The sequence below is a fragment of a genome, unplaced genomic scaffold (assembly GCF_019419815.1).
Source record: "Pyrus x bretschneideri cultivar Hongxiangsu unplaced genomic scaffold, Pyrus_bretschneideri_v1 Contig5, whole genome shotgun sequence".
Taxonomy (NCBI): Eukaryota; Viridiplantae; Streptophyta; class Magnoliopsida; order Rosales; family Rosaceae; genus Pyrus; species Pyrus x bretschneideri.
In genome coordinates this window covers 12,034,286-12,106,374 of record NW_025999787.1, presented here as the reverse complement: position 1 = coordinate 12,106,374, position 72,089 = coordinate 12,034,286, and the positions used below count along the sequence as shown (strand labels likewise).

At 36.4% G+C, this 72,089-nt stretch overlaps 4 protein-coding genes, 1 long non-coding RNA gene and 3 pseudogenes across 5 annotated transcripts; 6 read left to right on the top strand and 2 right to left on the bottom strand.

The window, feature by feature from the left end:
• Positions 1-4,566: 4,566 nt before the first annotated feature.
• LOC103964206 (splicing factor 1) lies at positions 4,567-9,484 on the top strand. The gene is made up of 9 exons (XM_009377110.3): positions 4,567-4,724; positions 5,149-5,458; positions 5,849-5,974; positions 6,094-6,133; positions 6,219-6,301; positions 7,195-7,272; positions 7,397-7,450; positions 7,683-7,817; positions 7,949-9,484. Exons 2-9 carry the CDS (start codon positions 5,150-5,152, stop codon positions 9,296-9,298), a joined length of 2,175 nt encoding a protein of 724 aa, XP_009375385.2. The 5' UTR covers positions 4,567-4,724; position 5,149; the 3' UTR covers positions 9,299-9,484.
• A 6,890-nt stretch (positions 9,485-16,374) lies between these two features.
• LOC125470309 lies at positions 16,375-20,571 on the top strand (annotated as a pseudogene).
• A 7,047-nt stretch (positions 20,572-27,618) lies between these two features.
• On the top strand, positions 27,619-31,824 carry LOC125470224 (annotated as a pseudogene).
• Positions 31,825-42,991: 11,167 nt separating this feature from the next.
• Positions 42,992-43,661, top strand: LOC125470225. The gene is made up of 2 exons (XR_007252489.1): positions 42,992-43,228; positions 43,371-43,661. It is a non-coding gene; the product is annotated as an uncharacterized LOC125470225 (long non-coding RNA).
• Positions 43,662-48,150: 4,489 nt separating this feature from the next.
• On the top strand, positions 48,151-53,347 carry LOC103964236 (branchpoint-bridging protein-like). The gene is given in 12 exon segments (XM_048568996.1): positions 48,151-48,627; positions 49,015-49,324; positions 49,711-49,836; positions 49,955-49,994; positions 50,080-50,162; positions 51,054-51,131; positions 51,257-51,310; positions 51,530-51,664; positions 51,797-52,687; positions 52,689-52,862; positions 52,864-53,106; positions 53,108-53,347. Coding segments are annotated over 11 exon segments (2,160 nt in total). The 5' UTR covers positions 48,151-48,627; position 49,015; the 3' UTR covers positions 53,135-53,347.
• Positions 53,348-53,654: 307 nt separating this feature from the next.
• On the bottom strand, positions 53,655-55,086 carry LOC103964187 (transmembrane protein 45A-like). Its single transcript, XM_009377088.3, has one exon. It carries the CDS (start codon positions 54,833-54,835, stop codon positions 53,885-53,887), a length of 951 nt encoding a protein of 316 aa, XP_009375363.2. The 5' UTR covers positions 54,836-55,086; the 3' UTR covers positions 53,655-53,884.
• Positions 55,087-63,622: 8,536 nt separating this feature from the next.
• LOC103964196 (transmembrane protein 45A) lies at positions 63,623-65,061 on the bottom strand. Its single transcript, XM_009377099.3, is given in 2 exon segments — positions 63,623-64,305; positions 64,308-65,061. Coding segments are annotated over 2 exon segments (948 nt in total). The 5' UTR covers positions 64,876-65,061; the 3' UTR covers positions 63,623-63,925.
• A 5,095-nt stretch (positions 65,062-70,156) lies between these two features.
• LOC103964175 lies at positions 70,157-71,151 on the top strand (annotated as a pseudogene).
• Positions 71,152-72,089: the final 938 nt, after the last annotated feature.

Here is a 72,089-nt window from a genome sequence, read left to right as displayed (position 1 = left end):
TAGGCTTTTATCTCATAATCACATCTTCTAACCGAAACATTTGTATGTCTTCGTTTCACATGTCCAAATCACATTAACCAATTCTCTCCATACAGGTTATTTGTATAAAATTGATACACTTTCTAAGATATTTTCTAATACAGGGTTAACTCGATCATTGTTTGTATAAAATACCTATATTGAAAAGTGTACAATGTTGCTGGCTCCTGACATAATAGAGTCTGGATGTGATTTTATGCAGATATCTAGCTAGTACATTACAACTATGTTTCCCCTGTCGAACGTTTTTTTTATGAGGTTTTCTCTTCGCTTGCAGCCTTATGTGTAGTAGTGGTGACAAAAAGGAACTACAAGGCCTGAGGCCACGTAGATGAGAGAGGCCGTACATTTGAACCAGAGAGGAAATGGGATTGTGACGGAAATGAAGAAGGCATTGACTCCAAAGAAGACACCGAAATAATGGAAGAGATGAACTATTATCCGTGGAGAGTTGGAGTACTGGATAAATTTGCTAACCATTATACAAGTAAAGGCAAGTATGATTGCGAGACCGAGATAGCAAAAGGTTAGAGGGAGCTGGCTGGAGTGAAGTTGGATAGGAATGAGAGCTTGTCGACAAGCAATACGCCACGATAATCTTCGCCCAGTCTAAGTTGTGCTTCCTAGTTATAGAGCTGGTGGCGGCGGCAGGCAGCAGCAGGGGGGGTGGTGGTTGATCAGCCGGTACTGTTGTTTCTAGGTCAACATCATTATCCAACGCGCTGATGAGTACCTTGTTGAGTAGTTGCTGCAAAAATGCCTGAAGGTACTGATAAGCACTAGCGATATAGTACTTCATACTTGTTGCTAAGAACCCTACACTACACAGCTTGGGATCGAGGGAGAGAGAGAGAGTTGGAATAAGTTGTCAAGCCCATCAGAGAGAATTGGTAGATTTTATACAACTGGGGCAGAGCTAGGCTTATGTAGTTACCAGCACTATGATACAGGGAGCATGATAAGAGTGGGGCCCCTTCTTAGTCATGGTGGGAAGTTCCACTAAACCATAAAACACCGTATAGCGTTTTTTAACACAACTCTTATCCTGCTCCATCTTAGCATGAGCATAAACATTCCACACGGAAGGACGGACAACATTTGCTATCTAAATTTAAAAATATATCTCCAACACCTTCGTCAAGTCTAAACGACTTATAAAATTAATCTTAGTTTTAAATATATCTCCAACACCTTCGTCAAGTCCAAACGATTTATAAAATTAATCTTAGTTTTTTAAGAGAACTCAAGTTTACCAACATCAGTTACTTTGTAACCTAGATTGATGGTAGCATCGGATAAGATATTGAATTCTCTAAAAGCATGCTCCAAGACATGTGGTCAATGCATGAACTGTAAGAGCAACCATATAAGCTCTATAACAAACTAGCCAAGAACATAAGATTTAACTAACTAAATCACAATCATCACTCCAAATATTCTGTATATGCAAATACTGAAGTAATATCTGCAACACATACCAGCAAAACTGTTTGCCGAAGTCTTTCCCGTGTGTTCTGTCATAATAGTCCTTCATAGTTTGTTGTATGATCTCCCTATCCCACACATGGTGAAGATTGGATTTGTTTATGTACCAACGCAAGGCTATCGTGTTTCCTCCCTCATCTGTCCTGAACCCGACATGCATCGGCTGATGAATATCTCCCACAAAGTGTGACAAGAAAACCAAGGTCTCAGCGATATTATATCGACGGTCAGATGTGTCTTCTGTGTAGTGTGAAAACTGAGAGGTGAAGTTTTGGACGGTACCAGCAACACACATGTTCTTTACGGCATTGATCAAAGGAAAGAATAGTGCTAGACACCATATCATAACCATGTTCAACAAATTAGGATTAAGAGCCATTAGAGAAATCTACACACAACCTTCTCCTCTCTGCAAAACTCAATGCTCTCCAAGTTATAGGTAATTGGAACAATAAGAGCGTATCTTTGTGAGAGCAGGGGCTTGTGGTTTTTATACTACAAAATCTGGATTACCCTATAATAATCCTACAAGGAATACAAGACCAAATCCTTGTACAAGTATGAGTTCTATTCTCAAGCCAACAGTAGAGTTTCAATACAAACCAAAGTTGAATTAACTCTTATAAACACATTAAGACCTCTTTATACCAATCTGAAATAACAATGATTATTACTAAACTGTGAGAATCACACTCATACTCCAACATGAACCACTCTTCTTTTCTTTTTTCTCTAACTTTTTAAATCCATCAATTCCCATTTTCAGTGACAATTTTCCAACCTAATCACCAAAAGGAAAGATCAACATAAATTCCATGTCTAAATCATCAGTGATCTTATCGGAAGCATTTGAAACATTATGAAATTAAGCTTAGATAGAGATAAGACTGCCTTTTTCCTTACAGCACGCAGTAGCAAAATTACCTTTGAAGGCAAAGTGGAAATGTAAAATTGGCTAGAAAATATGAATCTCCCGTTCATGTCAACATTGCCTTGTTTAATAAAAGTGAATTTTGAAAGTAACCTCCTTTTTTTTCATGCTGTTATCGTTATACTTTAACATGGATTAGGTAGGTTGGAGTTTTCACTCCTAGTCATGTTTATATTGTTAAGGATAAACAACTTTTAGTCTCTCCTGAGATCCCGGCTAAGTCCTGTAAAGTTCTTTTTATGGTTACCGTTATTTGGGATCCTTCTCTTTGTTCTTTCAATGTGAATACGGAAGCCTGCTAAAGGAAAACTAGGTAAATTGGGTCTTGCGACATATAGTGGGGTTTTCTGAGATCGCCGGTTATTTTTTTGGTGGTTTAATCCTAGAATTTGTGATAAACTTTCTATGCAGAGCTTCATACTGTCATCCTTACTGTGGAGTTGACTTGCGGGATTGATAAAATTTATAACTTGAAAGTGACTCTTCAGTGTAAAATCTTGCTTTGCTTTTGGCTCTTTCTATCTTTTCCTGTTTTTTCTTTTCATTGCCTTATAAGGGATAAACTTTATGTCCCTTAGATCAGGAAAATAAGTAAAATATATACGCTTGCGTACAGTTACGCTATACAATTAGCAACAAAAAGGAAAATATTTGAGAGATAACATTTTTATATTATGTTAATGTATAATGTGATGTGAAAAATGAAGTGTACATCTCATGATAATAAAAGAAAGAAAGAAAAAAGAGAAATTAGGTTCTCATCCTTCATTTTGTTACTTCATTGATTAAAATCCTATTCATTTTCAATTTTTTATTAAAGTCCTTGGGTATTAATAACATCATTAATTATTTCAATAATAAAATATTTTTTTTATTTCTAAATATATTCATTTAATGTTAAAAATGTTACAATTAATATATTTATATTTATGACTAAATTTTATATCATATATTTTTAGTTTTAGTTTGTACCCATTTTTAATTTGTAATTCTTTTTTAATTTGTACCAATTTTCTTTTCAGTTTTAATTTGTACCCATATATTAATTTCTTTTTGTGCCCATATTTTTTAAAGTTTATTTGTGTTTGTACCCATATATTTTTTTATTTGTACTTTTTATTTTGCTAAATGTACCCATGCTAATTATATGTACCCATTCATGTAAAACTGTTTAATCTTAAAATATACTCATTCTTAAATATACCAATTTGTTATATGTAAAATGTACAATTTTTTATATAAAATCTATTCAATTTTTTTCTAATCCATTTTTAAACTTATATGGGTACATTCTTTTTTCTTTGATTTTAAAATGTATCCATGTCAAGGTTAATCTGTGACATCCCACATCGCCCAGGGGAGTGATCCTTATATGTATATTCTCATCCCTACCTAGCACGAGGCCTTTTGGTGGGAACTCCGAAGTTAAGCAAGTAGCGCACGAGAGCATTCACAGGATGGGTGACCCATCGGGAAGTTCTCGTATGAGTTCTCAGAAACAAAACCATGAGCGTGTAGTCAGGGCCCAAAGCTGACAATATCGTGCTATGGTGATGGAGCGGGCCCGGGCCGGGATGTGACATAATCGAAGAAATTTACTAATGTTATTAAGCCTAATATCTTTTTCTTTTTCTTTTATTTTTATTTTTGTGATTTTGAAGAATGTACCCATGTTTTGATACAATTAATTTTTTGGTTAATTTTGATGAATGTACCCATGTTTATATATATACACACACAATAGTATATTTATATTTTAATATTTTTAATCCCACTAGTTATGGTTTTTTTTTATTTAAAATCTCATTTATATAAACAACTAAAATTTCTAATTTTTAATTTAAAAATATAGTAACATATATAGAAATAAATTATCACATTAATTTCAGGGACCTTGATCAAAAATTAAAAATTAACAAGGTTTCAATAAAAAAATATTCATAACTAAAAATCGTATTCAAAGTCTCCTAAAAAAAAATTAGTGAGCAATTCAGAATTTTCAACATATTTAAAAGTTGGATTGGACTGAGGCCCGGACCATGTCGAGCCCACCCAAACAACCCGACGGGCCCTCGTCTCGATTCACTCTCGTGTTGGTCAAGAGTATAACTGTAAACTGCAAAAACTCCATGGAAGAGTTTCTGCGCGCTTTTCATTCCTCACGAGACTTTACACTTTTCAAAAGAGCATAGCAATTGGGTTGCAACTTGCGAGTCTACACTCCCAAAACGCAGCGTTCTGGTCATCTCTCTCCTTCACCCTCACACTGGTATTCTCTCTCTCTCTTTCTGTATTTCCTATAGTTTTAGGCAGATAGGTTGTATTTTCCGAGAAAATTTTGTTTGGCTGCCGAGAAACCTGAGGAAAATAATAGAAAAGAAGAGAAATTGGAATTGGTGGGGTGAATTAAATAGTCAGTTTTGTATTTTTAATTTCTTTAGAGTTCAACGAGTTCTTTGAATTAAGGTCAGCAATTTGCAGTTCCATTGAAATCAAAGGCTTTGGGAAATTAAACCCTAATTGAAATTGTATCTTGTCTACCTAATTTCGTGGTTGTCTTGTCTGTTTAGTGAAATACTGAAATTTATAAGTGTTTGGTCAGTTGAAGTGAAAATCTTCAGATTAAAGTTATCAGCTTTGGTTGGTCTCTTACGTTTTCTGGGCATTTATGTGCCCATTGAATTCGAGAACAGGATGACTGCAAAGGTTGGCGCTGCATCCGCAGTCGAACCTCGCATTCCTGAGATGTCTGGTACAACGATGACACCTGCATCATCAGCTGGTACACAAAAGGTCTCCATGTTTGCTGCCAAGGCTGGATTTGTTATACCAAAAAACAAGCTGTCGGGTTCACTTGTGCCTGTCTTTCGCGGAAGTAAAAACCTAGGAGCCGGTGATGCAGTTAGTGGAGAAAGTAAGAAACAGATTCAGAGGAAAACTAAATGGGGCCCTGATCTCACCCAGGATGCTTCTGTCAAAAAGGGAAGAGCTTTAGCTTATCAGGTATTGGTTGGATTGTTTGCAAGTCCTTTTCTGGTCATATTTTGTTTGATACTATGTTATTTGGTAGTTCTAAGATCAAAATTTGTTCTTGGTTTATGTATCTTTTTCCCACTTTACCTGTTTTTATGTTTGCGCGATGTCAAACCTCACTAATTGTGTGTTCCCATCCCCATATAGTTAAAATTTCAAATTTATGGTTTGGAGGCATTGGTCGCCCCACTTGGGGGAGGAATAAATATTTCCAGCTAGTGGAAGTTCATTGTTTCCCTTTTACATTGGGTATTAAAATGCTGGTTGTGTCTTCTGTGTGAATGGTTCACATGGAAACCTCCCATTCCAGGTGCCACTAAGTGATATTACTGCCTGTTTGGTGGTACAAATTTTGAGCAGACTCGGGTGGATCAAATTACACAACAGCTGAACTCTGGAATGTTAGAGGATGAGAATGATGAGGACTTACTATCAGCACCTCAAGATCCGCACCACAAATCCTCTAAGCATCAAATTGACGCAAACGTAAAATTCCATTTCATGTTTTTTATTTTATTTTTTTTCATTTATTCTCGATTACTTTCATTTCTATGTTGAATGATGTTTCTATTCTTAAGCACTGATAATAATATTTGTCAATGTAGGACGTCAACCAGTTGGAACTTGAAAAGCGGGAAGCCATAGGTGCGTTTGACAGCTTTCTTAGATTATACCTTCCTGTATGTTATATTATAGATTGCATGGTTATTGTTTTCTTGATGATATTCAGGTGAGATATTAAAGTTAAATCCAAGCTACAAGACCCCACCTGAGTATAAACCTTTGTTGAAAGAGGCTACAGTCCCTATTCCTGTAAGTTTATCTTCTCGTCCTGCAATCCTCTGGAACTCTTTTCTAATTAACTGTTTTTTAAGATGTGTCCAAACGACTGAGATAATATAAGTTATTTTATCATGGCGTGAAAATGTTTTGTCAAACTTAGTTGTATTGATTTAAAATAAAACTTACCCAAGAACATGTATGTGGAATTTCAACCTAGACTCATAGGTGGCAGTCTTATCGTACACTTCTACAATGATAAGTATGGACCTGAAATCTGAACAGGTTGGCCGTAATTTGGGGTTGAGGGGTGGTGAAGAATGGGCCATAGAGTACTACATGTATTTGAAATAACTGGTTAAGGCTTTGCAAATTATGGGTACAATCTGTATTAATCTGGTGGAATAGTTTAGATTCACTTGTTTAAGCATTTTTAGCACTGCGTTTTTAGGTTGGTTGTTTGCGATACTGGTGTTGGTTTGAATCCTGATAATATTGAACATAAGTTCACATAAATAAGAATTATTTGGTTGTTTTAAGAACTTTCACCAAGTGGCTAGGTTGTAGAGAGCTCGTGTTCCAAAAGCAGTCCATCTAGAAAGACGGCTATTGTTGCCCATATTTTACCTCCCTGAACTTGCATTGCGGGAATCCACGTGCATTGAACTGCCTTTTTAGGACTTCTAGTATGAGTTGACATGTCATTATTTCACACAGAGATGAACGGACTGTGGATACAATTAATTTATTACTGAGTATAGAATGCAATGGGTTGCATGTTTGTTTACCATTACTTTTATAAGGTTTCCTGGCCAGGGGTGGAGGGTGGGACCTAAAGACGGGAGCATATATTATCCAATTTCATGGTTTGCTGAGTCGGCCAGTGTTTGAATTCTGATGCTTAGATGTTTTTAAATGCTTTTCAGGTGAAAGAATATCCTAAATACAATTTTGTTGGCCTAATATATGGTCCTGGAAGTGATAACCAGAAACAATTAGAAAAGGTAAGAGTTTTGTGTGTGCTTATGACGATTATGCCAAACACTTGTGATTACCAAGTGCATGCTCTGATGATCTTCGCGTCATGTGTGTTTTCTCTATATTTTTTAATCGGTCAATGCAAATAAGGAAACCGGAGCCAAGATTCAAGTCTATGGTACCAAAGCAGGGACAGGACAGAAGGTAATATTTCAATAAATAATATAGAACAGTAAGGAATCAATATCAAGATAAATTTGAGAGTCCTGACTCCTCATCATCAATTTTACTGATTTTCATCTTTTCTTAAGCATATTATATTATGCTAAAAAAAATAAAAAATAAAAAAATCTATTGTGGAAAGGTTGCTTCGAGATGTGCATAATGCTCATGTAGTATTGACCTTCCCCTCTTTTATTCTTTAACTTATTTGCAGGCTGAAATAAAACCATCTGATGGGAGTGAAATCCACGGTGAATATGAAAACTTATATGTTCATATATCAGCTGACACATTTGAGAAAGTAGATGCAGCGGTTGCTGTAATTGAACTGTTAGTCACCTCTGTATCAGTGAGTTTCTTTTTTATTTTTAAACAGAAAGCCTTACATCCAACAGTTTCTTAAAATTTCTCTTTCTTGCTATTTATTATGATTTCTACAGTTGTTTTCTTAGCATTGTTCTTTTAATTACTTCCATATAGGGAAATCTGGCAGCGGTTAGCAGTACAGGTGCTTCAGTTTCTGCTGATAATGCTCATATTCCTAGTCAAGTCCAGGACACTACAACCTCTATTATGGTTCCGACTACTGTGGTAAATCAGGGAATGGTACAACCACTGCCAGGACTTGCACAAAGTCCACTGGAAGTGCAGTTTCAGTACCCTGGTCCATTTTGCCTAAGGGGCCCATCTTCTGCTCCCATGAATATGCCTGGCTTCACTCCACTGAATTCTTCGAGACCAGTTCTCAATAATCCTTCCCATCTTTCAACTTCACCTTTCAACCCTGCATACCTGCCTTCATCATTGGGTCTTCCGCCATCTCTTGTTTCCCCTAGACAAAATCCACCAACAACACATTTTTTGCCGCATGCATATATGGCTCCCCAGCCTGCATCAGTTCAAACTAATGTTTCAGCTCCACTCACATTCATAGGAAACCGACCACTGCCTGCTGGGAGCTCTACTGGATGGTCAAGCAGTCCACCAGCTCCACAACCAGGTTTTGCGTCCATGCCACCACCTTCAAATATATCAATGGCGAATATGGTGTCTTCTCTAAACCATCCTATTGCAGCACCAAGTTTTATTTCTTTTCCACGGCCTCAAGCGGGACTTCCTTCTACATCGCTATCCACATCTCTGCAAGCAAGAATTCCAAGTTCTGTTTCTGGAAGTGTTCCAAATTTCGCTCCCCTAAAACCACCAATGATGACGGCTCAAAGCCCTGGCGATTTCACTTTTCAGCCTCATCGACCACAGAATCCATCCTTCCAAACAGTTCCCCAGCCAAGCAGTCACTTTTCAGCACACAATGCTTCTCTTGCCAGACCAATGTTGCCATCTCCAGCACCTCAAGCACCGTCTTTCCAGTTTCCTCAGCCAGGCAGTCAGGTGTTATCGAGACCACAACTTGGTGACCACATGGGTCAGCATCCATCAGCTCATATTTCTGCTGCTCCCTATGCCAGAAATTCAACTGCCATCTCAGTTCCTCCCAGACTCGCCACATTTCTAGAATCCAGTACCGTTCTACCTCGGACGCCACATCCACCAATGAGACCGAGTAACTTCAATCCACCCCACCAGATGCCCAATTTGCCAGGTCCTCTGCCTCCGAGGCCAGGAAATTATGTTCAAATTGAGCAAAGCTATCCTGCTCACGCAACTCGACCTGAGATCCCACGTGCTCCAAATCAACAGTTCAGCAGCAACCTTGCATTTACCTCTGGCAAGTCGGCATCTGGTCCTGGAGGAGGGCAACAACTGTATGATCCATTCTCACCCACTTCTGCGAATCAACAGCAGGGAGGTAATCCAGGAAAGATGTGAAAGCAAGGGATTGATCTACCACTAACGCGGTTTGATTGCCTTGGTTGGAGTTACAATTTCGGATTTAGTGAAACAGCGGACAAAACAAGAATTTGGAGTTCTTGTAGTCTTTAGTTTTATTTCGTCATGCGAGGGGGCGACATGCGTATGATCGTTTATTTAGTTTTATTCATGCTGCGTTATCTTCTTGTTGCGAGGGTGGGGCCCTCCGAAATATTCCGTGATTCATCTTTGTCATTAGCGAAGCCACAAAAGTTACGGAGCATATCTAAGTTAACCATACCACCGAAGTGGGACCCATGAGGTGATGAAGTGATCATTTGGAGTTCTTGTAGTCTATGGGTGATATTAACATGTTGCTGTTGTCTGATTTCTGACGGGACAAAACTTCTTCATAGAAACACATTTCGTTACCTTTTTATCAATCGATTTGTTTCCCTTTCGTTAAAAGAGTACGAAAGAGTACCACATTTTTATTACAAATCAGTTAAAAGGGACCAAGCAAACCGAACAGTCCGGCGACTAATTCACTAGTCTACAGCTGCTAATAACGCGGGAGCAGAAAAACAAAATAACAAAAACAAACAATTAATATTTATTGATATTAGGGTGAAACCCTTTCCAAAAAGTAAAATACCGGCCAAAACTAAAAACAAGGCAAGAATATTGTTATTTGTATAAAACTCACACACTTGCTAAGATATTATCTAATACGGTTTGACTCGGTCATTATATGTGGAAAACAATTACATATTGAAAAATATGTCAGCAAATGTTGCTCGTTGCTGACATAAAGGAGTGTACATGTAGTCTTATGCAGATATGTAGCTAGTAGATTACAACTATGTTTCCCCAATCGAACGTTTTGTTTATGAGATTTTCTCCTTGCTTGCTGTAGCCTTATGTATAGTAGTGGTGACAAAACAGCACTGCGAGGCCTGAGGCCACATAGATGAGAGAGGCCGTACATTTGAACCAGGGAGGAAATGGGATTGTGACGGAAATGAAGAAGGCGGTGACTCCAAAGAAGACCCCGAAATAATGGAAGAGATGAACTATTATCCGTGGAGATTTGGAGTGTTGGATAAATTTGCTAACCATTATACAAGTAAAGGCTAGTAGAATTGCGAGACCGAGAACGCAAAAAGTTAGAGGGAGATGGTGGGAGTGAAGTTGGATGGGAATGAGAGCCATTCCAATGGCTGTCGACAAGCAATACGCCACGATAATCTTTGCCCAGTCTATTGTTTCTAGGTCAAGATTATTATCCAACGCGTTGATGACCTTGTTGAGTTGTGGCTGAAAAAATGCCCCAAGGCACCGATAAGCACTAGCAATATAGTTCTTCATACTTGTTTGCTAACAAGGAGGGAGAGTGATGGGGGAGGAAAGGACGGTGAGAAAAAGGGGGGAGTGGTTGGGCAGCGGGAGCGGTGGGCGATGGGCCGTTGGGGTGGGTGGCCCGGGGGGGTGGAAGACAGGTGGGGGAGAAAACCGTGTGGGAGAAAATTGTGAGGGTGGGAGGGAGGAAGGGAGTGAGTCGCTTTTGTAAGGGAGGAGGGGGTGAGTTTCTTTCGTAAGTGAGGAGGGGGTCGCTTTCCTAATCATAAACTCTCTGCCCGCAGGAAGTTTAAATGTGTCACTGTCAAATTTCACCGCCCCAGCACATTTAAATGTGTCTGCCCCCCGCACCTGCGCCCAGCACATTTAAATGTGTCACTGTCAACTTCGATATTAAAAAATTAGAAATGGGAAATACAAGTCTGCGATCAGACTTGTGTGGAATAAATTTGCGTTTCAAAGTCAACAACTTGGAAGTAATTCCATAAAAATAAATAAATAAATAAAAACAATTTGGGAGTAACTCTAAAGCTACTTAGGACTCTAATCTTTGATATTTTTTAAACTGAACCTAAATGATTCATATTATTTCTGAAACTGCATCAAAATAACTCATACTATTTCTAAAACTGAACCAAATTAATTACACTATTTCTGTAACTAAATCAAAATAATCCATATTATTTATGGAATTACAGCAAAATAACTCATACTATGTTTGAAATTGAACAAAAATAATCCACACTATTTCTGAAACTACTGCAAAATAGCCCACATTATTTTTGAAGTTACAGCAAAATAACCCACATTATATATGAAAGGGTGAAGTGCCGATTTAGTCTATGAACTATCACCTCAGTAAAAATTAGGTCTCTGAATTATTTTTTTGGTAAAATAAGTCCCTAAATTCATTAAAAATTGCTAATTTCATCCATACTATTATATTCAAAGCTATTTTATCCAATTTTTTTGTCAACTTAAATCACTTGACACACTTTAGAGTGTAATACTGTCATTTTCTTGCCTATAAACCCTTAACATCTAATTTAATCTCTAAAGTTAACTTACACTATTTCTTATGAAAAACTACTAATTTACCTTCCAAAGTTAACTATATACACTATTTCTTTATGAAAAACTATCAATCTACCCTCCAATGTGTATTACATGCAAGTAACATGACTTAAATTGACAGAAAATTGAATATAGTAGCTTTGACTATAATATTAGGGATGTAATTGGCAAATTTTAATAATTCAATGACTGATTTTTCTGAAAAAAAATAATTTAGAGACCTAATTTTCACTGGGGTGATAATTCAAGGACTAAATTGACAGTGCACCCTTTATGAAATGAACAAAAATAATCCACACTATTTCTGGAACTACAACAAAATAACCCACACTATTTCTGACATTGAACCAAAATAATCCACATTATTTTTGGAACTACTGCAAAATAACTCACATTATTTCTGAAACTAAACCAAAATAATCCACACTATTTATGGTACTACAGCAAAATAAATCACACTATTTTTTAAACTGAACAAAATAATTCACAGTATTTCTATAACTACAGCAAAATAACTCACACTATTTGGAAACTGAACCAAACTAATTCACAGTGTTTTTGTAAGTGAACAAAATAAACACTATTTCTAGAAATACAACAAAATAAGAATAAGGTTGAACTACAAACACCCAAAACAAACCCGAACAAAAACCCCTTTTCTTATCCAAAACTAAAAACAAAAAGAAAATTAATTACCAAATAACTGTTACTGTGGCAAATGTAGAGAAAAACAGAGATTAAATGGGGAAAATTCCATTTCTGAAAACTTGTTGCAAAAATATGCATAATTTTAGAATTTAATATATTAAAAAGTTTGGGGGAAGTTGCAGAGAATTAGAAGCTTCTTTTTCTTGTCACTTTGGCTGCATGAAAGCTTGAACATTGCCTTGATCATCTTTCAGTGGTCTACATAATCCAAAAAGGGGTGGATCATTTAACTTCTCACGCACTTTTTTAATTTTCGGCCGTTAAATCAGATGAATTGAAGATGATCAATGGACAGAAATTATCAAGGGGTGTAAGAGAAGTAAAATGAGATGTGTGAATAGCACACCCATCAAAAAATGCTTGAGATGAAACAAGGGTTCGTGCTCTGCTTTAATGGCGGTGATGATTTATTTGGTAAAATCGTAATATTTGTGAATTGACTAATTATCACATTCCAGCCTTGGCTCTGCTGTAGCACGGTATTGTCCGCTTTGGGCCCCGACCACGCCCTCACGGTTTTATTTCTGGGAACTCAGACGAGAACTTCCTAGTGGGTCACCCATCTTAAGAATGCTCTCGCCCGAACTCGCTTAACTTCGGAGTTCCGATCAGTGAATTCCCAAAACGCCTCGTGCTATAGGAGGTGGGCATGTACATATAAGGCACATCACCCCCTCTCTATTGGTCGATGTGGGATATCACACTAATAGGCTTGGGTTAGGCTCTGTTAGGGGTAATTATGGAAAAAGTATTTTATTGCATGTTGGGCTTTAGTTCGGCCCATTTTTTTGATGTTCGTAGGATTGCTATATGAATAGTTGTTATCTATAGTTAAATCTTAAGCCCTTTTGATTAAATAAAAATTTAGGATGTTTTTTTTATTTAAAAAAATTGTCCCAACTCCTTTTTATTAAGGGTTTTTTTTTTTTTTATTAACACCCCACTTATTGTTGAATACACCTCTACATTAAATTTTATTGTTAAATGGCTTATATACCTAATATAAAATGACTATTTAGGCCTAATAAAATAAAATAAAAAAGGAAAAAAATTTCTAAATGCAACCCAAAGTTAATTTAGACTTGTATTCTAAGATTGCTTTTCTTCAAGCTTTCAAAGTCACTCACGTCCTTCATTGTAGAACAAAACTCAAACTACTAAAAGTACAAAACGTGGAAAAATATTATTTTTCATCATTGTTCTACAGATTTTTAATTTGCTTAATTCTCTGATGAGAGGAATTTTGGAATTGATGAAAGGAAATGAAACTGGTCAGTTTAAAGCTAGCAATACTTTTTTTTTTTTTAACTTTGCAGGTGCAACCTAGAAGAACAAACTGATATAATAAAATGCAATGTGTTCACAAATTTGGCTTTGACCATGATAGAACGCCAAATAGTTGTGCATGTGAATTCATATATATTCAGACAGAGAAGGAACAATACAATCTTGTAGGCAATCTAATTATCAAAGAATAAATCAGCGAAAGGTATGGGCTATTTAACCCCACCGGATCACAATGTTATAAATTGAATAAAGAATAGGGGAAATTTTTTGTTTCATACTTGACTCAAGTTCCTTTGCTTGTTCATCGCCTTTTGTTCGTTCTTCGCATTGATGTGGAATTTAAGTAGAGTGTGTGGGATGTATATATAGCATGTGGGGTGGGGGTAGCATTGGAAAAGATGTGGAGTGTATTAAGATAAATTTTTGTTTGAAAAATGTATGTAGGGTGTAGTTAATAAAACGTGGGATGTGAATAAAACGACACTTTTATTAAGGAAAATTTTATTGGAACCCATTCAACCTTTTTTTTACACCCAATACAAAAAATATTTTCTTAAAATTCCTAATTCACCCTTTGATTAAAATTGAAAAAAGAAATAAACAAAACTAAAATCTCTTTCCACACCCAGTGGTTCTCTTCCACCTCAAACCCCACGGAAGATTCACTCGTCGATGACTCCGCCATCCCTTCTCGGCCATAGACATTTGTGGCTCTTCGCATTGCCGGCTTTGTACCACTCGGAAACTTGTAACTGGAGAGGAGGTTCTACACTTGGGTTTTCTCAATCTGCTTCTCCTCTGCATTATCAAGCACCGTGCTTCAGCTTCTTGCTGATCTTCACGTCTCTAACTATTTGAATGAGTTGCGGCAAATGTAGCTTCAAGTAGTTGAACGGCAGCAGAAGCACCACACTCATCGACATACGACTTTTGATCTCCATTTGTACGGACTCCACGACGTATGCCAAACGCCTTGACATGGAAGTTGTAGGAAGGAGCTCATTCTCAGCCAAGGACTACCACGACACACCACCTGTGCAAGCTTCAATCGAAACGGTCCTAGGCATGTTTTCTGGCGAAGGGAGGGATGGCCGCCACTCCTCGCCCTCATGTAGCTTTGACTATGCTTGTAGGCCTCCGATGTTGGCGTTATGATTGAAGAGCATGAGAAATAAAGGAGGGAGATAATACGAACTAGGAGGTGGTTAAGAGACACCGGCGACAAGAGATTCACACGGACATCAGTGAAGAAGACGTCGAAAAGTGGTGGGCAGATATGTGGGTTCATGTTCTTTTAATTTAGGGTTGTTATACAAAATGTTCCATGAGATTTGCATGATCAATAGAAATGGTCCATAAGATTGAAAATCAATAAAAATGGTCTCTGAGATTGTCCACCATCCATAATTTTGGTCATTCCATTCAAAACGATTTTGGACAATTTTCAAAACTTTGTAACTCAATCGTTTCTTAACCAAATTCGATCCATAATATATCAAAATGAAGATAAGAAAGTGTAGAATAAGATTATATATTTGGAAGCCCAATGGTTGTGGAGATGGCGGGAAAATAACCTGAAAGGTGACTGGTCCGCTGGAAAACTGGAAAACTCGCCGGAAACTAGGTAAACTTTAAACGTTCATAACTTCTTCAATACTCAACCAAATTCGAGTTAGCCACTTTCAAGCAGTTTTCCAGCCAAACCATAGTGATTTAGCAGTAAATAAAGATATAATTCTCTTCATCTCGTCGAGATGTATTATTTTTGTTTTTAAATCACTCGATTTCGTTGAGTATTGAAGAAGTTATGAACATTTAAAATTTACCTAGTTTCCGGCGAGTTTTTCAGTTTTCCTGCGGACCAGTCACCTTTCAGGCTATTTTCCGACCATCTCCGACAATCATTGTGCTTTCAAATAGGTATAATCTTGTTTTACATTTTCTTATCTTCATTTTGATATATTATGGGTAGAATTTGGTTAAAAATCGATTGAGTTACGAAGTTTTGAAAATTGTCCAAAAAGTTTTTAACAAAATGACCAAAATCATAGATGGTGGATAATTTCATGGACCATTTCTATTCATCATGCAAATCTCAGTGATTATTTTGTATAATAACTCTTTAATTTATTTTTACTTTTCTAATTAACGTCGGGGCAAAATGAAGAATTTAATGGCAAAAATATTTAAGTTGAGTTTGAAGATAAGTTAATTGAATTTAAATAAAATTTCCTTTTTTATTAATTCCCTCATTAAATAGATGGTGGGACCAGCTCGAGTCATCTTCTTCCTCCCGCAACCCCGACTCTGCAACAAAAAAAATTCAGAATCCGGCGTCGTGAAATTCGCCTGCCTAGCCGCCGTCGAACCCCGTCCAGACCTGCATAGCTCCGCCTAATCCCGCCTAACATGCTTTCCGATTTTGTGGCCGCTTAGAAGTTAATCGTGGCGGTCGGCCACCGTCCAGCGCCTAGGCGCGGACCATGTTGAGCCCACCCAAATAACCCGATGGGCCCCCGTCCCGATTCGCTCTAGTGCTGATCAAGTGTAAAACTGTAAACTGTAAAAACTCCATGGAAGAGCTTCTGCGCACTTTTCATCCTCTTGAGACATTACACTTATCAAAGGAGCAGAGCAATTGGGTTGCCACTTACGTTTTTTCGGCATTTACGTGCCCATTGGATTGGAGAACAGGATGACTGCAAAGGTTGGTACTACATCCACAGTCGAACCTCGCACTGTTGAGATGTCTGGTACAACGATGACACCTGCATCATCAGCTGGTACACAAAAGGTCTCCATGTTTGCTGCCAAGGCTGGATTTGTTATACCGAAAAACAAGCTGTCGGGTTCACTTGTGCCTGTCTTTCGCGGAAGTAAAAACCTAGGAACCGGTGATGCGGTTAGTGGAGAAAGTAAGAAACAGATTCAGAGGAAAACAAAATGGGGCCCTGATCTCACCCACGATGCTTCTGTCAAAAAAGGAAGAGCTTTAGCTTATCTGGTATTGTTTGGATTGTTTGCAAGTCCTGTTCTGGTCATATTTTGTTTGATACTATGTTATTTCGTAGTTCTAAGATCAAAATTTGTTCTTGGTTTATGTATCTTTTTCCCACTTTACCCGTTTTTATGTTTGCAAATGTCAAACCTCTCTAATATGTTCCCATCCCCATATAGTTAAGAAATTCAAATTTATGGTTTGGAGGCATTCTTCGCCCCCCTTGTGGGAGGAATAAATATTTCCAGCTAGTGGAAGTTCATGGTTTCCCTTTTACATTGGGTATTAAAATGCTGGTTGTGTCTTCGTGTGAATGTTTCAAATGGAAACCTCCCATTCCAGGTGCCACTAAGTGATATTACTGTCTGTTTGGTGGTACAAATTTTGAGCAGACTCGGGTCGAACAAATTACACAACAGTTGAAATCAGGAGTGTTAGAGGATGAGAATGATGAGGACTCACTATCAGCACCTCAAGATCCGCACCACAAATCCTCTAAGCATCAAATTGACACAAAGGTAAATTCCATTTCTTGTTCTCTCTCTTTTATTCTTCTGTTTTTTTTTTTTTTCCATATATTTACTTTCGTTTCCATGTTGAATGATGTTTCTATTCTTAAGCACTGATAATAATATTCGTCAATGTAGGACGTCGACCAGTTGGAACTTGAAAAGCGTGAAGCCATAGGTGCGTTTGACAGCTTTCTTAGATTATACCTTCCTGTATGTTATATTATAGGTTGCATGATTATTGTTTTCTTGACGATATTCAGGTGAGATATTAAAGTTAAAGCCAAGCTACAAGGCCCCACCTGATTATAAACCTTTGTTGAAAGAGGCTATAGTCCTATTCCTGTAAGTTTATCTTCTCGTCCTGCAATCCTCCGGAATTCTTTTCTAATTAACTGTTTTTTTAAGCTGTGTCCAAACTTCTGAGATAATATAAGTTATTTTATCATGGCGTGAAAATGTTTTGTCAAACTTAATTGTATTGATTTAAAATAGAACTTACCCAAGAAGAACATGTATGTGGAATTTCAACCTAGACTCATAAGTGGCAGTCTTATCGTACACTTCTACAATGATAAGCATGGACCTGAAATCTGAACAGGTTGGCCGTAATTTGGGGTTGAGGGGTGGTGAAGAATGGGCCATAGAGTACTACATGTATTTGAAATAACTGGTTAAAGCTTTGCAAATTATGGGTACAATCTGTATTAATCTGGTGGAATAGTTTAGATTTACTTGTTTAAGCATTTTTAGCACTGCGTTTTTAGGTTGGTTGTTTGCGATACTGGTGTTGGTTTGAATCCTGATAATATTGAACATAAGTTCACATAAATAAGAATTATTTGGTTTTTGTTAAGAACTTTCACCAAGTGGCTAGGTTGTAGAGAGCTCGTGTTCCAAAAGCAGTCCATCTAGAAAGACGGCTATTGTTACCCATATTTTACCTCCCTGAACTCGCATTGCGGGAATCCACGTGCATTGAACTGCCTTTTTAGGACTTCTAGTATGAGTTGACATGTCATTATTTCACACAGAGATGAACGGACTGTGGATACAATTAATTTATTACTGAGTATAGAATGCAATGGGTTGCTATGTTTGTTTACTGTTACTTTTATAAGGTTTCCTGACCAGGGGTAGAGGGTCGGACCTAAAGACGGGAGCATATATTATCCAATTTCATGGTTTGCTGAGTCGGCCAGTATTTGAATTCTGATGCTTAGATGTTTTTAAATGCTTTTCAGGTGAAAGAATATCCTAAATACAATTTTGTTGGCCTAATATATGGTCCTGGAAGTGATAACCAGAAACAATTAGAAAAGGTAAGAGTTTTGTGTGTGCTTATGACGATTATGCCAAACACTTGTGATTACCAAGTGCATGTTCTGATGATCTTCGCGTCATGTGTGTTTTCTCTATATTTTTTAATCGGTCAATGCAAATAAGGAAACCGGAGCCAAGATTCAAGTCTATGGTACCAAAGCAGGGACAGGACAGAAGGTAATGTTTCAATAAATAATATAGAACAGTAAGGAATCCATATCAAGATAAATTTGAGAGTCCTGACTCCTCATCATCAATTTTACTGATTTTCATCTTTCTTAAGCATATTATATTATGCTAAAAAAATAAAAAATAAAAAAATCTATTGTGGAATGGTTGCTTCGAGATGTGCATAATGCTCATGTAGTATTGACCTTCCCTCTTTTATTCTTGAACTTATTTGCAGGCTGAAATAAAACCATCTGATGGTAGTGAAATCCATGGTGAATATGAAAACTTATATGTTCATATATCAGCTGACACATTTGAGAAAGTAGATGCAGCGGTTGCTGTAATTGAACTGTTAGTCACCTCTGTATCAGTGAGTTTCTTTTTTATTTTTAAACAGAAAGCCTTACATCCAACAGTTTCTTAAAATTTCTCTTTCTTGCTATTTATTATGATTTCTACAGTTGTTTTCTTAGCATTGTTCTTTTAATTACTTCCATATAGGGAAATCTGGCAGCGGTTAGCAGTACAGGTGCTTCAGTTTCTGCTGATAATGCTCATGTTCCTAGTCAAGTCCAGGACACTACAACCTCTAATATGGTTCCGACTACTGTGGTAAATCAGGGAATGGTACAACCACTGCCAGGACTTGCACAAACTCCACTGGATGGGCAGTTTCAGTACCCTGGTCCATTTTTCCCAAGGGGCCCATCTTCTGCTCCCATGAATATGCCTGGCTTCACTCCACTGAATTCTTCGAGACCAGTTCTCAATAGTCCTTCCCATCTTTCAACTTCACCTTTCAACCCTGCATACCTGCCTTCATCATTGGGTCTTTCCGCCATCTCTTGTTTCCCTAGACAAAATCCACCAACAACACATTTTTGCCGCATGCATATATGGCTCCCCAGCCTGCATCAGTTCAAACTAATGTTTCAGCTCCACTTACATTCATAGGAAACCGACCACTGCCTGCTGGGAGCTCTACTGGATGGTCAAGCAGTCCACCAGCTCCACAACCAGGTGTTGCGTCCATGCCACCACCTTCAAATATATCAATGGCGAATATGGTGTCTTCTCTAAACCATCCTATTGCAGCACCAAGTTTTATTTCTTTTCCACGGCCTCAAGCGGGACTTCCTTCTACATCGCTATCCACATCTCTGCAAGCAAGAATTCCAAGTTCTGTTTCTGGAAGTGTTCCAAATTTCGCTCCCTAAACCACCAATGATGACGGCTCAAAGCCCTGGCGATTTCACTTTTCAGCCTCATCGACCACAGAATCCATCCTTCCAAACAGTTCCCCAGCCAAGCAGTCACTTTTCAGCACACAACGCTTCTCTTGCCAGACCAATGTTGCCATCTCCAGCACCTCAAGCACCGTCTTTCCAGTTTCCTCAGCCAGGCAGTCAGGTGTTATCGAGACCACAACTCAGTGACCACATGGGTCAGCATCCATCAGCTCATATTTCTGCTGCTCCCTATGCCAGAAATTCAACTGCCATCTCAGTTCCTCCCAGACTCGCAACATTTCTAGAATCCAGTACCGTTCTACCTCGGACGCCACACCCACCAATGAGACCGAGTAACTTCAATCCACCCCACCAGATGCCCAATTTGCCAGGTCCTCTGCCTCCAAGGCCAGGAAATTATATTCAAATTCAGCAAAACTATCCTGCTCACGCAACTCGACCTGAGATCCCACGTGCTCCAAATCAACAGTTCAGCAGCAACCTTGCATTTACCTCTGGCAAGTCGGCGTCTGGTCCTGGAGGAGGCAACAACTGTATGATCCATTCTCACCCACTTCTGCGAATCAACAGCAGGGAGGTAATCCAGGAAAGATGTGAAAGCAAGGGATTGATCTACCACTAACGCGGTTTGATTGCCTTGGTTGGAGTTACAATTTCGGATTTAGTGAAACACGGACAAACAAGAATTTGGAGTTCTTGTAGTCTTAGTTTTATTCGTCATGCGAGGGGGCGACATGCGTATGATCGTTTATTTAGTTTTATTCATGCTGCGTTATCTTCTTGTTGCGAGGGTGGGGCCCTCCGAAATATTTCCGTGGATTCATCTTTGTCATTAGCGAAGCCACAAAAGTTACGGAGCATATCTAAGTTAACCATACCACCGAAGTGGGACCATGAGGTTATTTGATGAGTGATCATTTGGATTTCTTGTAGTCTATGGGTGATATTAACATGTTGCTGTTGTCTGATTTCTGACGGGACAAAACTTCTTATAGAAACACATTTCGTTACCTTTTTATCAATCGATTTGTTTCCCTTTCGTTAAAAGAGTACGAAAGAGTACCACATTTTTATTACAAATCAGTTAAAAGGGACCAAGCAAACCGAACAGTCCGGCGACTAATTCACTAGTCTACAGCTGCTAATAACGCGGGAGCAGAAAAACAAAATAACAAAACAAACAATTAATATTTATTGATATTAGGGTGAAACCCTTTCCAAAAAGTAAAATACCGGCCAAAACTAAAAACAAGGCAAGAATATTGTTATTTGTATAAAACTCACACACTTGCTAAGATATTATCTAATACGGTTTGACTCGGTCATTATATGTGGAAAACAATTACATATTGAAAAATATGTCAGCAAATGTTGCTCGTTGCTGACATAAAGGAGTGTACATGTAGTCTTATGCAGATATGTAGCTAGTAGATTACAACTATGTTTCCCCAATCGAACGTTTTGTTTATGAGATTTTCTCCTTGCTTGCTGTAGCCTTATGTATAGTAGTGGTGACAAAACAGCACTGCGAGGCCTGAGGCCACATAGATGAGAGAGGCCGTACATTTGAACCAGGGAGGAAATGGGATTGTGACGGAAATGAAGAAGGCGGTGACTCCAAAGAAGACCCCGAAATAATGGAAGAGATGAACTATTATCCGTGGAGATTTGGAGTGTTGGATAAATTTGCTAACCATTATACAAGTAAAGGCTAGTAGAATTGCGAGACCGAGAACGCAAAAAGTTTGAGGGAGATGGTGGGAGTGAAGTTGGATGGGAATGAGAGCCATTCCAATGGCTGTCGACAAGCAATACGCCACGATAATCTTTGCCCAGTCTATTGTTTCTAGGTCAAGATTATTATCCAACGCGTTGATGACCTTGTTGAGTTGTGGCTGAAAAAATGCCCCAAGGCACCGATAAGCACTAGCAATATAGTTCTTCATACTTGTTTGCTAACAAGGAGGGAGAGTGATGGGGAGGAAAGGACGGTGAGAAAAAGGGGGAGTGGTTGGGCAGCGGGAGCGGTGGGCGATGGGCCGTTGGGGTGGGTGGCCCGGGGGGGTGGAAGACAGGTGGGGGAGAAAACCGTGTGGGAGAAAATTGTGAGGGTGGGAGGGAGGAAGGGAGTGAGTCGCTTTTGTAAGGGAGGAGGGGGTGAGTTTCTTTCGTAAGTGAGGAGGGGGTCGCTTTCCTAATCATAAACTCTCTGCCCGCAGGAAGTTTAAATGTGTCACTGTCAAATTTCACCGCCCCAGCACATTTAAATGTGTCTGCCCCCCGCACCTGCGCCCAGCACATTTAAATGTGTCACTGTCAACTTCGATATTAAAAAATTAGAAATGGGAAATACAAGTCTGCGATCAGACTTGTGTGGAATAAATTTGCGTTTCAAAGTCAACAACTTGGAAGTAATTCCATAAAAATAAATAAATAAATAAAAACAATTGGGAGTAACTCTAAAGCTACTTAGGACTCTAATCTTTGATATTTTTTAAACTGAACCTAAATGATTCATATTATTTCTGAAACTGCATCAAAATAACTCATACTATTTCTAAAACTGAACCAAATTAATTACACTATTTCTGTAACTAAATCAAAATAATCCATATTATTTATGGAATTACAGCAAAATAACTCATACTATGTTTGAAATTGAACAAAAATAATCCACACTATTTCTGAAACTACTGCAAAATAGCCCACATTATTTTTGAAGTTACAGCAAAATAACCCACATTATATATGAAAGGGTGAAGTGCCGATTTAGTCTATGAACTATCACCTCAGTAAAAATTAGGTCTCTGAATTATTTTTTTGGTAAAATAAGTCCCTAAATTCATTAAAAATTGCTAATTTCATCCATACTATTATATTCAAAGCTATTTTATCCAATTTTTTTGTCAACTTAAATCACTTGACACACTTTAGAGTGTAATACTATCATTTTCTTGCCTATAAACCCTTAACATCTAATTTAATCTCTAAAGTTAACTTACACTATTTCTTATGAAAAACTACTAATTTACCTTCCAAAGTTAACTATATACACTATTTCTTTATGAAAAACTATCAATCTACCCTCCAATGTGTATTACATGCAAGTAACATGACTTAAATTGACAGAAAATTGAATATAGTAGCTTTGACTATAATATTAGGGATGTAATTGGCAATTTTAATAATTCAATGACTGATTTTTCTGAAAAAAAATAATTTAGAGACCTAATTTTCACTGGGGTGATAATTCAAGGACTAAATTGACAGTGCACCCTTTATGAAATGAACAAAAATAATCCACACTATTTCTGGAACTACAACAAAATAACCCACACTATTTCTGACATTGAACCAAAATAATCCACATTATTTTTGGAACTACTGCAAAATAACTCACATTATTTCTGAAACTAAACCAAAATAATCCACACTATTTATGGTACTACAGCAAAATAAATCACACTATTTTTTAAACTGAACAAAATAATTCACAGTATTTCTATAACTACAGCAAAATAACTCACACTATTTGGAAACTGAACCAAACTAATTCACAGTGTTTTTGTAAGTGAACAAAATAAACACTATTTCTAGAAATACAACAAAATAAGAATAAGGTTGAACTACAAACACCCAAAACAAACCCGAACAAAAACCCCTTTTCTTATCCAAAACTAAAAACAAAAAGAAAATTAATTACCAAATAACTGTTACTGTGGCAAATGTAGAGAAAAACAGAGATTAAATGGGGAAAATTCCATTTCTGAAAACTTGTTGCAAAAATATGCATAATTTTAGAATTTAATATATTAAAAAGTTTGGGGGAAGTTGCAGAGAATTAGAAGCTTCTTTTTCTTGTCACTTTGGCTGCATGAAAGCTTGAACATTGCCTTGATCATCTTTCAGTGGTCTACATAATCCAAAAAGGGGTGGATCATTTAACTTCTCACGCACTTTTTTAATTTTCGGCCGTTAAATCAGATGAATTGAAGATGATCAATGGACAGAAATTATCAAGGGGTGTAAGAGAAGTAAAATGAGATGTGTGAATAGCACACCCATCAAAAAATGCTTGAGATGAAACAAGGGTTCGTGCTCTGCTTTAATGGCGGTGATGATTTATTTGGTAAAATCGTAATATTTGTGAATTGACTAATTATCACATTCCAACCTTGGCTCTGCTGTAGCACGGTATTGTCCGCTTTGGGCCCCGACCACGCCCTCACGGTTTTATTTCTGAGAACTCAGACGAGAACTTCCTAGTGGGTCACCCATCTTAAGAATGCTCTCGCCCGAACTCGCTTAACTTCGGAGTTCCGATCAGTGAATTCCCAAAACGCCTCGTGCTATAGGAGGTGGGCATGTACATATAAGGCACATCACCCCCTCTCTATTGGTCGATGTGGGATATCACACTAATAGGCTTGGGTTAGGCTCTGTTAGGGGTAATTATGGAAAAAGTATTTTATTGCATGTTGGGCTTTAGTTCGGCCCATTTTTTGATGTTCGTAGGATTGCTATATGAATAGTTGTATATCTATAGTTAAATCTTAAGCCCTTTTGATTAAATAAAAATTTAAGATGTTTTTTTATTTAAAAAAATTGTCCCAACTCCTTTTTATTAAGGGTTTTTTTTTTTTTTTATTAACACCCCACTTATTGTTGAATACACCCCTACATTAAATTTTATTGTTAAATAGCTTATATACCTAATATAAAATGACTATTTAGGCCTAATAAAATAAAATAAAAAAATTTCTAAATGCAACCCAAGTTAATTTAGACTTGTATTCTAAGATTGCTTTTCTTCAAGCTTTCAAAGTCACTCACGTCCTTCATTGTAGAACAAAACTCTAACTACTAAAAGTACAAAACGTGGAAAAATATTATTTTTCATCATTGTTCTACAGATTTTTAATTTGCTTAATTCTCTGATGAGAGGAATTTTGGAATTGATGAAAGGAAAGGAAACTGGTCAGTTTAAAGCTAGCAATATTTTTTTTTTTTTTTATTACTTTGCAGGTGCAACCTAGAAGAACAAACTGATATAATAAAATGCAATGTGTTCACAAATTTGGCTTTGACCATGATAGAACGCCAAATAGTTGTGCATGTGAATTCATATATATTCAGACAGAGAAGGAACAATACAATCTTGTAGGCAATCTAATTATCAAAGAATAAATCAGCGAAAGGTATGGGCTATTTAACCCCACCGGATCACAATGTTATAAATTGAATAAAGAATAGGGGAAATTTTTTGTTTCATACTTGACTCAAGTTCCTTTGCTTGTTCATCGCCTTTTGTTCGTTCTTCGCATTGATGTGGAATTTAAGTAGAGTGTGTGGGATGTATATATAGCATGTGGGGTGGGGGTAGCATTGGAAAAGATGTGGAGTGTATTAAGATAAATTTTTGTTTGAAAAATGTATGTAGGGTGTAGTTAATAAAACGTGGGATGTGAATAAAACGACACTTTTATTAAGGAAAATTTTATTGGAACCCATTCAACCTTTTTTTTACACCCAATACAAAAAATATTTTCTTAAAATTCCTAATTCACCCTTTGATTAAAATTGAAAAAAGAAATAAACAAAACTAAAATCTCTTTCCACACCCAGTGGTTCTCTTCCACCTCAAACCCCACGGAAGATTCACTCGTCGATGACTCCGCCATCCCTTCTCGGCCATAGACATTTGTGGCTCTTCGCATTGCCGGCTTTGTACCACTCGGAAACTTGTAACTGGAGAGGAGGTTCTACACTTGGGTTTTCTCAATCTGCTTCTCCTCTGCATTATCAAGCACCGTGCTTCAGCTTCTTGCTGATCTTCACGTCTCTAACTATTTGAATGAGTTGCGGCAAATGTAGCTTCAAGTAGTTGAACGGCAGCAGAAGCACCACACTCATCGACATACGACTTTTGATCTCCATTTGTACGGACTCCACGACGTATGCCAAACGCCTTGACATGGAAGTTGTAGGAAGGAGCTCATTCTCAGCCAAGGACTACCACGACACACCACCTGTGCAAGCTTCAATCGAAACGGTCCTAGGCATGTTTTCTGGCGAAGGGAGGGATGGCCGCCACTCCTCGCCCTCATGTAGCTTTGACTATGCTTGTAGGCCTCCGATGTTGGCGTTATGATTGAAGAGCATGAGAAATAAAGGAGGGAGATAATACGAACTAGGAGGTGGTTAAGAGACACCGGCGACAAGAGATTCACACGGACATCAGTGAAGAAGACGTCGAAAAGTGGTGGGCAGATATGTGGGTTCATGTTCTTTTAATTTAGGGTTGTTATACAAAATGTTCCATGAGATTTGCATGATCAATAGAAATGGTCCATAAGATTGAAAATCAATAAAAATGGTCTCTGAGATTGTCCACCATCCATAATTTTGGTCATTCCATTCAAAACGATTTTGGACAATTTTCAAAACTTTGTAACTCAATCATTTCTTAACCAAATTCGATCCATAATATATCAAAATGAAGATAAGAAAGTGTAGAATAAGATTATATATTTGGAAGCCCAATGGTTGTGGAGATGGCGGGAAAATAACCTGAAAGGTGACTGGTCCGCTGGAAAACTGGAAAACTCGCCGGAAACTAGGTAAACTTTAAACGTTCATAACTTCTTCAATACTCAACCAAATTCGAGTTAGCCACTTTCAAGCAGTTTTCCAGCCAAACCATAGTGATTTAGCAGTAAATAAAGATATAATTCTCTTCATCTCGTCGAGATGTATTATTTTTGTTTTTAAATCACTCGATTTCGTTGAGTATTGAAGAAGTTATGAACATTTAAAATTTACCTAGTTTCCGGCGAGTTTTTCAGTTTTCCTGCGGACCAGTCACCTTTCAGGCTATTTTCCGACCATCTCCGACAATCATTGTGCTTTCAAATAGGTATAATCTTGTTTTACATTTTCTTATCTTCATTTTGATATATTATGGGTAGAATTTGGTTAAAAATCGATTGAGTTACGAAGTTTTGAAAATTGTCCAAAAAGTTTTTAACAAAATGACCAAAATCATAGATGGTGGATAATTTCATGGACCATTTCTATTCATCATGCAAATCTCAGTGATTATTTTGTATAATAACTCTTTAATTTATTTTTACTTTTCTAATTAACGTCGGGGCAAAATGAAGAATTTAATGGCAAAAATATTTAAGTTGAGTTTGAAGATAAGTTAATTGAATTTAAATAAAATTTCCTTTTTTATTAATTCCCTCATTAAATAGATGGTGGGACCAGCTCGAGTCATCTTCTTCCTCCCGCAACCCCGACTCTGCAACAAAAAAAATTCAGAATCCGGCGTCGTGAAATTCGCCTGCCTAGCCGCCGTCGAACCCCGTCCAGACCTGCATAGCTCCGCCTAATCCCGCCTAACATGCTTTCCGATTTTGTGGCCGCTTAGAAGTTAATCGTGGCGGTCGGCCACCGTCCAGCGCCTAGGCGCGGACCATGTTGAGCCCACCCAAATAACCCGATGGGCCCCCGTCCCGATTCGCTCTAGTGCTGATCAAGTGTAAAACTGTAAACTGTAAAAACTCCATGGAAGAGCTTCTGCGCACTTTTCATCCTCTTGAGACATTACACTTATCAAAGGAGCAGAGCAATTGGGTTGCCACTTACGTTTTTTCGGCATTTACGTGCCCATTGGATTGGAGAACAGGATGACTGCAAAGGTTGGTACTACATCCACAGTCGAACCTCGCACTGTTGAGATGTCTGGTACAACGATGACACCTGCATCATCAGCTGGTACACAAAAGGTCTCCATGTTTGCTGCCAAGGCTGGATTTGTTATACCGAAAAACAAGCTGTCGGGTTCACTTGTGCCTGTCTTTCGCGGAAGTAAAAACCTAGGAACCGGTGATGCGGTTAGTGGAGAAAGTAAGAAACAGATTCAGAGGAAAACAAAATGGGGCCCTGATCTCACCCACGATGCTTCTGTCAAAAAAGGAAGAGCTTTAGCTTATCTGGTATTGTTTGGATTGTTTGCAAGTCCTGTTCTGGTCATATTTTGTTTGATACTATGTTATTTCGTAGTTCTAAGATCAAAATTTGTTCTTGGTTTATGTATCTTTTTCCCACTTTACCCGTTTTTATGTTTGCAAATGTCAAACCTCTCTAATATGTTCCCATCCCCATATAGTTAAGAAATTCAAATTTATGGTTTGGAGGCATTCTTCGCCCCCCTTGTGGGAGGAATAAATATTTCCAGCTAGTGGAAGTTCATGGTTTCCCTTTTACATTGGGTATTAAAATGCTGGTTGTGTCTTCGTGTGAATGTTTCAAATGGAAACCTCCCATTCCAGGTGCCACTAAGTGATATTACTGTCTGTTTGGTGGTACAAATTTTGAGCAGACTCGGGTCGAACAAATTACACAACAGTTGAAATCAGGAGTGTTAGAGGATGAGAATGATGAGGACTCACTATCAGCACCTCAAGATCCGCACCACAAATCCTCTAAGCATCAAATTGACACAAAGGTAAATTCCATTTCTTGTTCTCTCTCTTTTATTCTTCTGTTTTTTTTTTTTTTCCATATATTTACTTTCGTTTCCATGTTGAATGATGTTTCTATTCTTAAGCACTGATAATAATATTCGTCAATGTAGGACGTCGACCAGTTGGAACTTGAAAAGCGTGAAGCCATAGGTGCGTTTGACAGCTTTCTTAGATTATACCTTCCTGTATGTTATATTATAGGTTGCATGATTATTGTTTTCTTGACGATATTCAGGTGAGATATTAAAGTTAAAGCCAAGCTACAAGGCCCCACCTGATTATAAACCTTTGTTGAAAGAGGCTATAGTCCTATTCCTGTAAGTTTATCTTCTCGTCCTGCAATCCTCCGGAATTCTTTTCTAATTAACTGTTTTTTTTAAGCTGTGTCCAAACTTCTGAGATAATATAAGTTATTTTATCATGGCGTGAAAATGTTTTGTCAAACTTAATTGTATTGATTTAAAATAGAACTTACCCAAGAAGAACATGTATGTGGAATTTCAACCTAGACTCATAAGTGGCAGTCTTATCGTACACTTCTACAATGATAAGCATGGACCTGAAATCTGAACAGGTTGGCCGTAATTTGGGGTTGAGGGGTGGTGAAGAATGGGCCATAGAGTACTACATGTATTTGAAATAACTGGTTAAAGCTTTGCAAATTATGGGTACAATCTGTATTAATCTGGTGGAATAGTTTAGATTTACTTGTTTAAGCATTTTTAGCACTGCGTTTTTAGGTTGGTTGTTTGCGATACTGGTGTTGGTTTGAATCCTGATAATATTGAACATAAGTTCACATAAATAAGAATTATTTGGTTTTTGTTAAGAACTTTCACCAAGTGGCTAGGTTGTAGAGAGCTCGTGTTCCAAAAGCAGTCCATCTAGAAAGACGGCTATTGTTACCCATATTTTACCTCCCTGAACTCGCATTGCGGGAATCCACGTGCATTGAACTGCCTTTTTAGGACTTCTAGTATGAGTTGACATGTCATTATTTCACACAGAGATGAACGGACTGTGGATACAATTAATTTATTACTGAGTATAGAATGCAATGGGTTGCTATGTTTGTTTACTGTTACTTTTATAAGGTTTCCTGACCAGGGGTAGAGGGTCGGACCTAAAGACGGGAGCATATATTATCCAATTTCATGGTTTGCTGAGTCGGCCAGTATTTGAATTCTGATGCTTAGATGTTTTTAAATGCTTTTCAGGTGAAAGAATATCCTAAATACAATTTTGTTGGCCTAATATATGGTCCTGGAAGTGATAACCAGAAACAATTAGAAAAGGTAAGAGTTTTGTGTGTGCTTATGACGATTATGCCAAACACTTGTGATTACCAAGTGCATGTTCTGATGATCTTCGCGTCATGTGTGTTTTCTCTATATTTTTTAATCGGTCAATGCAAATAAGGAAACCGGAGCCAAGATTCAAGTCTATGGTACCAAAGCAGGGACAGGACAGAAGGTAATGTTTCAATAAATAATATAGAACAGTAAGGAATCCATATCAAGATAAATTTGAGAGTCCTGACTCCTCATCATCAATTTTACTGATTTTCATCTTTTCTTAAGCATATTATATTATGCTAAAAAAAATAAAAAATAAAAAAATCTATTGTGGAATGGTTGCTTCGAGATGTGCATAATGCTCATGTAGTATTGACCTTCCCCTCTTTTATTCTTGAACTTATTTGCAGGCTGAAATAAAACCATCTGATGGTAGTGAAATCCATGGTGAATATGAAAACTTATATGTTCATATATCAGCTGACACATTTGAGAAAGTAGATGCAGCGGTTGCTGTAATTGAACTGTTAGTCACCTCTGTATCAGTGAGTTTCTTTTTTATGTTTAAACAGAAAGCCTTACATCCAACAGTTTCTTAAAATTTCTCTTTCTTGCTATTTATTATGATTTCTACAGTTGTTTTCTTAGCATTGTTCTTTTAATTACTTCCATATAGGGAAATCTGGCAGCGGTTAGCAGTACAGGTGCTTCAGTTTCTGCTGATAATGCTCATGTTCCTAGTCAAGTCCAGGACACTACAACCTCTAATATGGTTCCGACTACTGTGGTAAATCAGGCAATGGTACAACCACTGCCAGGACTTGCACAAACTCCACTGGATGGGCAGTTTCAGTACCCTGGTCCATTTTTCCCAAGGGGCCCATCTTCTGCTCCCATGAATATGCCTGGCTTCACTCCACTGAATTCTTCGAGACCAGTTCTCAAGAATCCTTCCCATCTTTCAACTTCACCTTTCAACCCTGCATACCTGCCTTCATCATTGGGTCTTCCGCCATCTCTTGTTTCCCCTAGACAAAATCCACCAACAACACATTTTTTGCCGCATGCATATATGCCTCCCCAGCCTGCATCAGTTCAAACTAATGTTTCAGCTCCACTTACATTCATAGGAAACCGACCACTGCCTGCTGGGAGCTCTACTGGATGGTCAAGCAGTCCACCAGCTCCACAACCGGGTGTTGCGTCCATGCCACCACCTTCAAATATATCAATGGCGAATATGGTGTCTTCTCTAAACCATCCTATTGCAGCACCAAGTTTTATTTCTTTTCCACGGCCTCAAGCGGGACTTCCTTCTACATCGCTATCCACATCTCTGCAAGCAAGAATTCCAAGTTCTGTTTCTGGAAGTGTTCCAAATTTCGCTCCCCTAAAACCACCAATGATGACAGCTCAAAGCCTTGGCGATTTCACTTTTCAGCCTCATCAACCACAGAATCCATCCTTCCAAACAGTTCCCCAGCCAAGCAGTCACTTTTCAGCACACAACACTTCTCTTGCCATACAATGTTGCCATCTCCAGCACCTCAAGCACCGTCTTTCCAGTTTCCTCAGCCAGGCAGTCAGGTGTTATTGAGACCACAACTCGGTGACCACATGGGTCAGCATCCATCAGCTCATATGTCTGCTGCTCCCTATGCCAGAAATTCAACTGCCATCTCAGTTCCTCCCAGACTCGCAACATTTCTAGAATCCAGTATCGTTCTACCTCGGACGCCACATCCACCAATGAGACCGAGTAACTTCAATCCACCCCACCAGATGCCCAATTTGCCAGGTCCTCTGCCTCCAAGGCCAGGAAATTATATTCAAATTCAGCAAAGCTATCCTGCTCACGCAACTCGACCTGAGATCCCACGTGCTCCAAATCAACAGTTCAGCAGCAACCTTGCATTTACCTCTGGCAAGTCGGCGTCTGGTCCTGGAGGAGGGCAACAACTGTATGATCCATTCTCACCCACTTCTGCGAATCAACAGCAGGGAGGTAATCCAGGAAAGATGTGAAAGCAAGGGATTGATCTACACTAATGCGATTTGATTGCCTTGGTTGGAGTTATAATTTTGGATTTAGTGAAACAGGTAACAAAACAAGAATTTGGAGTTCTTGTAGTCTATAGGTCATATTAACATGTTGCTGTTGTCTGATTTCTGACGGGACAACTTCTTCATAGAAACACATTTCGTTACCTTTTCATCAATCGATTTGTTTCCCTTTCGTTAAAAGAGTACGAAAGAGTACCACTTTTTTATTACAAATCAGTTAAAAGGGACCAAGCAAACCGAACCGTCCGGCGAGCTAATTCACTAGTCTACAGCTGCTAATAACGCGGGAGCAGAAAAACAAAATAACAAAAACAAACAATTAATATTTATTGATATTAGGGTGAAACCCTTTCCAAAAAGTAAAATACCGGCCAAAACTAAAAGCAAGGCAAGAATATTGTTATTTGTATAAAACTCACACGCTTGCTAAGATATTATCTAATACGGTTTGACTCGGTCATTATATGTGGAAAACAATTACATATTGAAAAATATGTCAGCAAATGTTGCTCGTTCCTGACATAAAGGAGTGTGCATGTAGTCTTATGCAGATATGTAGCTAGTAGATTACAACTATGTTTCCCCAATCGAACGTTTTGTTTATGAGATATTCTCCTTGCTTGCTGTAGCCTTATGTATAGTAGTGGTGACAAAACAGCACTGCGAGGCCTGAGGCCACATAGATGAGAGAGGCCGTACATTTGAACCAGGGAGGAAATGGGATTGTGACGGAAATGAAGAAGGCGGTGACTCCAAAGAAGACCCCGAAATAATGGAAGAGATGAACTATTATCCGTGGAGAGTTGGAGTGTTGGATAAATTTGCTAACCATTATACAAGTAAAGGCTAGTAGAATGGCGAGACCGAGAACGCAAAAAGTTAGAGGGAGATGGTGGGAGTGAAGTTGGATGGGAATGAGAGCCATTCCAATGGCTGTCGACAAGCAATACGCCACGATAATCTTTGCCCAGTCTATTGTTTCTAGGTCAAGATTATTATCCAACGCGTTGATGACCTTGTTGAGTTGTGGCTGAAAAAATGCCCTAAGGCACCGATAAGCACTAGCAATATAGTTCTTCATACTCGTTTGCTAACAAGGAGGGAGAGTGATGGGAAAAAGGGGGGAGTGGTTGGGCGGCGAGAGCGGTGGGCGATGGCCCGTTGGGGGTTTTTTTGTGGGGGGGGGGGGGGGGGGTGTGGGTTGTGGGGGAGGTGTAGACAGGCGAGGGAGAAAACCGTGTGGGAGAAAATTGTGAGGGAGGGAGGGAGGGACTGGGACGCTTTTATAGGCCCTTTTTTGGTTGGTGGCGTGGGGTTGGGTGTGTCAGGGGAGGGTGTCGCGACATGCATATGATTCTTTGCCAAGGGGAGCGACATATGGGAGTGTGTCGCGACATGCATATGATCTTTGCCAAGGGTTGAGCTCAAAGCCACAAAAGTTACGAAGCATATCTAACCATACCACCGAAGTGGGACCCATGAGGTGATGAAGTGATCATTTTTCTTTACGGGGTGCCACCATACCACCGAAGTGGGACCCATGAAGTGATCAGCTTATGGTCGGATCATATATCATACGATTATAAATTATTTTAAAATTTAAAATTAAATATAAAAATTAACTAACAAAAATTAATCGCACGATATACGATAAAAAAAATCCAGCAAGAATCATTTTCCGCAAGATGGCGCCATGAAGTGATCATTTTACAAGGTGGGTAGCATTCTTCTTTTTGTTTTGGCAAAGTGTTAACGATACCCTTCTTTTTTTTTCTTTTCTTTTTTTGTTTTGTTAAGAGTAAGATTTTAAAAGACGCTAAACGGGATGTTTAGCATCTAAGTGGTCTAGACGAATTTGTGTAAATTAATTATATAGTATATAAATTAGTTAAATTTAAACATTAAATAAAATGTTATTTAAAAATAAAAGTATATATACATATGCAATGTGAGAGTTTAAGGTACATAAGAAAATATTATGGACTTTATAGTATAGTCTTCAAATTAAAAATAATAATAAAAATGTCAGTTTGTACTCTCTTGTGTGTCCGAGATTTTCCAAGCGGTGCAATACTCTTTTAAATTTACAATACTCTTTCCAAGAGGTACAATAGAAGGAGAAGGATTTTCTATCCTCCTAATTTCTTTATCATTTCATGTCCTTCTATTTAAACAGTCGTGGTTACATCAATATCTTATATTAATTTTTTTTATAGAGATAATAAGATAAAAAAAAATATGTAAGATGAGGACATGGAAAAAATGAGAATAGAAGGGTAGAGAATCCTCTTTTGTAATAGAAACCGCGCTTCTACACCTCACTGTCAACTTTGATATTAAAAAACTAGAAATGGGAATACAAGTCTGCGATCAGACTTGTGTGGAATAGATTTGCGTTTCAAAGTCAACAACTTGGAAGTAATTCCATATAAATAAATAAATAAATAAATAAAAACAACTTGGGAGTAACTCCAAAGCTACTTAGGACTCTAATCTTTGATATTTTTGAAACTAAACCAAAATAATTCATATTATTTCTGAAACTACAGTAAAATAACTTATACCATTCTAAAACTGAACCAAAATAATTACACTATTTCTGTAAATGAACCAAAATAATCCATATTATTTATGGAATTACAGCAAAATAACTCATACTATGTCTGAAATTGAACAAAAATAATCCACACTATTTCTGAAACTACTGCAAAATAGCCCACCTTATTTCTGAAGTTACAGCAAAATAACCCACTATATTTATGAAAGGGTGAAGTACCAATTTAGTCCCTGAACTATTACCTCAGTGAAAATTAGGTCTCTGAATTATTTTTTTGGTAAAATAAGTCTCTAAATTCATTAAAAATTGCTAATTTCATCCATACTATTATATTCAAAGCTATTTTATCTAATTTTTTTTGTCAACTTAAATCACTTGACACACTTTAGAGTGTAATACTGTCATTTTCTTGCCTATAAACCCTTGACATTTAATATGGTTGTAAATCTAACATCTAATTTAATCTCCAAAGTTAACTTACACTATTTCTTATGAAAAACTACTAATTTACCTTCCAAAGTTACCTACATACACTATTTCTTTATGAAAAACTATCAATCTACCCTCCAATGTGTATTACATGCAAGTATCATGACTTAAATTGACAGAAAATTGAATATTGTAGCTTTGACTATAATACTAGGGATGTAATTGACAGATTTTTATAATTCAATGACTGATTTTTCTGAAAAAAATAGTTTAGAGACCTAATTTTCACTGGAGTGATAATTCAAGGACTAAATTGACAGTTCACCCTTTATGAAATGAACAAAAATAATCCACACTATTTCTGGAACTACAACAAAATAACCCACACTATTTCTGAAATTGAACCAAAATAATCCACATTATTTCTGGAACTACTGCAAAATAACCCACATTATTTCTAAAACTAAACCAAAATAATCCACACTATTTCTGGTACTACAGCAAAATAAATCACACTATTTTTGAAACTGAACAAAATAATTCACAGTATTTCTGTAACTACAATAAAATAACTCACACTATTTTGAAACTGAACCAAAATAATTCACAGTATTTTTGTAAGTGAACAAAATAAACACTGTTTCTAGAAATACAACAAAATAAGAATAAGGTTGAATGACAAACACCCAAAACAAACCCAAACAAAAACCCCTTTTCTTATCCAAAACTAAAAACAAAAAGAAAATTAATTACCAAATAACTGTTACTGTGGCAAATGTAGAGAGAAACAGAGATTAAATGGGGAAAATTCCATTTCTGAAAAATTGTTGCAAAAATATACATAATTTTAGAATTTAATAAATTAAAAAGTTTGGGGGAAGTTGCAGAGAATTAGAAGCTTCTGTTTCTTGTCACTTTGGCTGCATGAAAGCTTGAACATTTCCTTGATCATCTTTCAGTGGTCTACATAATCAACAAAGGGGTGGATCATTTTACTTCTTACACAATTTTTTAATTTTCGACCGTCAAATCAAATGAATTGAAGATGATCAATGGATAGAAATTATCAAGAGGTATGAAAGAAGTAAAATGAGGTGTGTGAATAGCACACTCATCAAAAAATGCTTGGGATGAAACAGGGGTTGGTGCGCTGCTTTAATGGCGGTGATGATTTATTTGGTAAAATCGTAATATTTGTGAATTGACTAATTGTCACATCCCAGTCTCGGCTCTGCTGTAGAACGATATTGTCCGCTTTGGGCCTTGACCACGCTCTCACGGTTTTGTTTCTGGGAACTCAGACGAGAACTTCCCAGTGGGTTACCCATCTTAGGAATGCTCTCGCCCGAACTCGCTTAACTTCGGAGTTCTGATTGAATCTGAAGTCAGTGAGTTCCCAAAACGCTTCGTGCTATAGGAGGTGGGCATGTACATATAAGGCACATCACCCCCTCTCTATTGGTCGATGTGGGATATCACACTAATGGGCTTGGGTTAGGCTCTGTTAGGGGTAATTATGGAAAAAGCATTTTATTGCAGGTTGGGCTCTAGTTCGGCCCATTTTTTTGATGTTCGTAGGATTGGTATATGAATAGTTGTATATCTATAGTTAAATCTTAAACCCTTTTGATTAAATAAAAATTTAGGATGTTTTTTTATTTAAAAAAATTGTCCCAACTCCTTTTTATTAAGGGCTTTTTATTTTTTATTTTATATTAACACCCCACTTATTATTGAATACATCCCTACATTAAATTTTATTGTTAAATGGCTTATATACCTAATATAAAATGACTATTTAGGCCTAATAAAATAAAATAAAAAAAGAAAAAAATTTCTAAATGCAACCCAAATTAATTTAGACTTGTATTCTAAGATTGCTTTTCTTCAAGCTTTCAAAGTCACTCACGTCCGTCATTGTAGAACAAAATTCTAACTACTGAAAGCACAAAATGTGGAAAAATATTATTTTTCATCATTGTTCTACAGATTTTTAATTTGCTTAATTCTCTGATGAGAGGAATTTTGGAATTGATGAAAGGAAAGGAAACTGGTTAGTTTAAAGCTAGCAATACTTTTTTTTTTTTTTTACTTTGCAGGTGCAACCTAGAAGAACAAACTGATATAATAAAATGCAATGTGTTCACAAATTTGGCTTTGACCATGATAGAACGCCAAATAGTTGTGCATGTGAATTCATATATATTCAGACAGAGAAGGAACAATACAATCTTATAGGCAATCTAATTATCAAAGAATAAATCAGCGAAAGGTATGGGCTATTTAACCCCACCGAATGACAATGTTATAAATTGAACAGAGAATAGGGGAAATTTTTTGTTTCATACTTGACTCAAGTTCCTTTGCTTGTTCATCGCCTTTTGTTCGTTCTTCGCATTGATGTGGAATTTAAGTAGAGTGTGTGGGATGTATATATAGCATGTGGGGTGGGGGTAGCATTGGAAAAGATGTGGAGTGTATTAAGATAAATTTTTGTTTGAAAAATGTATGTAGGGTGTAGTTAATAAAACGTGGGATGTGAATAAAACGATACTTTTATTAGAAAAATTTTATTGGAATCCATTCAACCTTTTTTTACACCCAATAAAAAAAATATTTTCTTAAAATTCCTAATTCACCCTTTGATTAAAATTGAAAAAAGAAATAAACAAAACTAAAATCTCTTTCCACACCCAGTGGTTCCCTTCCACCTCAAACCCCACGGAAGATTCACTCGTCGATAACTCCGCCATCCCTTCTCGGCGCTTCTTGCTGATCTTCACGTCTCTAACTATTTGAATGAGTTGCGGCAAATGTAGCTTCAAGTAGTTGAACGGCAGCAGAAGCACCACACTCATCGACATACGGCTTTTGATCTCCATTTGTACGGACTCCACGACGTATGCCAAACGCCTTGACATGGAAGTTGTAGGAAGGAGCTCATGTAAAGTTGTGAATGACAATAAATGATGTATTGGATTACTTGTGTTGTAAGCCACTTGTTTATCGAGTTGTTAACGACATAAGTAATCTGATAGTCCTAGTGAAATAAGGATTATGGAGTCTTAACCTTTGCAATTGACCTTAAAGAAATCTGATGGATTTCGCTACAAAGATATAGTATCATGGTGGGACTTAAACACTTAAGTGATAGGGTTTGATTTCCACAACCAATAATAGGCCGGCTGTGATTAAACCCTAATGATATAAATACTATGGTTAAATCCCTGCTTCCAGACGCTCAATCTCTCAAAATACGCTAAACCCTATTCACAGCAGAGAGATATTTTGTAGTACTGGAAGTAGAAGACGACCTAGAACTCTGCAATGTCTTCCATATTCTACAGATAAGTTTAATATAATTAGTTAATCTCTATTTTATATTGATTTGATTTATTCGTGATCCTAATGTCTTGTTGTTGTGATTTCAGAATATGTCTTACATGTGGTATCAGAGCCGCACAACAAGCTTAGGGTCCGATATAAAGGTATAAGCAAATTTGTTTATGGAATATGATTCACGTACTAAAGAAAATTTGCTTATCGTTTTGGTTGGATGCCTTTTACTGTTCCATCTCATGAAAATTTGTTTTGATGCTTCCGCAATATTGTGTTGGTGTGCAATGATTTTTCATGGTTAATAATATATGGATTGGCCTGGGTGGTGCCTATGCATAGTAGTTTTCATGAAATTTAATTATTTATTTTTCCTTTTGGCTCTCATTTAATTATTAAGAGTGGGTTTGTTTTTGGTTTGACTAATCGCGCTCTTGTGATATAATTCTGGGGTTTTTCTTGCTTACGCGCTTTTTCTTCTTGTATGGATATGTTAACCTTGTATTGCCAAGAAGATCGTGTCATCTATGTTGTGATTTTTCCAATTATATGAATCAAGTGTCTTTAAATAAATTATCTGTCTAATGCCAAAATAAAGAACTAGGAAAAGGGATTGTTGAATCTGGGCAATGACAGTTTTCTTTCATAACCAGGCTTCTGTTTTCTGCATATTTTTCTTGCAATTTGTTTTTATCACGTTTACCTGGGCATCAAGATAAACTGAAATTAGGTATACAACTCTAACTAGGTTTGTTGTATGCGACTTTATGGACTCCTATTTGATAATTATGAATTAATAATTAATATATATATATATGTATATATATATATATTAAGGTCCGGTGAACGATGACCTAATCTTATCTTGCGTAATATTTTGATTTATTATATAATTTTCTGATTATTAATTTAGTTGATAAATATTACCAGTTACTATTTGGTTATTAAAAAAAAAAAAAAAACAAAGGGTTAAAACATGCGAACAGTAAAGGGTTTCTCCCTCGCATGAGGGTTGCTATTCATCAATGCCCAGATTACACCAACCTCCTTCAATCACTGTAATGCTAGAATTGAAGCTTGAAATTTTGGGGTATTCCCGCGAAGGTATGAAGAAACTGCTTTTCATCAATTATTGCAATTTGGTTGAATTGAAATTAAGCTTTTGGTTTCAACTGAATTGATTTTGTGATATTATAATTGAGAAGTTGAAAACTATCTTGTTGTTTCTGAGCAAATATAGTGTTTTCATTTGGGATTATTTCTATTTTGCATTTTTCCGACTCTTATCCTTATAGTGCATATGCAAATGAATAAGTAAGTTTTGGTTCGTGGTTATTCTCTGTGAAATTATAGTCGCTTCTATTATTGCAGTGAATATTACTTTTAGTATTCTGTATAACTAATGTAATTTTCATAAGGAAAACCATTCATGTCTACTTCATTTCTGAAAATTTTTGTGCACATTGGAGGAAGATTGAAGTTTTGGTGAATTATTTAGTCTCGGGTATGTTTTGCAGAATTTCTGTTGTTTCAGCAGCACAACTTATTTCGAATTTGTTTTTAGTACACTTGTAAAACCTCAAAAATTATGAAATTTTGGGAAATAACAGATTTTTATGTTTACTTTATGTCTGAAAATTCTGATCTATATCAGATGAACAATGAATATTTGGTGAATTTGTAATCTCAGGTCTGTACCGAACATTTTCTGCATTTTCTGCACCTCTCTTTTCGAATTCATATTTTGGCTCGCTTAAAAGTTTTAAAAATCATGAAATTTTGCAAAATAGTAGCCATATATGTCTAGTGCATACCTAAAAATTTTTATGGCAATCTAACGAGAATTGATTTTGAGTGAATTTGCAAACTAAAGTAGTATTGCTAAGTTTTTGAATTTCGAAAACTACATATGTTCTGAAATATTGTTTTCAGTGATTTGTGCACATCTAATGGTATCAACAATTTGACATGTTTAATTGCTCCTATTTGTTCTTATCTTGTGCAAATTCTCAATGTTAATGATTTTTTATTAAGCAACACTGATTAAATTTGGTTGAAAAGAATGTATTGGTTTATTTTGCTCAAACCAATATTTTGTTTGATCATCAATTATGATTACGATGATCATTGTCTTTTGAGACAAAAATTGGAAAGTGATATCAGTTTACTAATTGATCATTTTGGTCTCTATCGAATAACTGAATAACCATGTTTCCTCTTTCAAGAACTCTATTGTTCAACGTCAACAACGACATATTTTTGTGTCTGATTGAATCTTTTGAGAATCATTAAATATCCAACAAAACGGTTATTTAATATTGTTCTAAAGGATTATTTTGAAAAATCAGAATTCTAATTTACACTACTACAAAAGGGGGCTATAGTGTCGGAGGGTGGTGTCGCTTTAATCTAATATAGTAGCGGATTAGGCAGTTGCGACACTAACTGAACATGACGTCGGATTTACTGTCGCTTATAAGCGTTATTAAATGTTTATGTCGCTTTTAAACCGACGTAAACATATATTTTAATAATTTTTAAATACTAGTGTCGCTTTTAAACCGACGTAAACATTATTTTAATAATTTTTAAATACTAGTGTCGCTTTTAAGCGACATAAAGTGTGTATATATATATTAAATTATATATATATTAAATTAAATTTTATATCCCTAAAAACTATAATAATTATATATATATATATATATATTAAATTAAATTTTAAAAAATTGGTGATCATTGGATTGGCTTAAATATACATACGATTCAATTTCTTAAGTGTTATACATACAAAATAAATAAATTTAAATCTACTTAATATATATATATACACACACACACCATTGAACTTGATTGGATACGAATTCTATGAAACTAATTTCGACAGTTATAAACGAAAAATCACGATTTAACGGTTATTTTAACTCCGATTTTGATGATTTTTTACAGCTACACTCCTGACCCTATATGAATACAATGAATGGATTCGATCTTCAAATTAAAATATTTACACAAGTGGATACCACAAAATCTTATGTTATACTTAATGAAAGTATAAATAAACTCTAAGTGTTAGTCAATCTATTGTTTTGATGGGATACAAATTCTCGGAAACTAATTTCAACGATCCCAACCGTCAAACTTGTTTGCATATGCTTCGAGATCACCATCAGCAAAAAATCACAAAAAACAAACATTCAGAGATCAAGTAACGGGACAAAGCTTTTCGACGGTTATAAACGAAAAATCACGATTTAACGGTTATTTTAACTCCGATTTTGATGATTTTTTACAACTACATTCCTTGACCCTATATGAATAGAATGAATGAATTCGATCTTCAATTTAAAATATTTACACAAGTGGATACCACAAAATCTTATGTTATACTTAATGAAAGTATAAATAAACTCTAAGTGTTAGTCAATCTATTGTTTTGATGGGATACGAATTCTCCGAAACTAATTTCAACGATCCCAACCGTCAAACTTGTTTGCATATGCTTCGAGATCACGTCAGCAAAAAATCACAAAAAACAAACATTCAGAGATCAAGTAACGGGACAAAGCTTTTCGACGGTTATAAACGAAAAATCACGATTTAACGGTTATTTTAACTCCGATTTTGATGATTTTTTACAGCTACACTCCTTGACCCTATATGAATACAATGAATGAATTCGATCTTCAAATTAAAATATTTACACAAGTAGATACCACAAAATCTTATGTTATACTTAATGAAAGTATAAATAAACTCTAAGTATTAGTCAATCTATTGTTTTGATGGGATACGAATTCTCCGAAACTAATTTCAACGATCCCAACCGTCAAACTTGTTTGCATATGCTTCAAGATCACATCAGCAAAAAATCACAAAAAACAAACATTCAGAGATCAAGTAACGGGACAAAGCTTTTCGACGGTTATAAACGAAAAATCACGATTTAACGGTTATTTTAACTCCGATTTTGATGATTTTTTACAGCTACATTCCTTGACCCTATATGAATAGAATGAATGAATTCGATCTTCAATTTAAATTAGTTTTTTTAAATATTTTGAAACCCAGTGTCGCTTTTAAGCGACATATTGATTTAAATTAGTTTTTCGTTTTATAACCATCGAAAAGTTCCATAGAATTTGTATCCCATCAAGTTCAATGGTGTGTGTGTATATATATATATTTATTAAGTAGATTTAAATTTATTTATTTTGTATGTATAACACTTAAAGAAATTGAATGGTATGTATATTGAAACTGATCCAACGGTCACCAATTTTTAAAATTTAATTTAATATATATATATATATATAATTATTATAGTTTTTAGGGGTATAAAATTGTTACATTAATATATATAATTATTATAGTATTTTTTAGGGTTATAAAATTAATATATATAAAATTATTGTATTTGAAATATTAGGCGGGAAATTTCCCGCTTGTTTGAATGGATGGAGAGACTTAGTGTCGGTTTTAACCGACGCTAGTGTCATTAAAGCGACGCTATGTGAATTTCAAAAAGTGTGTCAGAAGTTGGCGTCGGTTAAAAGCGACGCTAGTTTCATTAAAGCGACGCTATGTGAATTTCAAAAAGTGTGTCAGAAGTTGGCGTCGGTTAAAAGCGACGCTAGTTTCATTAAAGCGACGCTAGTTTCATTAAAGCGACGCAAGTTTCATTAAAGCGACGCTATGTGAATTTCAAAAAGTGTCAGAAGTTTGTGTCGGTTTAAAGCGACGCTAGTTTCATTAAAGCGACGCGAGTTTCATTAAAGCGACGCTATGTGAATTTCAAAAAAAGTGTCAGACGTTTACGTCGGTTTTAACGGACGCAAACTAAGTACCCATATTTAAACCCCTCTCTTTCCCATTTCAACCGTGCTTTCATTTCTCCCCCAATTTCAGACTTTCTTCTTCTCCTTCCCCATTTCATCTGTGCGTCCCCTTCTTCCTCCTTTTCATTTTTTCCTCAACTCCTTCCCCGTTTGCTTTGGATCACCAGTTTGAAGATCAACATTCTGAAGAACTCCAATTCGAGGAGGAAGAGCTTGAAGGTGGTTCATTTTTAAATTATTATGATTATTAATTTTAGTTTCTATTTTGTATTCTAAATAGTTTTATGCTTAAATTGAAAATTTATTTTTGTTTCTTGGTTTTTAATTGTTTTTTTTGTATTTATGCATGTTGGATCTGAAGAGCAAGGACACTGGAAATCGCAGATCCATAATTTTTTAAAGGTATAAAACCTGAGTTTAATCTATAGAGATTAGAGCCTTAATGTTGAAGTAGTAAAGTATTGGAGCACTGATCTGATGGCAAGCATGGCAGCATGGAGTTGCTAGTATTATATATGGCACTATGGAGCTACAAAATATGTGGTCTTCGACAAAGGCAAGCACAGGAAAGCATGGAGGATGAATTTTTGTAAATTATATGGAATGTTAGATGTAAAACATTTGTATATTATGGCACTATTTTTCTTTTGAATTATTTTTATTATTGTTTGTTTTGGCCTAAAATTGAAATTTATTATTTCGATTATATAATTTTTTTGAGTTATAATTATTTGAGAACGAATACAGAAACAGATTTCGACTTTTTTTTTAATTATTATTATCAAAGGTGGTGTCGCTTTAAATCGTCACTAGTTTGCATATTTTATTTATTTAATTGTTCTCTAACGTCGCTTTAAACCGTCACTAGTTTGCATATTTTATTTAGTTAATTGTTGACTAGCGTCGCTTTAAACCGACGTTAACATCAGCGTCGCTTTAAACCGACGCTGCGTAGTGGCGGATTAAGCGAACAAAGCGACGCTGAAGCCCTTTAGTGACGGTAGCAATGGCGTCGCTATTCCAATCCGACATTGCAGTGTTTTATGTCGGATTTTTGCCAAATTTCCGACAGAAATCGGGGTTTCTTGTCGGTTTTTGGTCCGCCGGTGATAGCCTATATTGTAGTAGTGTTATATGGTGAATACTTTTGTCCCAATGGGAATTTCAGGAAATCACTCACCAATTATAAATTAGTATTATAGCAAATCATGAAATACTTTTAACATATGTTCATCTGGCCAAAGCTATTGAAGCTATATGTATTTTGTGTATTTTATGTTTTAGCTAGCTATGCAGGTATTTTCTTTGCATGATTAGTTTCTGCCCAAAGGTGTAACTATTATGCAATTTGGAGTTTGTTCGATCCTCCACAACTCGACTACTTCCATGATGAATCTTGCAGAATCAAGAATGAGTAGGTAAATTTGCCAATCTTTTGCCTTAATTTTCTGTAAGTTCTAAATTGGATTAAAATTATTGTTGAAAATTTGATGTTGTTGAGATATCTATGTGTTTACTTTAATCGACTTTGTTTTAGAATTAAAACATAAATTTTGAGTTTGGATTCTCTTATTAGGTTTCATTTTAATTTATGACCTAAGCTTTAACACGTATGTGAGTCTTCTCTCATACACTAAAATACATTTTGTAGCCATTGGTTTATCTAATCACTTGTCACTTTTAGATCGATTAATAATGTTGAGATATTGTTCCTTATATAAGCCTAATTTTGATACATATAGATTGGTTTATTTTGTCCAAACCAACAATTTTGTGACACAACAAATTTGTTTAAGACATTTTAATGTCTTGGGCATATTAACGGTTATTTATCTAATGAAATGAACCTTTAATTTATTTAAGAAATTTTCGTGTTTTGAGCATATTAAAGATTGTAAATTGGTTTTATTTAAATTATGATTAATTCTAAAATTTTGGTAGAGCCTACACTATCTTTATTGATTCAACTAGCCTATATTTTGTTATATGAAAACCACTTTCTCTAGTGTTTAATCTTGCAATTTTGAGTGTTTGCCCAAGTGGGAGAAATAATTTATTATGGGCTTCACACTCATCAATTTTGCATGCTTTTAATGGTCATAGTTTTGGTAGATAAAACGTACGTTATCAAACTTGTTTATATTTTATTTGTTATATATGCAACTAATCTTGTAGGAAAATCAAGAAGGGTTAATGAGTATATTCTGCTCAAAAGTGTTTTGCTTATTAATTCTTATATGTTGTTCAAGAAATTGGACTTGTGATTTATATTTTATTGATGGATAATTAATCTGCTCAAAAGTGTTTTCTTATTCAGTACAACTATAAATCAATGAATAGTGAAGCATGGAATTGACAAGATGCTATATACTTCATCTGCTCAAAAGTGTTGAAGCTATATACATTTACCCTTGTATTTTATGTTTTAGCTATGCAAACCTAGTATAATTAGTTTATGTCCAAAGATGATTCTAGAATTATATGCTTTTGATGCATTAGAAAACATTTAGTTAAAGTTTTCTATTTCTGTCAAATATTAGATGAACAAAACTGACCAAATGATTTTGTATAGTTTTTCAGTCACAAGAGTCACTTCCCTACAAATATCTAGAATAAAGATGTTGAGCTCACAAATTTTATGTTTTAGATCCCATGACTAATGTTTTGCTAATGGGAGTATTTGAAAGGTATCTGTTTCATTTTGTAGGCATTTATAAAGTTTTTTTTTTTTTACTCTCTTAATCAGTGGGAGTAATAATTTGTTTATCTATACTAATCAGTGGGAGTAAGAGATTACCTTTTGTGTTAAAGATTTGAAGTGTTAGTGGCTGATATTTTAAGAGTAAATTTTGTTTAAGTTTTGTTCATAAGTTTTAATAAGAGGTTCTGATTTTCTAAATAGTATGTCGTATTTTACTTGTTCTCTTATCATATTCTAAATTGATAGAAAAGTTGGATGTTGTTACCAACGTTGTTGAGTTCTTTTGTGAACTACTTTTGTACTGAAATATATTTTCAAACTTTCAGTTCGACTATTGTGAGCTAATGTTTTGACTATTAGCTCTTGACACCATGACTTTGATAGCAACAAAGTGCTTTAAGTTGAATGTGTATGTGATCTTGGAGTGCAAGGAACAGACCAAATTGTTCTTTGTTTTCTTTGGTTCTGCATTCGATTCAAAGTGACAGGTTGCTAGGAAAGGTTGTTGCATACTTATGAAGACTCAGTGATCACCATGAGTTCTTATTTGTCAGGATAAATCATTGACATTCAAGTGGGAGAATGTAAAGTTGTGAATGACAATAAATGATGTATTGGATTACTTGTGTTGTAAGCCACTTGTTTATCGAGTTGTTAACGACATAAGTAATCTGATAGTCCTAGTGAAATAAGGATTATGGAGTCTTAACCTTTGCAATTGACCTTAAAGAAATCTGATGGATTTCGCTACAAATATATAGTATCATGGTGGGACTTAAACACTTAAGTGAGGGTTTGATTTCCACAACCAATAATAGGCCGGCTGTGATTAAACCCTAATGATATAAATACTATGGTTAAGTCCCTGCTTCCAGACGCTCAATCTCTCAAAATACGCTAAACCCTATTCACAGCAGAGAGATATTTTGTAGTACTGGAAGTAGAAGACGACCTAGAACTCTGCAATGTCTTCCGTATTCTACAGATAAGTTTAATATAATTAGTTAATCTCTATTTTATATTGATTTGATTTATTCGTGATCCTAATGTCTTGTTGTTGTGATTTCAGAATATGTCTTACAGCTCATTCTCAGCCAAGGACTACCACGACACACCACCTGTGCAAGCTTCAATCGAAGCGGTCCTAGGCATGTTTTCTGGCGAAGGGAGGGGCGGCCACCACTCATTGCCCTCATGTAGCTTTGACTATGCTTGTAGGCCTCCAATGTCGGCGTTATGATTGAAGAGCATGAGAAATAGAGGAGGGAGATAAGACGAAGGAGGAGGTGGTTAAGAGACACCGGCAACAAGAGATTCACGTAGACATCAATGAAGAAGACGCCAAAAAGTGGTGGGCAGATATGTGGGTTCATGTTCTTTTAATTTAGGGTTATTATATAAAATAGTTTCTGAGATTTGCATGATCAATAGAAATGGTCCCTAAGATTGAAAATCAATAGAAATGGTCCCCTGAGATTCTCCACCATCCATAATTTTGGTCATTCCGTTAAAAATGATTTTGGACAATTTTCAAAACTTCGTAACTCAATCATTTCTTAATCAAATTCGATCCATAATATATCAAAATGAAAATAGGAAAGTGTAGAATAAGATTATACCTATTTGGAAGCCTAATGGTTGCGGAGATGGCAGGAAAATAGCCTGAAAGGTGACTGATCCGCTAGAAAACTGGAAAACTCGCCGGAAACTGGGTAAACTTTAAACGTTCATAACTTCTTCAATACTCAACCAAATCAAGTGATTCAAAAACGAAAATAATACTTCTTGACAAAACGAAGAGAATGGTGTCTTTTTCGAAGGCTAAATCGCCATGGTTTGGTCGAACAACGGCTCGAAAGTGGCTAATCATTTTCGAGTTAGTCACTTTCGAGCAGTTTTCCAGCCAAACCACAGCGATTTAGCAGTAAATAAAGATATAATTCTCTTCGTCTTGTCGAGATGTATTATTTTCGTTTTTGAATCACTCAATTTCGTTGAGTACTGAAGAAGTTATGAACATTTAAAATTTACCTAGTTTTCCAGTTTTCTTGCGGACCAATCACCTTTCAGGCTATTTTCTGGCCAACTTCAACAATCATTGGGCTTCCAAATAGGTATAATCTTGTTCTACACTTTCTTATCTTCATTTTGATATTTTATGGGTCGAATTTGGTTAAAAATCGATTGAGTTACGAAAGTTTGAAAATTGTCCAAAGAGTTTTGAACGGAAGGACCAAAATTATGGATAGTGGACAATCTCATATATCATTTCTATTAATTATTCAAATTTCAAGAATTATTTTATATAGTAACTCTTTAATTTATTTTTACTTTCTAATTAATGCCGGGGCAAAATGAAGAATTTAATGGCAAAAATATTTAAATTGGGTTTGTAGATAAGATAGTTGGTTTAAATAAAATTTCCCTTTTTATTAATTCTCCCATTAAAAAGATGGTGCGACCAGCTCGAGTCATCTTCTTCCTGCCGCAACCCCCGACTCTGCAACAAAAAAAATTCAGAATCCGGCGTCTTGAAATTCGCCTGCCTAGCTGCCGTCGAACCCCGCCCAGACCTGCATAGCTCCGCCTAATCCCGCCTAGGCGCCCGCCTAACATGCTTTCCGATTTTGTGGCCGCTTAGAATTTAATCGCGGCGGTCGGCCACCGTCCAGCGCCTAGGCCCGGACCATGTTGAGCCCACCCAAATAACCCGACGGGCCCCCGTCCCGATTCGCTTTAGTGCTGATCAAGTGTAAAACTGTAAACTGTAAAAACTCCATGGAAGAGCTTCTGCGCGCTTTTCATCCTCTTGAGACATTACACTTATCAAAAGAGCAGAGCATCTGGGTTGCCACTTGCAAGTCTACACACCCAAAACGCAGCGTTCTTCTCATCTCTCTCCTTAATCCTCACACTGGTATTCTCTCTCTCTCTGTGTATTTCCTATGTTTGGCTGCTGAGAAACCTGACGAAAATAATAGAAAAGGAGACAAATCGGATTTGGTGGGTGTATTAAATAGTCAATTTCTTAATTTTAATTTCTGTAATGTTCAATGAGTTCTTTGAATTAAGGCCGGCAATTTGCAGTTACATTGAAATCAAAGGATTTGGGAAATTAAACCCTAATTCAAAATTGTATTTTATCTACCTAATTTCGTGTTCGATGTCTTTTCTGTTTAGTTAAATACTGAAATTTATAAGTGTTTGGTTATTTGACGTGAAAATCTTCAGATTAAAAGTTATTAGCTTTAGTTGATCTCTTACGTTTTTTCGGCATTTACGTGCCCATTGGATTGGAGAACAGGATGACTGCAAAGGTTGGTACTACATCCACAGTCGAACCTTGCACTGTTGAGATGTCTGGTACAACGATGACACCTGCATCATCAGCTGGTACACAAAAGGTCTCCATGTTTGCTGCCAAGGCTGGATTTGTTATACCGAAAAACAAGCTGTCGGGTTCACTTGTGCCTGTCTTTCGTGGAAGTAAAAACCTAGGAACCGGTGATGCGGTTAGTGGAGAAAGTAAGAAACAGATTCAGAGGAAAACAAAATGGGGCCCTGATCTCACCCAAGATGCTTCTGTCAAAAAAGGAAGAGCTTTAGCTTATCTGGTATTGTTTGGATTGTTTGCAAGTCCTGTTCTGGTCATATTTCGTTTGATACTATGTTATTTCATAGTTCTAAGATCAAAATTTGTTCTTGGTTTATGTATCTTTTTCCCACTTTACCCGTTTTTATGTTTGCAAATGTCAAACCTCTCTAATATGTTCCCATCCCCATATAGTTAAGAAATTCAAATTTATGGTTTGGAGGCATTCTTCGCCCTCCTTGTGGGAGGAATAAATATTTCCAGCTAGTGGAAGTTCATGGTTTCCCTTTTACATTGGGTATTAAAATGCTGGTTGTGTCTTCGTGTGAATGTTTCAAATGGAAACCTCCCATTCCACGTGCCACTAAGTGATATTACTGTCTGTTTGGTGGTACAAATTTTGAGCAGACTCGGGTGGAACAAATTACACAACAGTTGAAATCAGGAGTGTTAGAGGATGAGAATGATGAGGACTCACTATCAGCACCTCAAGATCCGCACCACAAATCCTCTAAGCATCAAATTGACACAAAGGTAAATTCCATTTCTTGTTCTCTCTTTTTGTTTTATTCATATATTCTCGATTACTTTCGTTTCCATGTTGAATGGTGTTTCTATTCTTAAGCACCAATAATAATATTCGTCAATGTAGGACGTCGACCAGTTGGAACTTGAAAAGCGTGAAGCCATGGGTGCGTTTGACAGCTTTCTTAGATTATACCTTCCTGTATGTTATATTATAGGTTGCATGATTATTGTTTTCTTGACGATATTCAGGTGAGATATTAAAGTTAAATCCAAGCTACAAGGCCCCACCTGATTATAAACCTTTGTTGAAAGAGGCTACAGTCCCTATTCCTGTAAGTTTATCTTCTCGTCCTGCAATCCTCCGGAATTCTTTTCTAATTAACTGTTTTTTTAAGATGTGTCCAAACTACTGAGATAATATAAGTTATTTTATCATGGCGTGAAAATGTTTTGTCAAACTTAATTGTATTGATTTAAAATAGAACTTACCCAAGAAGAACATGTATGTGGAATTTCAACCTAGATTCATAAGTGGCAGTCTTATCGTACACTTCTACAATGATAAGCATGGACCTGAAATCTGAACAGGTTGGCCGTAATTTGGGGTTGAGGGGGTGGTGAAGAATGGGCCATAGAGTACTACATGTATTCGAAATAACTGGTTAAAGCCTTGCAACTTATGGGTACAATCCGTATTAATCTGGTGGAATAGTTTAGTTTTACTCATTTAAGCATATTTAGCATTGCGTTTTTAGGTTGGTTGTTTGCGATACCAGTGTTGGTTTGAATCCTGATAATATTGATTGTAAGTTCACATAAATAAGAATTATTTGGTTTTTTTTAAGAACTTTCAACAAGTGGCTAGGTTGTAGAGAGCTCGTGTTCCTAAAACAGTCCATCTAGAAAGACGGCTATTGTTGCCCATATTTTACCTCCCTGAACTTGCATTGTGGGAATCCACATGCATTGACCTGCCTTTTTAGGACTTCTAGTATGAGTTGACATGTCATTTTTTCACACAGAGACGAACGGACTGTGGATACAATTATTTTATTCCTGAGTATAGAATGCAATGGGTTGTTTACCATTACTTTTATAAGGTTTCCTGGCCAGGGGTGGAGGGTGGGACCTAAAGACGGGAGCATATATTATCCAATTTCATGGTTTGCTGAGTTGGCCAGTATTTGAATTCTGATGCTTAGATGTTTTTAAATGCTTTTCAGGTGAAAGAATATCCTAAATACAATTTTGTTGGCCTGATATGTGGTCCTGGAAGTGATAACCAGAAACAATTAGAAAGGGTAAGGTTTTGTGTATGCTTATGACGGTTATGCCAAACACTTGTGATTACCATGTGCTTGTTCTGATGATCTTTGTGTCGTTGTGTTTTCTCTATATTTCTTTTTGATCGGTCAATTCAAATAAGGAAACCGGAGCCAAGATTCAAGTCTATGGTACCAAAGCAGGGACAGGACAGAAGGTAATTATTCAATAAATAATATAGAACAGTAAGGAATCAATATGAAGATAAATTTGAGAGTCCTCACTCCTCGTCATCAATTTTACTTATTTTCATCCTTTCTTAAACATATTATTTTACGCAAAAAAAAAAATCAATTGTGGAATGGTTGCTTCAAGATGTGCATAATGCTCATGTAGTATTGACCTTTTCCTCTTTTATTCTTTAACTTATTTGCAGGCTGAAATAAAACCATCTGATGGTAGTGAAATCCATGGTGAATATGAAAACTTATACGTTCATATATCAGCTGACACATTTGAGAAAGTAGATGCAGCGGTTGCTGTAATTGAACTCTTAGTCACCTCTGTATCAGTGAGTTTCATTTTTATTTTTAAACAGAAAGGTTTACATCCAACAGTTTCTTAAAATTTCTCTTTAGTGCTATTTATTATGATTTCTACAGTTGTTTTCATTAGCATTGTTACTTAAATTACTTCCATATAGGGAAATCTGGCAGCGGTTAGTACAGGTGCTTCAGTTTCTGGTGATAATGCTCATGTTCCTAGTCAAGTCCAGGACACTATCACCTCTAATATGGTTCCGACTACTGTGGTAAATCAGGGAATGGTACAACCACTGCCAGGACTGGCACAAACTCCACTGGATGGGCAGTTTCAGTACCCTGGTCCATTTTTCTCGAGATGTCCATCTTCCGCTCCCATGAATATGCCTGGCTTCACTCCTCTGAATTCTTCGAGACCTGTTCTCAATAATCCTTCCCATCTTTCAACATCACCTTTCAACCCTGCATACCTGCCTTCATCGTTTGGTCTTTTGCCATCTCTTGTTTCCCCTAGACAAAATCCACCAACAACACAATTTTTGCTGCATGCATATATGGGTCCCCAGCCTGCATCAGTTCAAGCTAATGTTTCAGCTCCACTCACATTCATAGGAAACCGACCACTGCCTGCTGGGAGCTCTACTGGATGGTCAAGCAGTCCACCAGCTCCACAACCAGGTGTTGCATCCATGCTACCACCTTCAAATATACCAACGGCGAATATGGAATCTTCTGTAAACCATCCTATTGCGGCACCAAGTTTTATTTCTATTCCACGGCCTCAAGCAGGACTTCCTTCTACATCTCTGCAAGCAAGAGTTCCAGGTTCTGTTTCCGGAAGTGTTCCAAATTTTGCTCCCCTAAAACCACCAATGATGACGGCTCAAAGCCCTGGCGATTTCACTTTTCAGCCTCATCGACCACAGAATCCATCCTTCCAAACAGTTCCCCAGCCAAGCAGTCACTTTTCAGCACATAACGCTTCTCTTGCCAGACCAATGTTGCCATCTCCAGCACCTCAAGCACCGTCTTTCCAGTTTCCTCAGCCAGGCAGGTCAGGTGTTATCGAGACCACAACTCGGTGACCACATGGGTCAGCATCCATCAGCTCATATGTCTGCTGCTCCCATTGCCAGAAATTCAACTGCCATCTCAGTTTCTCCCAGACTCGCAACATTTCTGGAATCCAGTACCGTTCTACCTCAGACGCCACACCCACCAATGAGACCTGAGTAACTTCAATCCACCTCACCAGATGCCCAATTTGCCAGGTCCTTTGTCTCCAAGGCCAGGAAATTATATTCAAATTCAGCAAAACTATCCTGCTCACGCAACTCGACCTGAGATCCCACGTGCTCCAAATCAACAGTTGAGCAACCACCTTGCATTTTCCTTTGGCAAGTCGGCGTCTGGTCCTGGAGGAGGACAGCAACTTTATGATCCCTTCTCACCCACTTCCGCGAATCAACAGGCAGGGAGGTAATCCAGGAAAGATGTGAAAGCAAGGAAATGATCTATACTAATGTGATTTGATTGCCTTGGTTGGAATTACAATTTTGGATTTAGTGAAACCGGTAACAAAACAAGAATGTGGAGTTCTTGTAGTCTATAGGTCATATTAACATGTTGCTGTTATCTGATTTCTGATAGGACACAACTTCTTTATAGAAACACATTTCCTCATCTTTTTATCAATCGATTTGTTTCCCTTTCGCTGTGAGAGTCGAAAGAGTACCACATTTATATTATAAATCAGTTAAAAGGGACCAAGCAAACCGAGCAATCCAGCGAGCTCATTCAGTAGGCTGGTTCTGTCAAAGCAAGATAGAACCAGCCCTACTGTGTGAGCCAAATGTAGGCCTTCCAAAGCAGCCACTCCTGAACAAGGTTTTAAGAAACATTAGATGCTAGTCAGGCGGCGGGTCGAGACTTTTAGCACCTAAGTGGGGGCCCAACGAACTATACGGATTTAATTAAATTTATTATATAACATATAAATAGATGCTTGCTTGCACTCTAAAAAAAAAAATATTATTCTTGCATTGAGAATATGAGAAAGTTAAAAATTTAAGCCATCAGGGCATTGACTACCAATATACTTTCACACTCCACAAATCCCTCTTTTAATTAATTAGGCCAACACTATGGTTGGTTTAATCAAATATAAAATGGTATATATCCCACAACCTAATTAATTCGTATATACATACCAAATCCCGTATTTCCATTATACCTTGCACTTTTTCCTGCTACTTTTCCATGTCCATGGACGCAAAGGCTGTTTTTCCCATATGACTAACAAAACTCTCTGTCTCTCCAAGCTTACTTTTCTTTTGAGATTCAACATCAAGAATCGGTTCCTCTTCATCTTCTTCGCGTAGCCTTGTCAATGAAGAATACTCAACCTTTTCGTTGTAAACCTTAACCAAAACCAAATAGAAGGACACCCCAAAAATGGCTATTCCCACCAAGAACCAACTAAATTCGAGGTTCACTAAGGACTTGGCTCTGTGAAGTGCCTCGTCTCCATGGCACGTAACCACTTTGGGATCCTCCTCTAAGTTCATGAAGCAACCTTTTGGCATCAATTCAGGTGTCCAAAGCATGAACCCCATGACAATAAGCCAAGCACCTTGGGAAAATATGCTAAGTGACCTCACAAAGCTGACCAAAAAACTCTTAGGGAACCCAATTCCCATAAGGGTTGTGGCCAAAGAAACAAGAACCACAAGCTGCAGAAGCATGTGGTATTGGCCTTCAGGTCCCATGTGATCAGTAGAGTGAAGGTGAAAGAGAAGAAGCTGCTGCCCAAAGGCTATGGCTCCAAGGAGTTGGGTCAAACCATGTTGTGCTTTTAGGGCAATTTTGTCAAGAATGATAGCAAAAGCTGCATAGACCAAGAAAGCCATGGAGATTGAACAGTGCTCAAAGTTGCGGAGACGGTTGGTGGCGATGGTTCCATCGTCATCGAAGGGTTGGTGTTTCTCTGGGGCTATGAAGAGTTCCGTTGCAATGAAGGCAGATGAGCCTCCCATGATTAAGAAGGGCTCCAAATACTTGAATTTGGTGGTGGGAAACCAGGTTGGAGCTGTGTAGGTGTTTGGCTGGTAAAGATGGAGTTTAATGTGGTTAAAGAGGTGCCATAAGCCAATGAGAAGAAACCCAAAGCCTGGTGTTACATGTCCAACTAAAGTGCCCATTTCCAATTGCTTGGTTTGTGTTGGGGAGAGAGAGAGAGGTTTTTTATGTTGTTGGTGTTGTTTAAGCCTAAAGAGAGAGAGAGAGAGAGAGAGAGAGAGAGAGGTTGCTTATGTTGTTGGTGTTGCTCAAGCCTAAAGGAAAAGAAAGGGAGGGAGGGAGGACGAGAGAGAGAGAGGTTGTTTATGTTGTTGGTGTTGTTTAAGCCTAAAGGGAAAGTAAGGGAGGGTGATGGAGAAGGGTGGCAAATGAGAGGGGGATTTTAAAGAGTTCAGGGAGGGGAATGGGGGTGAAAACCTAAGAAGTTTAAAGGCTTTCAAGCTTAGGAGAAATTTTTTAGTGCGCTGGAACACTGATTTGTTACTGCAAGTGAGAGGATTTTAAATGGGTAAATTGTCATTTGACATTTTGAACTATTACTCCAGTTGAAATTGATTCCCTGAACTATTTTTTTTTTGGTAAATTAACCCCATGAACTATTTGAAATAAGCCAATTTACCCTTGTCGGTAAATTTCATCCACTATTTCATCAAATTAAAAGGAAAATTAGTCTTTTATTCATCAATTCTTACTTATCAATTATAAGCAACAATATAATTATGACATGTGAAAACAAAATAATGAGTAATGACAATGTGAGATGGTCTGTTATGTAAACGTTTAGTTTTTTATGTTTTCTCATTATACTATATATTTTTGAATTATTGTGTCCATGTGTCAAAATTTTATTGGTGGTTGTAGTTGACAAGTAACAATTAATGATGAAATGACTAATTTGACCTTGAATTTGTCAAAATTGATTCTGCAATCTAACGGCAAGGAGTTTATTGACTGATTTTAAATAGTTCAAAGAGTTAATTTACCAAAAAATTAATTTAGAAGGTCAATTTGAACTGGAGTGATAGTTTAGGGAGTCAAACAGCAATTTACCCGCTTTAAATATATAGAAAGAAACAAAGACTCGTTTACGATTCGCTAAGGCTCCATTTAGGTTAACTGTGGGTTTTGGTTGTTCTATTATGGGAGTGGTCTCTTAATCTGATGATCCTACTTCTGAATAATTGATTTTTTTTTTTAGATGACGTTTTATCGCATTGCCATCTAACAACTAACAACAATTAATTGAATGATTCTTTGATGTGTCACTCATATTGCGTTACTATTCTCCTCAACCTATAACACTTCGATTTGTTTTTTGCTAATATACTTGGAGTGAGACTTATCAGCTCTTTCATCCACTCTTATCATAACATGTAGGATCATACATCACATAACTTGTATTTCTAACATCCATAAAAATTTCTACGAGTAATCTCTATATCTTCAATATCTTAATACAAGGATTCAAGCAAGCCAGAGTAACAAGCTACAAACCATATCACAATTCGGTTCAAATAAAGTTTTTCCGCCCTTATTAAGTTCCAAACCAATGAACCATTAAAAGAAGTGAAAACTTGATATAACTTCAATTGGTTTAATTAGTCCACTGACTAGGCTTTCACGTCAGATCCTACTGTCATGACTCATTATATATTTGTTCAATACCCCCTTTACGATTTTTATTATTATTTTATTCATACAATAATATATTTACACTATAGGTAGAGGAATAAATTAGCTTCAAACTCATTATTTACGATAATTTGAGTTTACAAATTTAGTTTCTACATCTTTCAAGTAATCTGCTTAACAAAAGTAGTAAGAAACATAATACATAGTAATCATGAAAAACTGGCCTTTGTTTCACGGAAAGAAAAGTTCAAGGGTGAATAGCTTTTCGCATCTTCCAGGAAGAAGCTCAAGTCTGGAAATATGTAGCCATATTTTAGTCTTCTTGCATGTACCATATTTTAGGCCATGCTTTACGTACGTATAAATATACAAAACAGACACCATCCTATCTTGGAAGACAGACATCGGCCATACGGGAAAACACATTTTTGTTTGGAAGCCCAGTCCTCGTGATTAAGACTCGCTAATCTTCGGTAGTCATAACCAAGATCCACATCCTCTTGATCTATTTCCCAGTGAAAAAACACATCCTCGACCTTTCATTTATCTATACACTTTCCTCTTTAGTTTTGTAACACTGTGCTCTACACTTTCTCTTTTTGTTTAAATCTCCAACAAGTAGTTGATACAATGGAATCCCTAACCTCCTACGCAACCATGAGTATAGCCCTTATATTGTCTTTGCTTATACAAAACAGCTGTGTTTCAAATGAAGCTAGGGAAATCTTGAGATGGCTGATGAGACTGCATCGTTGGTAATTAAGTTCATCTGTTCCTCGGTTATTAATTATTCAGTACATGACAGACAGGTGTGCATGGTTCGATTTCACCCGCTTTACCATAAAAACCAAAAACCGAACCGAAGAATATGCTTGGTTTCGGTTTGGTCGATTTATGAACAATAGATGCTGCAAACATACCTAAGAGAGAAAGAGAGCTCTACTCTATGTAATGACCTTTGTTTGAACATAAATATCAACTGATTAAACAAGAATTGTGAACTATTTATCATACTAAAACAGATATACTAAAAAATTCAAACTAAACATTCACTAGTTTAAAAACTTGTCAAAAAGAATCTGCAAATAAAAAGAAAAACAAAACAAAAATCTGTCAATGCATCAAGATTTGAAATCAGTCCTGCAATTTTATTGCATCTAAAACTTATGGCTTCTAATGTCGTTTCTTCTTGCTAAAAGATTCGGACGTTCAGTCCTTAGTAGTGGGTTGTAGTTTATTAGAGTTGCTTTTCTTTTCTGCGGCTGACAAGGAGGCCGCTTGCTTGTTATTTTCTGTTTTACTACTCTTTGCTTTTTCACTGCTTCTTTTCTTAGGTCCATTGTCCTCTGATAATTACAATAAACTCATATAGTTTTGAACCAAAGAATTCGACTTTGAGCTTAATGCGTACCTTGTATTGTTCATGAAGGATTGTGTCATGCATTTGTACCAGAAAGGACTCCAAACTCGTTTGTAAACTTACTCGTTCGCATTCCAATATCAATGAGGGGGAAATAACATCTGATTACTTTAGGAGAGGTTTGTAGTAGATTATTTCCTTTCCTTTTTCATGTACTGTTTGCATTAATATCTTTCCCTCCATTTGCTTTAACCTTCACCATACTGAGGTTCTGAAAATTCATGTGAGAATTTTATCGTTATTCTTGTAGATGGTGTCTTCCTTTCGGGTATGTTTTAGACCCCATTACAAATTTTTTGCATTTATTTTTAAGTTTTCAGTTTAAATATTGTATTAAAAATACATTTGTAGCTTAATAAACGATAAAATCGTTTTCAATTGCTTGTAAAGTTACTCTTAATCATGATAGAAAATATTTAGCAAAATTTTTAAAAAAATGCATTTTTTCTCAAAAAGACATGTGCGGTTTCTAGGTTATTTTTAAAATTTGTACAAAAATTGTCATAAAATCTATTTGCTTTCACCTTCACTGTACCATGAGGTTTGAGATTCTTGTAAGATTTTTTGTTACTATCTTGAAGATGGTGTCCCTTATCGAGAATGTTTTAGGCCCACTACAATTTTGGTCCATTTATTTGTAAGTTTTTGGTTTAAATACTATTAAAAATACATATATTTGTGGGTAAAACTGCTTTTGAGTTACTCTTAATCTTGACAAAAAATAGTTGGCAAAAATAAAATTTTCATCTTTCTCCAAACAAAAATGTGGGCTAACCATCTAGGTTTCAAAGCTATTATGCAAATTTGTAAAAAAATCGTTGTAGAATTTATGTTTTCACCTTCATCGCAAGGTGAGGCTTCGAAAATTTATGTAAAACTTTTTGTTAATATTCCTGTATATGGATTCATGTATCGACAATGTTTTTGGGCCCACTACAATTTTTATTTTTCCTTTGCTCTTAATGATGATACACTATGAGCTGTATGATTGCACCAAGATGCCATATGGAGATAGGGGCTCATTCGATTAATTAGTGATCCCTGGCCCTACCTAACAAGGAGAACAAAAATATTTCACAAAAATAAAAGTTTTGCATTTTTCTAAAAAAAATTGTGGGTTTACCACGGTTTCTAGGCTATTTTGCAAATTAAAAAAAAAATTCGTCGTATAATCTATTTGCTTTCACCTTCACCGCACCGTAAGGTTTTGAAAAATAATATTCAGAGTACAGAAAACCTAGTGCAGTCTAAAGGAACAAATACTAACGAAACACACCCATAGGTGGTCCTACACTGGTGATAATCTGTCAGATATGCCGAGAATTCCTCGTGAGCCACCAAAGGAGCAATCCAAACTAGAACCTGGAGGGGCGCAAAACAAAAAGTGTGAGTGGGCAAAAACAAAGCTTTTCAAAATCATTTCATTATCAAAGTTCTAACCCCTCGCCGTAAAACCTGTATAGTTTCTCAGAAAAATAGAATATACTCATATATAGAAAATATGCCATGTCGAATGCCTCCACATAAAAGGTAAGTAACTCAGGTAATGTCAATCAATGCAATGTAATATGTCAACCAAAGTCACCTAACGTGACCTGTACGGCTGAATCTAGAGCTCAAATCTCCATCTCACTAACTATACCTGCACACGAGTCGGAACCACCTATAGTGGTCTGTACAACAGGACTTGGTGTAAATAAGTACACTCAAGTGCTACGATCACGTGAAGACTGGGCGAATAATCGTGGGTCACCTACGAGTCGCAACCACCTATAGTGGTATATACGACAGAACTGTGCACCTAACTTGGATCCAAGATGAGCGTGTGGTGCGGGAGGTGAACATCACGTGAAGGACTGTACCCTACTCTGGGCGGGAGCACTAACACCAGGGGTGCAGGTTATGAGCTCTCTACGCATCTCACATCACTACTAATCACAAATATAAACCATAACTTACCTGGCACTTACTTGCGCATCCGCAGCACCAAACATACATATATGCAACTACTAATGCATAATTAAATAGGCAAACGCAATGCATGGCATTTAAAACATATAAACGTTTCATTTCATTTTCTGGGAAAATCACAAGTATATAGGTATATACGAAAAACCAAAAGCCCACTCACTAGTATGTGGAAGGGTCGTAACCCCCTTGCCTCGAGTAACTGCGCTCGTCCTCAGGATAGGTCTCACCTATATGCAAAACAACTATAAAAACGTCAATTTAAAACACATAACCAAAACTAGGTAATAACTTCTCAAACAATGCTCAAATGGGGTGTATGAATACACCAACGTGATCTACTCAACCTCACGAACATCCTCATATTTTTAAAATAATTTTTTGACGTCACACGCACCCCCACGCACCGGCCAAGGCACGGCCACATGCATCGCCCACGCGCAGGCGCGTGCCTAGCACACTGACGGCCTCAGTTAACGCCATCAGGAATATTCCATTAAAACTAACAGATTCCGTTAAAGTTAGCCTAACGCCGTTAGGAATATTCCGTCCAAACTGACGGAATATTCCGTCGTCTTCTCCGGCCAACCTCCGGCGCTGTCGCCGTCGCCGTCGTCGGAAAACTGGAAAATTTTCTAATCTTTGTTTCTCACTCGTTTTTCAACCAAATTTCATGAAATTGGTACCAAAATGAAGCTTACAACAATTAGAACAAAACCTTACCACTTTCAAGCCCGGAAACCAACAGAATCTCGCCGGAGAAACTTCACAAAATCCGGCCAAACCTGCAACTCGCAATTCCGACGTCCAAAACCTTCAAATGAACCACCCCGAGCTTCCTAAGAACCTTACCAAGCTTCCTATAACCCTGAAACTCCCAAAAACACACGATTTTACATGTGCATAAACAGTACCCTGAATTGAACATCTCAGGTTCGACGTGAAAACAAAGGTTTCTTACCTGAAATTGGTATGGTTGAACTCGTATGAACCTCACGAACACAAAGGTATAGGTTTTCTACTTCGATCTGTAACGTTTTAGAGTGTTTTGATCCTTGTCCGTATGTAAGTGTAGAAGAAGAGGGAGAGAGAAAGAGAGACTCGGGACAGGGCAGAAGATGAGAATGAGAGTGTGGGTGCGTGTGTGGTCCAGATACAGCCAACCAAATCCCCAAAACAACCACACAACGAAACAAAATCACTAGGGGCAAAATCGTCAATTTACACCTACGGTACGAATAATCTGAGACGAGCTTATCACATATTTGCTTTCACCTTTCGCACCGTGTGATTTTAAAAATTCATGTAAGACTTTTTGTTAGTATAGTTGTAGCTAGAGTCCCATTTAGGCAACGTTTTGGGTGATAGTACAACTTTTTGTCCATTTATTTTTTAGTTTTTAGCTTAAATATTCCATTGAAACTGCTTCAATTGCCTTATAAAGTTACTCTTAATCATGACGGAAAATATTTCTCAGAAATAAAAATTTTCATTTTCTCAAAAGGAAAAAAACGTGGGCTAACCATCACAGTTTCTAGGCTATTTTGCAAATTTGTACAAAAATCGTCGTAAAATCTATTTGTTTTCTCCTTCACGACATTGTTAGATCTTGAAAATTCATGTAAGTTTTTTTGGTTAATATTCTTGTACATGAAGTCCATTTTCTAGAATGTTTTGAGCCGTAGTACAATTTTTGTTCAACTATTTTCAAGTTTTCGGTTTAAATATTCTATTAAAAATACATCTATGGCTCAATAAACGGTAAAATAGCTTTCAATTGCCTTATAGTGTTACTCATAATCATGACTGAAAAATATTTAGCAAAATAAAAGTTATCCATTTTTCTTTTAAAAAAACATGAGCTAACCATCACGGTCTCTAGGTTATTTTGCAAAATTGTACAAAAATTGTCATAAAATCTATTTGCTTTCACCTTCACCGCACCATAGGGTTTTGAAAATTCATGTAAGACATTTTGTTAATATTCTTGACGGCATATATTTTGCAAAAAATTTAAAAAAAAATTGCATTTTTCTCAAAAAAAAAAAAAAAAAAAGGTGGGCTAACACGGTTTGTAGGCCATTTTGTAAATTTGTGTCAAACTTCTTGTTGATACTTATAGATGAACTTTCGTTTTAGCAATGTTTTGGGCCTCATTACCATTTTTGTCCATATAGTTTTAAGCTTTCTGTTTAAATATTATATTAAGAATACATTTGTGGCTCGATAAATGGTAAAATCACTTTAAGTTAACTTATAAAGTTACTCTTAATCATGACGGAAACTGTTTCAAAAAAAATTAAAAGTTTCCATTTTGCTCAAAAGAGAACATTGGCTAACCTCACTGTTTCTAGGTTATTTTGCAAATTTATACAAAAATCATCATAAAATCTATTTGCTTTCTCCTTCACAGCAAGATTTTGAAAATTCATGTAAGACTTTCTTTTAACATTGTTGTAGATGGAGTCTTGTTTCGGCAATATTTTGGGCGCTAATACAATTTTTGTCCATTTATTTTTTAATTTTTGGCTTAAATACTTTATTAAAATACATTTGTGACTCAGTAAACGTTAAAACCGCTTTCAATTGCCTTATAAAGTTATTCTCAATCATGACTGAAAATATTTGGAAAAACAAAAAATACATGCACTAACTATCACGGATTCTAGGCTATTTGGCAAATTTGTGAGAAATCGTTGTCAAATTTATTTTCTTGGACCTTCACCACACTGTGTGGTATTTGAAAATTCATGTAAAACTTCTTATTGATATTCTTGTAAATGGAGTCCTGTTTCAGCAATGTTTTAGGTCATAGTTCTACATTAGCTCCAAATACTCTATAGCTTTTCTTAAATTCTCTTTTCAAGTCCTTAATTTTTTACAATTACCATCACATACTTTAAAAAGGTTAGCATGCGGAAGAGACTTTAAAAAGCTATACACCACCGGTCCATCACATGTCTTTTCTTAAAGATTTGGAAAGACACTTTAAAAAGAGATATGCCTTACATGGAACTAATGAAAGAAATTGTGCAAAACCGATTACAGTGAAATTTTAAAATTCATATAAACAACCTTATTTAGTGAAATAAAACTTAATTATTGTTGCAAATATATTTAAATCCTACTAGTCATGGAAGTGCGTGGTTGGCCATAGGTGTATTTTCTCAACGAAACTTCCATAAGTGTACTTTTTATGGGCCCCACTACTAAGTATTAGACATTTTTTCTTTTTAGGAAACTACTAAGTTTTAGACTTTAGGACGGAAGTGATGACTGCGTAATGCATGAGCAGTGACCAACAATATCAAACGTATTTTATCCTCCTCATGCGGTTGGAGGAGCTTTGCACTTGCTTGTCAAACTCAAAAACAAAGTGTTAAAACTATAAAATTAGTTTCACAACCGATTTATTTATTCATTAAATAGGACTATTGTAATATTAGGCTAATTTTCCCAGTTATTAATTTATTATATCGAAGCTGATGTTGTTTAGAAAAATAACATATTTTGAGTCCAAGGCAAGGAGCCATATGGATGGTAATGATTTAGTGAAAAATCTCTAATCTTAAACTAATCTTTATGAACTTAAACAATGTCATCCTGTGAATATTTCTAAGTCTTTTGTTTAATGATACTTAATTTTAAAATAATGGGATCCTTAAGGGGCATCTTTAATCCACTATAACACATCATAAAGAATTCATTAAAACAAGGTACAAGGTCATCTTGGTAAACCATAAACTTATATTGGCAAACAATATATAAATTTCAATAGCAAGATATTGATTTTGTTAAATACATATATCCACATGAATTATATATGGACATCAAATGATAATTGAATTACATATATGTAATATTATACAGACTCTAAATTCCGAAGGCATGATAAATTATCTCTCTTTCAATAATGAACTTTTGTTCACATGGCACACACCAAAAACCAAAGATTGAACCTAAAGCTAAAACCCATCAATATCAATGGAAACTAAACAATTCCTTACACCAATATGTGCTCCTCTAAACACCTACATATATACTTTCACACTAGACAAATCCCTCTTTTAATTAATTAGGAAAACATTATGGTTGGTTTAATCAAATATAAAATGGCATATATCCCACAACCTAATTAATTCATACACACATAACTAATCCCATATCTCCATTATAGCTTGCACTTTTCCTGCTACCTTTCCATGTCTATGGGCGCAAAGGCTGTTTTTCCCATATGATTAACAAAACTCTTTGAGTCTCCAAGCTTACTTATCTTTTGAGATTCAACATCAAGATCCGTATCCTCTTCATCTTCTTCGCGTAGCCTTGTCAATGCAAAATACTCAACCTTTTCGCCGTAAACCTTGACCAAAACCAAATAGAAGGACACCCCAAAAATGGCTATTCCCACCAAGAACCAACTAAATTGAAGATTCACCAAGGACTTGGCTCTGTGAAGTGCCTCATCTCCATGGCACCTAACCACTTCGTGACCCTCCTCTAAGTTCATGAAACAACCTTTTGGCATCAAGTCAGGTGTCCAGAGCATGAACCCCATGACCATAAGCCAAACCCTTGGAAAAATATGCTAAGTGACCTCACAAAGCTGACCAAAAAACTCTTGGAGAAACCAATTCCCAATAGGGTTGTGGTCAAAGAAACAAGAACGACAAGCTGCAGAAGCATGTGGTATTGGCCTTCAGGTCCCATGTGATCAGCAGAGTGAAGGTGAAAGAGAAGAAGCTGCTGCCCGAAGGCTATGGCTCCAAGGAGTTGGGTCAAACCATGTTGTGCTTTTGGGGCAATTTTGTCGAGGACGATGGCAAAAGCTGCATAGACCAAGAAAGCCAGGGATATTGAAGAGTGCTCAAAGTTGTGGAGATGGTTGGTGGGGATGGTTCCATCGTCATCGAACGGTTGGTGTTTCTCTGGGCCTATGAAGAGTTCCATGGCAATGGAGGCAGATGAGCCTCCCATGATTAAGAAGAGCTCCAAATACTTGAATTTGGAGGTGGGAAACCAGGCTGGAGCTATGTAGGAGTTTGGTTGGTTAAGATGGAGTTTGATGTGATTAAAGAGGTGCCATAGGCCAATCAGAAGAAACCCAAAGCCTGGTGCTACATGCCCAACTAAAGTACCCATTTCCGATTGCTTGATTTATAGTGGGGGCAGAGAGAGTGAGAGAAAGAGAGAGGGGTTGTTTAGTTGTTGTTGGTGGTGGTTGTTTAAGCCTAAAGGGAAAGAAAGGGTGAGAGTGATGGAGAAGGGTGGCTAATGGGAGAGGCATTTTAAAGTATTGAGGGAGGGGAACGGGGTTGAAATTCTAAGGTCTAGAGGCTTCCAAGCCTAGGAGGTTAAGAATTTTTATTTGAAGTGCCTGTTTGGTGGCTTGACTAGCAAGATTAACATTGGTTGACAATTGACCATAATTAAGGCTCCAAGCAATGACATCAGGAGCAAGGTAAAGGCTGCCAGCCTTCTAGAATGATAGGAGCACAACTTTTGGGTTTTCACTTTGTCCACATTTGAAATGACAAAATCACCTCTGTTTTAATTTGTAAAAGACTGGTTTATTAGTCTCTAAATTTTTATACTCTTTTAGCTTGTCAACGATGTCATTGGCAGGATAAGGAAGTAAAGAATAGTTTAAATATCTTAATCCCACTTTAATTAATATTAAGATCTTTTGTGCTGAAATCTCATACCTGGAAGACTGTGCAGGTAATGATTAACAAATTTGGGATAATATCAGTGTTGTTGGAAGTAGACCGTTGGCCCAGCTTTCTAAAAGCTGATGACAATATCAGTGTTGTTAATAAACCCTTGACCCATCTCTGATAGTTTAACGGTTTGATTCACCTAATAAGGAAAAGAAAAAGTCAATGAAAGGTCTTCTCTAACATACGAATTCATTATATCTTATAGTACAACGTAACTGTATATAATACATTACATCAAGGGCATTGTAGTCATTACAAGTGCGACAAGTTATATGTTAATGTTTGTTTGGCACTTTTGTTATCCAAAAGAAAAGAACAGATAATTGGAAAGTCAGGTCTTTGTTTCGTAGGATTTTGGGTTCACATGTTTTTGGTCATTTTCTTCTTCTTGCACGAAAGTTCGAAACTACGAAATTTCTTCATGACCTATTCACGATTTTGGTACGTACATGTCTGCAGAAAATTTGAGGTAGAGTAGGGAAAAAAACCCTCGCAGATTATCCACCTACTTAAGCAAACTTTTTAATATAAACGATATGTTACATGCATTTACAAATTCTACACTAAAAAGATAAGTGAGGGTTTAAATTCGAACACAGTGAGTTGAACCATCATGTCGCAATCTCGATCTTTTAAAAAAATAACGAGGAAGTCATTGACAAATTAATCTATACACACACACACACATACACACATTATCAATCAAATCTTCCAATATATTTTTCCACGAAACGAAAAAGAATTAAAAAAATGTGTCATCGCATGTGTCATTTCTGCAACATATGTAAATTGGTGATCTCTCTATTATCCTTACTAAAAGTTTATGCACCTTGCGTGTGCGGTGCCACTACCATGATTTGTTGTCCATGTCCCTTCTATTTTGTCCCAAATAATCGTGATTTCTTAATTCTTATCCTTATATGAAGTTGGCAGATGAGGGTGTTCGACTTATTGTGTCTCGTCAAAGATAATCCCCAACACCTCTAAACCATCTGTATTTTTAAGAAAATATAATACGCGGTTGTTGATTTTGATTGTGAATAAGGCAAATTTTGTGTGTATTATGAAGGCTTTATTTAGTAACAAAAATAGATACTCCATGATAATTTGAGTGGATTAATAGTTTTTTTTTTTTTTTTTGGTCAAAAGTGGATTAATAGTTCACAACCTTGTTCTGGATATATTAATCAAGCAGGAAAGTTCCTAATTATTGGTTTATTTGATCTAGTAGAATGATAGAAATAAAGACTGCACTGGCGGCCATAAGCTGTACGGTCCAAACCTGATATAAGCTTCAATGGCTGCTACATTGGGATTCTTGGGAGTCAAGTTTTCTAATTACACACGTAGCTCACCCAGCTTGACATTTTAATTATTATTTTTTTTTTAAGAAAAGACAATATTATATAATTAGATAAAATAAAAGTTTTAGCACAAATACAGAATGTTAAAACTTAACCCATTTTATGATACGATAAAAGAAAAAATAAAAAGATACGATAAAGAATTAAGCGAGATAAATTACTAAGACTTTACCATGACCTTATCTAAATTAATTAGTGAAACATATGATGGCCGCCTCATTCGACATATGCTGTTTGAGTCATGTGAACAGCATCAACTGCTTCTCTAACAAAACTGATGGCAAATGGCTAATGAAAAAGACATATATGCAATTAAGGGTGTAGCTAATTAGACACTAGGGCTTTTTAAAAGTGTAGGACTGAAAGGGACAAGGTGAGAAGAAACAAAGATGAGAAGCACGATCGATGTTAAGAAACATATATAAAATGAACATCCTTCAAATATGCTTTTCTTTTTCCCTTTTTCCAGATGAACACTTAGGCCTGATTTGGTACTGAGGTGATTCTGAAAAAAGCTGATATCAAAAAAAGTTGCAAGCTGTTTTTGTGTTTGGTAAACATTCAGCTTCCGCTTTTTTTCACAGTTTTGGGTGGAAAAAAGCCAAAAACAAGAAGCTGCAAAACCCAGCTTTGAAAAACTGGTTTTTTTTCACATCTATTTTACATAAAAGTTTACCAAATACTATAATACTGTTTTTTTTTTTCAAAAGCACTTTTACAAAAAAGTTTACCAAACACTCTGCTGCTTTATTTCACAGCTGCTTATTCTCACAGCATAGCAGAATCAGTTTTTTTTCAAAGCACAGCAATACCAAATCAGCCCTTAAAATCCTCAGCTTATTTAGCAGCATTCTTGCAAGTTATATTTGAAATGTTAAAAATGATTTCCATAGGCCTTGTAGATTTGAGGCATATATATTCTAATTTGGTTCCAACTCATGCGAATAATCATGAACATCTTCTAAACACATTTCATTGTAATAATGTCATCAATCATTTTGATTTGTGTGGACCCTAGCAATAATGATTACAAAGTCTGAAACACACGCGATATAGACAATTGATAATTCTTCGTATGTTCATGTGTGTTCTTTTTGTTCTGTTTATGGATTTAAACCTCATAATGAGTTAAAATCATATATTATGTCCCCATTGTTTCTGTACAAGGATTTTTGCATATATGTATGTATGTACGTATATTGATATAATAGAAACTTCTGATAAAATACTCACTTATAATTGAACAGATAAAGTACGTTACATGGTCTATTTTAGGGATTGTCGCTTACCTATTCAATAACTTTAGCACTAGATAAAGTACGTTACATAGTCTATTTTAGGAATTATCGCTTACCTATTCAATAACTTTAGCACTAGACATTCCAAAAAAGGATAGTGTACTATTAAATCGGGTAAATTGAATTCAATAACAAATGCATATTGGTATTCCAGCCTTCCTTCTCCCCATTTCTGTTTGTAGGGCCCGCACTGTATGCATTTGGATCACCAATGACGTTGGGCCAACCTCAACCCTAAATCCTCAAAGATAAATGCATGCATTTTATAATGAAATGAGCATCACATTTTTAATAATTTGTCAAACTTTCCCATCCAATATCAATACACATATGCTTTGACTTTGTGGCACTAAAATAATCCATATAAGCTACAATAAACTATCTTAAGAGCTTAATTACTAATATATTTTAAAATTTTATAAGCAAAAGTTCTATAAAATTCCTCTAGTTTTTGGGCCATTACTAATATATTCTAAAAAATTCTCATCATGTGTTCAAAAAGTTACAATTCCTAGAAAAGTTCACTATACCTCACAAGATTAAACTGTATATTCCACTATTAAATTATTTGATAGACAACGAAATTAAAATAATTATCAAATGAACCCTAAAAGAGCAAGTCTTGGCATAGCAAAAATATTGCTCTTTTGTGATCAAAATATCACGGTTCGAGTCATGGAAACAACTTCTTTACAAGGCAAGAGTAAGGATGCGTACGATAGACGTTCCCCCTCCCCCGACCTTCGAAAATTGAGCAATCTTATTAGCTTGGGGCCACAGTTGCCTTTTTTTAATCAAATGAACCTTAAAATTTAGCAAAGCCTTCAAATTATTTAGCCAAATGGGTGCTTTAATTTTAATAATTATAAGGCTTATTTTTAGCGACGCCCCCTAGAACTTCATTTTGATCTCACTTTACCCCTGTAATTCAAAAGTCACCACTTTACTCCTTGAAACTCAAAATTCGTTCCATTTTGACTTGTGGACTCTCTCTTCTCCTTGAAACTTATAGGTTGCCTCCTAAAACATATGTGGGATCCAACACCCAATAAGACTATGCCTCATGTGCAAAAAAAAAAATTGATTATAAATCTCCATTCTGCATTAACATTCAACAATCTAAGAATATTAAGTTTAAAAGAAATTGAAGACGTAAAAAAAAATTAAAAAAAATTGATTAACCTAGCGCACCCGAATCAAACCCACATAAGAAACTAATAGATCTAAAGGCATGTGGAGTGAATTTTGAGTTGTATAGAGATGACTTTTGAGTTTCAGGGCAAAATAAGATCAAAATCAAGTTTGAATGGGCAAAGTGAAATAACAACTTTTGAGTAAAATAAAACTTTGAGTTTTAGAGAGTAAAATAACAACTTTTGAGTTATAAGAAGTAAAGTGAAATTAAAATCGAATTTCAAATTTACGTAGCTGAAAATAAGCCTAATTATAATTTGGAGGAATTGAAGTGGGCTTTAGTTGCCTGAAATGGATCAGTGCGCACAATTTGGTTATATCTTTAAGCAGGCTTTAGCTCACAGAACCGAAGGGTGCAAGTGGGCTGAAGAGAAAATGCCAATCCTATTTGATATACTTTCGTTGAAGCTCTTAGGAGTTAGGACCATCAACTTCAGCTGCATACATCACTGCACTTCCACTTCACATATCGTAATGATAAACAGTTGTGACCTTCTTTTAAATTCTTAGAACTTCTATCACCACCCCCAAACCCATCGATGTCTTGAATGTGCTACCAAAGGCTTTGTGGAAGTCGAAATATGAGAGCACTCATCTTGGGATGGACTTACTACTTAGATACTTTCAGCAGTTATTCGCTTTACACTTAGTTACCCAACGTTTACCATGTGCAAGATAACTTGTGCACTAGAGATGCGTCCTTTCTGGTCCTCTTTAGGGCCCCAAATGACACTATTATTTCTTATCACATTCACTCAATGTTTAGGTTGAAATCCCAATTTCATTTTCTATTTCTTAAAAACCTTTTGTATTCTTTATGCTAAGAACAAAAGTAACCAAACAAGAGCTTAGGTCCACTAAGTATAGGGTTTTAGGTTCACCAAACCAAATAAGACCATTTTCTAATTGGCAATATTTTAACATGATTTGAATTTTCAATGCTAAATGGTCACTCCCCTTCTTTTTTTCTTAACAAAACCCTACTCTGTTTAGTACTAATGTGTTAGCCAAAACGATGATGAAATCCCAATTTTGGTCGACTTGCTGCAATATCTTCTCAACAAGCAGTGACAAGTTTGCGACCTAAGAGGTGCGATCATGACCAAAATACCTCCCCTCTTAGCTAACCCAAGTCATAGTTCTGTCGCTTCTTTCTTCATTTTCCATCATTTTGGTCCAAGGAAAGAACCCAGGTGTTGTTAGAACAAAGCTTTTGGGGCTGAAAAAAGAAGAAAAACTTAGCCACTTTCGGTTGTATTGGCACGACATTGTTAGCGGTTCAAATCCCTGTTCAGTTGCAGTGGTGAAACCAGTCTCGAATTCATCAACAGGGTTTGGTTTTATAAGCATGATTGATGATCCACTTACTGAAGGGCCTGAAATGAGCTCAAAATTGTTGGGAAGGGCTCAAGGGTTTTATGGATCTGCTTCACAAAAAGAGGCTGGCCTATTGATGGCCATGAATTTTGCTTTCATTCAAGGCAAGTATAATGGTAGCACCATAACTGTGCTAGGAAGGAACCAAGTATTCAACAAGGTGAGGGAGATGCTAGTGATCGGAGGCAGCGGGCTTTTCTGGTTTGCGACGGGTTATGTTGAAGCAAGAACTCACTATTTCAACCTCACTACTGGGGATGCTATAGTTGAGTATAATGTCTATGTGCTGCATTACTTATCATGCTTAGTTTCTGGGCACATTTACTTTTTCCTTTGCTTGTCTAGCTTGCTTTTGTTTTAAGGTCTTGTAACATATATATATATATATATATATGCTGATTTTGGATCATGCTGTCCCTTATAATCTGAGGATGAACATTTTTAATCCAAATTCATACAACTTGAATTAGTATCCAATTTATTATATATGTCCAAGTGTGCAAGAAATCATTTAGACTATGTACCATTTTACTTGTGAATTTGCGATGTCCCTTCCTGTGCAATTATTTGTAGTTTTTTACCTCTCATATTTTACCACAAAAAGCTGTCAAGTGGTTCACTCTTTTGCTATAGTTGCAGCTTTTGAAGAAAATTAAGTCACAATTAAAATAAAAGATCATGCCATATGTGTTGATCACCACCGTTTTTCAAGCCATAATTATGTGGTTATGATTGATTGTGATCGAGTTGCAACAATTAAAGCTATTGAGAGTAGTTGTACCACTGAGATATGTCTTCTTGTATACATCTCTCACTCACACGTGATGCGAGATGTGTATACAATAGAATATATGCCATGTTGTATGAATGATTCTCCAAGCCATGAATGGATTCACTTTCACTCAAAGTTATGTTTGCATACCACCGACATTTTCTTATAAAACTTTTACTGTAGTAAAAAGAAAACAGCACTTTTTCACATAGACAGAGAGATGAAGTAAGGCTTACGGACCACGGTACAGGAGCACGTATATATGATGATGTCTTTTGTAGAGGAAGTAGACTCATAGATGGTGATGCATATGGTATGGATACCCAATTTTCAAGTTTTATTTAATAAATAAAATGCATCATTTCCATGGAAAGACAAAAGGACTTGGGTCCACCAAAAACTAGAGATCAAAAGTAAGAGTTAGGCCACTAAAGCCGGAACAGGATCCCTTATAAGCCCAAAAAATTGAGTTCAATGATCAAATGATTCGGATCATTAAAATTTGATCTAATAGCTACAAACAGAGATCCTTCTAAAAATTATAATAATTGTAGCTGTTGGATCAAATTTCAATGATCTGGATCATTTGATCATTGGGCTTAGTTTCTTTAGGTCCGGAAGGAATCCGGTT

Bases quoted from the DNA above. Each gene is read 5' to 3' on its own strand.
- LOC103964206 (XM_009377110.3), top strand. From the start codon at position 5,150: ATGACTGCAAAGGTTGGCGCTGCATCCGCAGTCGAACCTCGCATTCCT. The intron at 5,459-5,848 runs GTATTGGTTGGA...AATTTTGAGCAG, and splicing joins GAAGAGCTTTAGCTTATCAG to ACTCGGGTGGATCAAATTAC. The intron at 7,451-7,682 runs GTAATATTTCAA...ACTTATTTGCAG, and splicing joins AAGCAGGGACAGGACAGAAG to GCTGAAATAAAACCATCTGA.
- LOC103964187 (XM_009377088.3), bottom strand. From the start codon at position 54,835: ATGGGCACTTTAGTTGGACATGTAACACCAGGCTTTGGGTTTCTTCTC.